Source organism: Eschrichtius robustus, chromosome 3 (assembly GCF_028021215.1).
Source record: "Eschrichtius robustus isolate mEscRob2 chromosome 3, mEscRob2.pri, whole genome shotgun sequence".
Lineage (NCBI taxonomy): Eukaryota > Metazoa > Chordata > Mammalia > Artiodactyla > Eschrichtiidae > Eschrichtius > Eschrichtius robustus.
The window spans coordinates 119856661-119928749 of NC_090826.1; the positions used below are offsets into that span (position 1 = coordinate 119856661).

The 72089-nt window shown below is 38.0% G+C and overlaps 1 protein-coding gene across 1 annotated transcript; it reads right to left on the bottom strand.

The window, feature by feature from the left end:
- Positions 1-4032: 4032 nt before the first annotated feature.
- Positions 4033-50964, bottom strand: RGS5 (regulator of G protein signaling 5). Its single transcript, XM_068538340.1, has 5 exons — positions 50851-50964; positions 22741-22851; positions 16793-16854; positions 8892-9058; positions 4033-4895 (listed from the first exon to the last, which is right to left on the bottom strand). Exons 1-5 carry the CDS (start codon positions 50892-50894, stop codon positions 4734-4736), a joined length of 546 nt encoding a protein of 181 aa, XP_068394441.1. The 5' UTR covers positions 50895-50964; the 3' UTR covers positions 4033-4733.
- Positions 50965-72089: the final 21125 nt, after the last annotated feature.

A 72089-nucleotide genomic window follows, 5' to 3' on the forward strand; every position in this document is an offset into this window, starting at 1 on the left:
GATGAGTTGCGAGTTGCAGCATTCTTAAAAAATTTAGTCCCCCCAAATTCTAATAACATATGACATGAAAAGAACTTTTGGCAAAAATTATCCAGATTACTTCTCTCCATTGGAAAAATTTTCAGCATTTCCCATTGTTTTGTCATGCCTTAGTTTATACATTTTCCTAGATAGGGAGTTAAATGCTTTTAATTGTATTCATTATTAGATAACAGTGGTTAGACTCAACTATTTAAAATGTATCCTCACACAGGGTGAGAAAAGAAATGGAGATATAGGTGTGAGACAGAAAGGAAAATTGTCTCCGGTGAAAAAACAAGAGGCTTATCAAACTGGATATAAATGTTGGTTTTGTAGCTTCTCTACTAGAAATGATTATTATTAAACTGTGAGGTGAGGATAATATTCCAAAGTTCGGTTTTCTGTCTTTTTCCCTTTACTCTCTGCTATGAGTTTCCATTCAAAGCTACAAATGTCTGTGTTGGAAGTCTTGATCTTTTCAGTTCCAGTATGCTGGGGAAAGCCTTTCTTTGGATATCTATTGCTCTGGTCTGCCATATAACCTATTTGAATGAAAATATGTTTAGCACAAGGAGTAGTTGCTAAATTGCTAAAGAGTCTTATCCAAGGCAAGAATTGAACACATTCTTATAGAATGGAGAGCCTGGGAAACCCATACACTGAGATGTATCAAGACATCATGTCCAGAACCAACAGAGAGTTGCCTGACCCTTGGGTTTGGACATTTGGATGTTAGAAACTGGGTTATCCATGCTTGCTCTCTGGCACATGCAAGCCCACTGGGGAAAGAAAATCCTCCATGTTTCTTCTTTTATCTAATCAAGAATCCCTAGGATATTAAAATGGATTTTCACATCAATCTGCATTGTTAGTCAAGAAAAGCGTTCCTGCAAATCTTGGTGGTGACAGCAAAAACTATTTGATTTTCAATCAAGTGGACCTGCTTTTAAATGTCTCCTAGTGAATGGACTCACTTTGTAGGTCTGGGCACTTACTTCGTTACCACATCCCATCTCTCCTTTCCCCCCTTTCTTTTCTCATGACCCTATTTCTCTCAAACTTGTTAAATTACCAGGAAACAAGGAAAATGGCCTGCTAGAGGGAATGATTTCAGGGATAAAAATGATTCCTCTGAAATATGATAGCCTTTGAAATGATTCTCAAATTATCAAATTTGTGATGGGACAGATAGCTTGACAAAGCCCTGGGAGGGAATGTTTATTAGTTTACCAATTGATTTACTAATGGTCAAGTTTTTATTGAAACTTCTGGATATCTATTATTCTTTGGGAAATAATAACAAGTCCACCCTGTTGAAAGGGAGTGTATACAGAGAGCACATCAACCAAGCAGAATCCATGGCTTTGTAGAGAACAAAAGTAAAAACAATTTCTTTAACAACTTCTTCTCTTTATGCACTAAAAACTGAAATCTGCTTAAAGCATAATTTATACCATAGAGAATTAGAGTACATAGGTGGTATGGGGAGTGGGGCAAAAAATGTTTTCATAAATTTGATTCTATTGATTTGAAAGCAAAGTTACTGAAACATCTCAGTTCTGCATTTCAGAAGGTGTCTATCTAAGAGAAAGAAAATGTGTGTGTGTGTGCATGTGTGTGTAGGGGGTTGTTCACACGAACAAGCATTGCTTTAGCAGATGAACATGGAACACGGCCTCCTAATTTACTCTGAGAGTTGATAGTCTGTCTCTCTCTTCTGGTCAAGTTTAGATCCTAATCAGACACCAACCACAAACTATATCAAACCCAGGCAGAAAAACAGGTTATGGTGGTTACCTGACCTACCTACCTAATCTTAGGTTTCTCTCAAGGATGAGAAGCATATACTCCTATTCCCATTGACCACCTCTCTACATCCCAGATCCACTTATGACTGTTACATTTCCACAAGGGAGGAAAATACCAGCACCACAGGGCTCACTCTTGCATTGAGTTTCATACTTTCCCAGGCAATTTACTCAAGGGAGAGTGGGGAGGAAGGGGAGGAGGCAAGGGGAGTGATAAACAGATGTTACACATTTTTTTTCCTGGAAAGATCATCCCAGTTTTCCTAATTTCCCAAAATTTAAAAGAATGTTTATTTTGTTTGTGTTACTATAGCAACTTCTAGTAGCTCAGTTTTTTTCCTAAGTTTAAAAACACCAAAGATTTCAAAGAATTTTCTAGGGCAATTTTTATACATTTGCTTTTTCATTTGGGGCTGTGATATTTGTATTCCTTTTAATTTTATTATTTAGAAGAGAGTATGTGTGTGTGTGTGTGTGTGTGTGTGTGTGTACTGCTTTAAATTTAAAATCATATTTACATATATATTACATGTCACTGGTTGACTGCAAGGCATTCATGCTTCTTGTAGCCTTTACAGCGTTGCCCTCCTGGTGCTTTTCCTGCCCTCTGTCTCCTGGGTTCAGCTTATGAAAAGGTGAAGGTCCTTCTTATCCTTCACTGACAAGTCTACCCACTTACATAGGATGTGCAGTCAATTTGTGAATACAGTCAGTCCGAGTCTTTGTCACATCAACCATCTTGGTGAACTCTGTAATCTCTAGTTAATTCTCTGGGTATTTTCAAACATTTTGTTGTTTCAAATAATATGAATAAAATATTTGAAATATTAATGACATCAAAATTTTTCTTAAAAATGTTTTGGCATTCAAGAAAAAAATAACTCACCTAGATTCTTCAGGTCTTAAATTTTCTAGCTGCATTAGCAAGTAAAGCATTGGTGATTTTACACTGATTTGGGGCAGCACAGACAGATGCTGAGGATGGTTGTGCTGGGAATTCTTGTTGTGAGTTGCTTGTCACTCCTACACGAATAGACATGGTGAGAACTTCTTTTTCATGCTCACAATGTTGATCTGGCCTAGCTGTCGACTGCTTGATGACGGAGTTTCTTTGAAGTGAGCAATACTGACAAATATGAATGAACTCATACCAGACTAGCAAGAGTTGGCAGTAGAGACCCAGTCACTCCGACCCATTTTCAGAGTTTGAAATGGCAAGTATTCAGGAAGGACACATTAGCCTTTGAAATACCAAAAAAAAAAAAAAAAAAAAAAAGGAAAACCCAACAAATACAGTCAGTGTTTACTCAAAGAATACAGTCATATAGTTGCTTCACTTTCAATATCCTTAGGAATTAGCTGAATAAATGGGCTACAAACATGTGAAACTAGGAGTGTGTGAAAGAAAAAAAGAAACAAAAGGAGTAAATACAAGACTAAACAATGTAGTCTTCTACTTAAACATTTCAGATTTTTATTAATCCTTTAAAAATTACTTGTTTAGTTAACTCAGTGTCCTCACCTTGGTTATACTCATACATAGTTTGACTCTCTTTATTACTAGATTAAGTAAATCATTGCTTAATCAAATCTACTAAAGATAAGAAAAAAAATTCTAGCGAGACTTATAATAATGAAATACAGAATTAAAAGTTTAAACCTACTAAAAAAATACCATGACTTATCAATTGGCCGTGTGTAAGGCATGTTAGGGGTATAAATGTGCATTTTGACTATAAATACAATTCATTAATGCAGCGAGCAAAATAGGGAGGGAAGTGAGGGGTTGCTAAAAGATCAGATTATTTTGCAAAATGCAGGGTACTTTAAAATTCTATCTCACTTAGAGCGTCTCTGCATTTAGTCAAACTAAGTTTTCCAAAGATAATTTGGTGTTTTAAAGATAATCGTCACTTACTAAACAAACTGATGGCATCATAGGACAACTAATCATTTTAGGCTTGACAAGATTTTTCCATCTTAGTGTACAGCCCTCTTGATATTGAGGTGGGAGACCACTGCAATGAGTAGCAACTGTTTTATATGATTGGAGTCAGAAATTTTGGAATTTTATACTCACATGAATTTTAACTAATTTGAAAATTGAAACTTTGTGCCTATATACTAGAGGCATAGATACATTTATAAAGTAGTCCCTTGTCAATCTCAGGTCATTGATTTAATACAGAATTTGATAACTTTATGCATGGGAAGGGATGAGGGAAGTATAGGGAAAGAAGCTATATGGATGGTGTTCAGATCGATTTTATATAAACCCAGCATATTTATGTATCTATATCTCTTGTTTATAATCTCTAGCTAACACAAAGATGCTCTCAGAAGAAGATCAATATTTTTTAACAATGTATTTGCTTAAAAAATCCAATAGTGGCTGCCTCATAAAATTCTTAGCAACTTTTACTAACCAAGTTCAGAAATAATGAGAGGGGTGACCCCCTCATGGATCAGAATTTTTTAAAAAATGAGATCAATTAGTCTCAGTTGAAACTGGTCTTTCCACATCCACATTCTTTTTCATACCAATTTAGGGGGAGATCCATTACCTAAACCAAATGGACCTACATTCAATGATATCATATTCTTGTCTTATATTTCCTTTGATAGATTTTTTTCTGTCGTTCTGATTGAGTTTCACAACAACATACAAGAGTAGAGCTTAATTAAGAATGGGGGCAAGAAGAGGAAATTGGAAAAGGAAGGCATTTGGGCAATAGATAAACATCCAAAACAATGTGGGCAAAGGAGGAAGCAACACTCCCTGGGGTTTTCTGTTTGAGAGTCTTTGAGCAAGCTGCTATAGGAAAATATGTGGGTTGCTGGAAAGTGCAAGGTTATTGTGGAGGAAATAACTCTCAGGATGATTCTCACAGACCAACTACATTGCTACTTGATGAACTCCTGATAAAACCCAGAGCGCACAAAGCGAGGCAGTGAATCCTTTTCCATCAGGGCATGGATTCTTTTCTGGGCCACATCAAAGCTGCTTGGGGAAGGTTCCTCCAGGTTCTTCACTGTGATGTCCTTCGTGAAATGATCAATATTCACCTGTGAGACAGGAAACAGGGTCACTGAGTCAGCCAGGTTGTGGGATTTGAGGAGGGGTTGGGAGAGAAGTGGAATTTCTCACCAGTATAACACATGAGGAGAAGAGAGTCATAGAAAGTGAGAAATATCATTTCTATTTTATACGCAGTGGGGTAAGGCAACTGGTGCTTCAACAAATGCATGACTCAGATTAAGATCAACCAGTTTTAGACACCCACTGTTAGAAACAAGCAGCCAACACATGCAGACCTCATATAATCCTCACAATAACCCTAAGAATGAGTCTTTCCTTTTGTAGGGGAAAGATAGATAGATAGATGATAGATAGATAGATAGATAGATAGATAGATAGATAGATAGATAGATAGATGATAGATAGATAGAGACTTCTTCAAGATCACAGAACTAATAAATGTATTTGAATGCAGAGACTCTGAATTTGAATCCAAGTATCCTGATGACTAATCCCACAACCCTCCTACCACAACATTTGGTTTCACACCTAGTGGGGAGAATGAAGAGAGAGGAAGAACTTCTGACCAGGGATCCAAGACCTTTTGCATGGTTCTCGAAGAATAAAGAAACTTGGTCTTTTCCTGAAACTAAGTGGGAAACAATGGTTCTAGCACAACAATAATAACAATAGCAGCTAATACTTACTGAGTGTGGAGAACTTAACTTTTACAGGCACTGTGCTATGAATCTTGAATCTTACAACTTGAATCTTACAACTCTAGGAGGTAATACTGACACCTACATTTTACACCTGAGGAGCAGAAATGTTAAGTAACTTGCGCAAGACCATAAGTGCTAGAGAGAAGACTCAAAAGCCCAGCAATGTTGCTTTTACCCAGTAGACTGCAGTGTTGGAAGGCATTATGGCATATTTCTCCTGAATACAGGGCTACTACATCGAGCCACTCCCAGGGACACCATTCATGTTAGGGTCCATGTAAATGGTCCCCTGGAGTTGTACAGTGTATAGCCTGCCTGGGTTTGTCTGAGTATGATTTGAGAGAAATCACTGTACATCACGTTGTATGTTTCAATGACTCTTAAGGTGTCTGCATGTAAAAGAGAAAGAAACAAATCAACCAATAATTCTGAATTGGAACATGAGAAAAATGTTTTAGGTCTCTCCTGGGCTGCTAGAAGTTCTTGATACTGAGAAAAGCTATTTGGGCTCAGAGAATTATGAAGCAGCTTTAGGTCAGAGTCAGGGACAAAGACATGATTGGGAGTACCAGGCCAGAACAGACAGGAGTGACTGTGACTGAAGGTCCAGGATGAAGTGAGTTGAGGCTATGACATGTTTTCCACAGGTGAGAGGGGCCTGTGTGCTTTATGCAGGAATGGCAGAAGACTATGCAGGCAGCACTGGAAACAGCCTCAGAGGTGAGGTAGTCTGGCTCCTGCCTTCACAGCTGAAGACTCCGAGACCCAGAGAGGTCGTTACATGCCCACAAACAGCTAGTGAGGGACAGAGGTGAGGCTATCACGTATATTTCTCTATTCTCAGTCTGTTATTCTTCCCGCCACACGAAAGCAATGTTTCTTCCTTCTTTTAAATATATACTGAGCTAGGTGGGCAGCCTTACTCAAATAGCTGAATTTCTAAAAATTATAAAATTATCTCCTAATCCTATTTTTTAAAGAAGTGATGTATTTAAAACTCTCTAACACATTGTACACACCAGCAAAAACAGCTATTTATCTTATTATTTTTATGTGCATGGGCTCCTCTAATGAATCATTTTGATATATACTCATCTGTTTATTAGAGAGCCAAGAAAATATTTTTCATTAATTTAAAATATGGACAGTTGACAATTTGCAATATACGAGTTTTCTACTTACTGAACTACGCAGGGTCACTTCTCTTTTTTTAATCTTAGTTCCAATTTTTTTACAACTGTATCTCTCCTTCAGTTCTTTATCTTAAAGAACTGAGGTGAATATTCAGAGAAAGAAAATTTAGATTACTATTTGCCTGGGTAAATTTGTTTTATAGGTCAATCTGCTGGTCATCAAAATGAAATAGTAAATTTTGGGGTCAAAATACAAGATTTGGAGAATTTTAAAAATAACAGCTACAATTTATTAAACATCCTCTAGGTACACATACATATATGTGAGATGATTACAGTTAAAGGAACTGAGAATTAGAGCGCTTTAGTGAGAAACTTGCCCAAAGTTACACATTGAGAAAGGTCTGGGTTGGGACATCTGCACCCATTCATCTCACAAATATCACTGAATGCTTATTACGTGTCAGAGCAGGATTCACATTCTCTCTGATGCCCAGCTCAGAGACTGGAGGCCAAGGCTATTTTAATTTGAGCTCACAGGTTCTCATAATGAGGGCCACCATTTGTGTGTTCTAGTAACTCAGCCAGGGTTTTGTTTATTTTGAAACTTCATTTTTAATGTTTCATATTTTCATGATAACCACCAATGTTCTAATAAGGAACCTTGAGAACAATGTTTTCCTGGAGCTCAAAGCAATAGTCCATATGGATCTCCACGATGTGCAGATATTGCAACAAATCCTAGACTTCTGTAAAGAGGAATGATGTTGGTGGGAAGATAGGCTGGATTGGGAGATCAGTTGAAGTCAGGAAATGGGTGTCAAATTTAATACTAATCTCCTTGGTAACATCACAAATAGAGATTCCATGTGGATAGAAGAATAATGTCCTAGCACAAAAGGCATCAGAAGTAGGGGAAGCTAACATATATGCATAGGGTGGGAGCCTGAGGGGTAGAAGAGGAGATCTGGATAGGATTCCACAGCAAGACTAAGCCCAGTTCCATCTTAGGACTCTCAGTTTCTCCACCTTGACCCATGGTGCTCTGTACTCTCATGCTCCTGACCTCCACCTCCTGTGTCATGGAGGGAGCTCATCTGTTAGTATTAGGTATATAATTTGTCCATCCATTCAAACATATTTATCTTTCAAAAAGGATCAGTGATGAGTAATGCATTACCAAAGGAATAAATATCAAATGGTGGGACCTCAAGAGTCTAGAGCACCTGTGAGAGAAAAAGGATATTGGAGATTTTCCCCTCTCAAATAATCTTAATTACTGCCTACCTAGAGGGTTTGCTCAGGTCACCCCTGTGATTGACCCCAAATCTTGATGAAATGTTTGATGTCCAGATTGGATTATGGGGTGCAATGTGAAATTAGTGACCTGACCAAAACATGATGAACAGGTCTTGCTGAGGCCATCCTGAATTCCACAGAAAGCTTTTTCAATTCAGTTCCATAAATAGCAAAGGGCAGATAAACTACCACAAATCCTCTTTGAAACCAACACACATCTTGTCTTTAGCAGTCAGTTAATGGTATATTGTCTTCTGACATCTCTAGCACTATTATCTTGTAATCATTTGATTTTTGTAAGTAGAAACCCTGTTTCCCCCGACTAGAGTGTAAATGGAAAAGGCCTCGGGGAAACAACGGGATGGGGGAGAATAGAAGGGAAAAGAGAGAGTTTTCATAAAAAAAGAAAGGGAAGGGAGAAGGGGAAGAGGATTAGAGAAGAAATTAAGTGGTAGAAACATTTAGTAAGCATTAATTAGTTCAAATGCTGAGATATATATTTTCACGTCTGCTCTTTAATTTCATCCTCACAACAATCCTGCAAAAATAGTCTTCATTACCCTCATTTTCCCAAAGAAAGAAGCTAAGTTCAGACAGACTCAATAATTTATCTAAGATCATACAACTAGTATCATTCTGACTTGGGATTACATCCTACTGAAAAGAGACCCATGATTGCTTAGAAAGTGGCCTAAACAGAGTTCAAGTTCATACCTGCTCTACTGTATTGCTCTGCCTTTGCACTCAGTAGGTGCTTATGAAAGGTGGCCCACTCTCAAATAGGAATAGCCTGTAGCTGCAAAGTGTACTGTAGTTGGAAATCCTTCCTGGGAAGTTGTTGAGCTCACCCCCACTGACCACACTCACCCACCTTCCCATCAGGACCAACCTCTTTAGGAGCCTCCGCTTGGATGAATTCTTCATAAATTTTCTTTGCCTTCTCAGCCATCTTGACAGGGGACTTGATCTTCTTGTAATCCTCACAGGCCATCCAGAACTCAAGGTTTTCCTCACTAAATTCAGACTTCAGGAAACTTTTGAAACTGGCAAGTCCGTCTAACAAGGAAAAAGGTTATTCGAGGAAATGTATTCACCCTATCTATCTATCATCTATCTATCTATCTAACACTATATCACACGTTGTAGCCTAGGTTTATTTACTATATATTCCTGTCATTTATGCCATAACCTTACAAAAGTTAACTCATTTGCTCCTCATTACACATCTATTTTACAAATGAAGTCAGAGAGATAAGTAACTTGCCCTTAGTTAACCATCTGGTAAGTGGCAGAGCTGGGATTCAAATCCAGACAGTCTATATTTAGGTGATGAAGGTTTACCTGTATACAACATCGAGGGACACTGTGAACACTAATGCCATTCTGGATACTTATCAATTACCAAAAAGAAAAAAATACATTTAAAACTTGATTTGGTAGTGTAAGTAACATTAATGTTGATTCTCATGTATGAACTACTTACAGTCTTTTTTTTTTCTACAGATGATTTTTGAGCAAATATCATGTTCTGGGAATTATGGTAAGTAAAATAGACATGGTTCCGGCCCTAATGAAGTTTATAGATCCTGGGGGAGGTAGAAAAGAAAATGAAGAAACACACACAAATAAATGTACACAACAAAAGAAAACCATACAAAAGATAGTAAGAGTAACAAAAGGGGTCCTAACCTCATTTTAGGTTTAGGGAAAGCCTCCATGAGAAAGTGACATTCCATTTGAGACCTGAAGGAGGAGTGGGAAGGGGCCCAATGAAGTCACCACTTGCAGAGTAGTTACTATGCCCATCAATTATACATCAGTCTATAAACATATTAAATTCAGTACAATTATTATAACTACTGTGATTCTGTTTTCAGTGCACTGTTGCTCATGTAGAATATATTTCAGCTTATAATTTAAATATATATACATCTATATACGAATATCTATCTATCTATCTATCTATCTATCTATCTATCTATCTATCTATATATTAGAGATTCTTGGGCCTGATCCTTTTGTTTTCTTTTTCTTTCCTACCCCTCCAGCTCTAACCTCCAAAGTGGTAGATAAGTAGAAGGCAAGGTCAGGATTTAGGAAGGCACTGGAGAGGAACAAAGGAAAAATCACTCTATATCTTCAATATTTCCTTCCTTTTAAAGCCGACTCTCCCACTCTCTCTCTCTCTCTCTCTCTATACATATATATGCTTTTTTTTAAACCCAAATTCTAACATATGCATATGTACTGAGAGAGAATCCATGTCCATTTACTATGTAGGGAAAGTAGATTTCTAAAGGAAGGAGAGAAAATTCTAGTTTTCCACAGACTGTATCACAATTACAGGCATGCCTGGCATGTCATTTGCCTCTCAGGGCAGAAGGTTGGACTGACTGTAACCAGTACATCAGGGTCCACTTTTCTAACGTGTTCCCCATCAGGAGACATTTCTGCAATTCATTAGTTTTACTTGCAGACATATTCATGTACTGAATTCATTTCCTTTGTCCAAATTTCTATCTATTTCCCTTCCCCTTGAGTATTTCTCCCTACTCCTTTTTATGGACTCTAAATTTTCATTCATTAGTCATTGCTTAATACATCGATTTCATACAATATGCACAAAATGTGATGATTAAGCCTGAAATATATGGTTGTTTTTTTCAGTTTTCCTTCTGTGCATTTTTATTGTCTTCATACCCCTCACAGTTCCCTGAAACTGTATTCAGTTCTAAAGAAACAGAATGGCTAAGTTATAATTAATTGGATTAGGGTCACCAGTGATTCTGAATACAAACAAGACACTTTGCATTTTAATCCCCTCTCCCTGTGCTTAACCTAAAAACATTTTTTATTGATCAACACCTAAAAATACATTGGGAAGTGATGGTAAGTATGATAAACAATTTTCTCTAGAAACCCAGCTAGAAGAATTACTTTGAAACCACTTGATAATGTTTACCTGGATAACATCAGATGTATTTTCCCTCTCTCTCTGCCCATATTTCCCACCATATTTCCGGCCCTATTTGTTATCATTTAGTGGCACGGGAGTCAATGGTACATGCTGAAAGAAGAAATAACCTCCAAATTCTCTCTCTATCATTCTTAAAGTTTTCATTGTTTCTTAAACAAAAGGTGTCAGGTAGTCTTTGTTGAAATGAGAAAATTCCCAGGCACTTTCTAGCTACCGGGAAATGATGATAGGAATGAAGTCTTATGAGCGCCCACACAATCAGGTCTAAGATTGTAGACAAAGCAATAACTTCACAGAATAAGTCTGGCCAATTTATTCTCATTAGCCCCATGTCCCCACAACATGGTGATTCAGGCACTCTGAATCACCCTCTCCACATCTTTGAAAAAGGTAGAGATAAAATTCTAGTCCTCAGAAACATTGTTATTTATGACCTGAGGATACATTCCAGGATTCCACAGCAACGTTAACATTTACCATATATTTACCAAGTCGTCCTATCCAGAAAATGCGCTTGGAAAATAACTTTCCAGTGTATTGAGTCCATTTCCTGGGTACTGGTTTCATCATTCTCTTGAATCCCATGATGTTATCTCAAGGCTTTTTGTCAATGTACGCACTCTCAATCAAGACTCATAAAGTGGATTTATTATTTATTTATTGGTCTGGGAGATGTTAAAAGCTATTCTTTCTCTCATCTGGATTTTGAGGATTCTCTAGAGGGTCCCTTCCTAGGACCCTCTAACACCACTCCCCAGATGATTTCTCTTCCTTAACCTCTGGTTTTCTACTGGTCCATTCCTCCGAGACCCTGAGGAATTCCCATTACCCCTGAGGAAGTCCTCTTGGGTCAGAGTCAAATCTACTCTAGACCAAAGTCTCTATTCTACAAGGAACACACATGTCTTCTTTGTCTCACACTATTCCCCTGCCCACTTCACATCCCAGTAGAGCCCTCAGTACACAGCCCTGAAAAATCCCTACATTATTCCTTGCTGAGCCCTCACAGAGCCTCAAAATACCATTCCACATACATCTTCAGGCATCCTTTTCCTAAGAAGTAGATGAAACCCACCTGATCTTCTGGTCCGGTGGGAACACTCTGGGTTGTGACCCACATTATAATCCCAGAGCTGGCCCTAATGAGTGATGTCACTTTTGACATCCCTGTAAAATAAAATAACAACCTTGCCAAAGAATAAAATGAAACCACCTATAAAACCACTTTAAAAATAAAAAGAGTATAAGACAAATTCAAATCCAACTGGTATAAAGGAAAAAAATACTGAAAAGTAGATTAGCACAAATCTCTTCTCCTAGAGGAAAATAGTGAAACATTACTGATAGTTGATAAATATCATTACATAGTTTATTTTCAAAGCATGGACTCTAGAGTTCAGATTGCCTGGAGGTTGATCCTTACACACCACACTACTACAGTAACTTGGGCAAGTAATCTAACCTCTCCAAGCCTCAGTTGCCACATCTGGTAAGTGGGGTACTAATGGAAACTACCTGACAGGGTTGTTATAAGGGTTAAATAATTCATGGAAAGCTCTTACATGATGTTGAACATAATGATAGCTCAATAAATGCTGACTTTCATCATTATTATTCATGCTTAATTTAAAAGTAATCTTTATCAGCATTCAAAACCCAACTCAAATGTTGCCTCATATACAAGGTAGACTTTACCCAGTACCTTCAACTTGCTGTTGAGGATTTTTATCATCATAAGCGGAGAGATCACTTTCTCATTTTTTGTTGGGATTATTTGCTTCTATGGCTATCTTTCCCAGGAGGCTGTTGATGATTTGAGTTCAAGGTTTGAGTTTCATTTATCTTTGCCCTTCTTTTGAAAGCATCCCACCTCCTAGTCTAAATCTGTGGGCCTAACATTTAATAGAGGTTCAAACTGAATAAAATAAGACCCATTGAGACAAAAGTTTCCTCCCAAGTCTCAAAACTGAAGAACACAAACATTAAGGAAAAATAAAATGACTGATTTTGCTATTGCTGTAGTATTTTATTTCATGGGCAAGTTACCTAAGCTCTCTATGTCTCAGTTCCCTTTTCTGAAAAAATACGGATTGTTTTTGTACGTAAGTCCTAAAATTATTGAAATCGTTAGATAAACTAATAAATGCAAAGTGCATAGGACAGTGCCTGGCACATGGTGAATAATAAATGTAAGCTATTGCTTTTATTATTATAATTGTTGCTTTAAAGGGAATTGTGGCTACCAGTGAGTAAGATGATGATAAATATTAGCCAGAAAAGAGAAGGGAGAAAATTGGAAACAAAAGAAGAGAAGCAGAAGGAGAATGCAAAGACGGAAACAAAAGGAGGAACCAGGAGCCAGGCTATTCCATTCCCCATGCAAGAGTCCAAATCTCAAGAGGGTCTCAAGGAAATGTTCTGACATTTTGAACCTCCTGGGGCAAAAATATTCACATAAAAACTTTGCTACTACTGGGTTGTGTTTCATTCTTCATCTGCTCTTAAAGACAGTCATGTGGAAGAGTTTAATGTCACTGTCTTATTTAAACTCCCACGTGCAATCTGTTTTTGTGTTTAAAAAGCAATACACCAGTTATGTGCCCCATGGACCTTCAAAAAGAAAACAGATGGTGCCATATATAAAACTGAAGACAAAAACGTAAGAAATTGTTGTTCTTTCAGAACAGAGTCAAATACACTGGGCTATTAAAAATTATTTTTAATAGGTTATTAGGTAATGCCTAATAGGTTTTAATAGGTTTAATAGGTTATTACCTTGTAATAACCTATAACAGAATATAATCTAAAAAATGAATCATTCTGTACACAATGCAGTATTGTAACTCAACTATATTTCAATAAAAAAAAGATTTTTAAAAACTGAGGAAAGAAAGAGGAATCTTGTGGAAGAGAAAAGATTGAGTAGCAGCTTAACCGTCCTTTTTTTAGAGGTTTGGTACCAATTGATTTCATTTCCACTCAAGAAAATTTAAGAAAAATGTGGATTTAAGAAATGCTTGGGGAACTGAATCAATATCTTACATTAGCACAAGAGAATGCCAAACGTTCCTCATAAATCAGCAAATATGCCGTTCCTTGAGGTTAAATGATTTAATTTATCAAATCAAACATGCAAGAAGGGATTGTGAAGTTTTAAATACGCATTTTTCAAATGTATCTTTCTTCATTACCTATTCTGCATCAATCACAGCTAATGTCAGAACTATCATAGTTCTGGTTATAGACCGTTAGTTTTTGCAGATTCAAATAAGAATATCTCATAAGAACTGAGTTGCCAGAGTTTGGCTTAAAAGTTACTCACGCTGCACGAAAGCTGGTGTTTGGGGAAATAGGTCAAAAATTGTTTCTTTAGGTTGATGGTGTTGGTGTAGAATTACTTGGGCATGCCTGTCATTCCACTAATCCTCTTCTAGAAATAGCTGGACAGAGAGCAGCAGAGACAAAGTGGCAAGAGACAGACACAGCAAGAGGGAGAGTTGTCGAAGCAGAGGTAGAGGGAAAAACGGAAAGAGAGGAAGAGACAGAGACACAGAACAGAGAAACAGAGGCAGAGGGAGGGAGAAGCTGTCTTGTTCGCTCATGGCATCACCTCCCATAGGGCATGGCACTCTTTTGCTTCTGTGAGATCTCTGTATCCATACCAGAAGCCCTCTTTTTCATTCATCCTAGTTTGAATGGATAGATATCTTCTCAAGGAAAGAATTTTGACTAGAACAGTTATCAAATGCTTTTCCATTTATTGCTTGGGGAAATCGCCCAAGTCTTAAAAGTGTTAATTACTTAAGAGGGTAATGATGCGGAACTTAAGAACACACATATATATACACAGACATATACTATATATATAACATATATAGTATATAAAATTTTAAAATATATCTAATTAAATAAATCATTGTGAATTTTATGTATATTTACACACACATGCATATACATATTTCCCCTCTAAGAAGCAGAAAATATTACTGTGAGACTCTCAGGCCTCAAGCTCACATCATGAAAATCATCTATTTGCAAGCTGAAAAACTTCAGTCCCTCAACAAATGCTAAGGTGTTAACACTAACTGCCTCTGGCTTAACTTATTCCAATAGTTCTCTGTCTCCTGAAAGACTGAAATATCTGAACATGTGGCCCTAAGGATTAGTATGACTGAAAAGGATTTTATATGGCCACATAAATATATATCATTCTCTTTAATGGTTTTAAAAACATGGAAATGGTTCTGCTAATTCTCAGGTTTGTTGACAGTAGCAATAAATACCTGTACCCAAGGTACTTAGAATTCATAATATATAATATGTCATCTGTCAGGTTGCTACTGGCCCTAAAACCACTGTGTAACACAATAAACAAGTCAATTGATAAACATAAATATTTTTCCCCTAGTTGTCTTCATGGAATTTCTGTGTCCTAGAAGGATAATGAAGTCATTCATTAACCCAGTTATTCAATAAGCATTCGTGGAACACTTTATATGTGTCAGGACTGGGTACTCTGTTTAACACAAGAAATAAAAAGAAAATAAAAAATGGATAATATTGAGAAAGTTCCAAATCAGAGGCTTTGGTGTTCTGCCTCCAAATATAAGATATTGATTCTGTCACAGGTAAGCGGAAGATTACCTCACCAAAAACAAGAAATAAAAAAATGCTTGTATACAATTCAACATACATTCTTTGCTATCTATCCTGTGTCTATTAATCTTGATGGTCCTGTGGGAAATATTTTTTAAATCCTTATTTTTGCAAAGCATTTAAAACAAAGTTTCATATTCCATCTTGTGGTGACAATGGAAAAATATGGGTTAGATATCTTACATTGAATCCTATTTTTAGAGTGAACGATTCAACAAATATTTGTTTTCCTATTACTGTGCACTTCCTGTTGTGAAATTATCCAGAAGAAAAAGACTAAATCCTGGCTGTCAATGAGTTTATAATCTGTCATAAGAGGGAGACTGCTATGATCAGAGTACAATGTAGCAAGTAACAGCGGCATAAAAATGTGCAGACAAATTGCACTGGAACCTCAGAGGGAGGATACATCATTCTGGACAGTCAAGGAAGACTAGGCATTTAGTATTTCGATTCACTTTTATAGGAGAGTGAATTATAGGAGAGTCAATTTGACTGCAGACCAGCCATATCATCATTATTATGGAGAATCCTAAACATTGGAAATTTGAACTTGATACTTTAGGCCTGGGAATCAGTAAGGATTTTGTATTGGGGAAAGGCAAATGGTGCTCAGGTATATTGGTATTAGCTTGGAGAGGAGTTCTTGCTGGCACTTTTTTCATGTCTTGAATGGAGATATAAAAGGCCTGCTGCCAGAAGAGGAAACTGTGGTTAGGGGAGGGTAACAGCCCATGGCAGGTTGCAAAAGCAATTAATAGCAATTTGAACTGGGACATACACCCAATCCATTCCCATAGTCCAGTGATATGTACCCTGCTACACCGAATCCACGGCAAGCCATTATGAGGCCAAGCTGGAAGAGGCAGTATCTCTATGTTACTGATGAAAATTTTAAGAACTACACAGATCAAGCCACTAGCTCCGCTCACACAAGTAAGCAGGACAGATGGGAATACAACCTGCACTCGGGAGTCCTCAGGACACCTTATTTTCACACTCTTCCGCCATGAGCTAGATAACTACACTCCCCTGGCATTCTTCCAAAATTGAAGAAACGTCAAAACTGGGGAAGAAGGACATGGGCAGCATAAAACTTTTTTTTTTTTTTTGCCTCTGTCCTTCCCCTGACCTTTATAAAGATAATTCAGACTTACAGTTGTTCTGCAAGAGCTTGTCCAGGGAATCACGCCACTGCAGGGCCTTGTCCAACGAGGGTCTGAATCAAGTATTAAGAAAGAGAAAGGAGACAGCCATAAGAAAGGAGTTAATCACATACACCAACAATGACTTGGATTTGCTTTTCTTTGAAATGTTACAGTTGATTACCCTTTCTCAGGACAAGGGAGTTAGAGCTGTTTTATTCTGAACAAGTGGGTAGGATGAGCTGGGTTTGCTTGCCTACATCTATCTTGCGTATTTTCATCTCTTGTTGAACAACTGGGTCAGGCCTCTCCCTTTTCAGAAGCAGAGTCTATTTGTCATGAAGCCATGTCTTGATATTCTTGTGTATCTCATAACAGTGTCTCCAATTGTGGTCTTTTTTCCCAAAAGTAACTGAATAAAATCCAGTTGTCCCATTATAGGGCTTGAACTCATGTCCCCTGCTTCACAAGTGCTGCACTTTAAACACCCACTTAATCCACAAAGGGCGTCAGATTCCACATCCACAGCCCTTCGCCACCTCATTGGGGTTGACGGAAGATGCAAGGTATGAAGTTGCCTCGTGTTGGGAATGTGATCACAGGAAGTCTACGTTTTAAAAACTCTGGGTGCATTTTCCTGCCTAATTAGAACAGGATAATTTTTTTGTTTTTTTTAAAGATTTACTCTTTCTGAGAAGAGAAGTGGTTAGACACCGTGAAAAGGAACGTTGTACACAAATGCTCAGGATGCTGAAGGTGATAGTCAACACATAATTCCCCCTTAGGCTGTTTTTATTTTAACGTTTATATATGCAGAAACCCTGCAGCTCTTTCGTTTTAACTACCAATTTTTCCTTTCACAGCAGAATCGTGTCAAGGCGGGCTGGTATTGTCTGGGAAAAATGGCTGACAGGGCTCTCCCGGAGCTCCCCCCTCAGCCCCCGCTCTCACTCTTGTGTTACAATGTGAGTTCTTCATTGTCAAATGAAAACAGACTAACAAGGCATTTATTAGAACATTAAGGCCAATGACGGTGTTTTTCCTAAATTGGAATTTCCTTAGCTCTTAACTTGTTGATCAACTGTTCAGACAACCCAGGAAAACTCCTGCTTCTGGCTTTTAAAAAATAATATCTTAGGGCTTTAATTCTTTAGGTTATCAGTGAGATTGATAAGACAATCGCTGATTCTCCTTTTCGTTTTGCTCTCCAGGCTCAGAGTCAGTCTCACTTTATCTATGTAAGGAGTGCGGGATGGCAGTAGATTTTTTGGCTAAAATGCTGTGACTAATTCCTTCCATTCTCTATCCCTCACTGTGGAGCATGTGCAGATTTTGAGTCTTAATTATACGACTTTCCATAAAGTTTTACGCTTTTACTATTTGAAGGTTAAAACATGCCAAAACTGAGAGTAACAAACCTGGTGGAATAATCTTAAGTGGTTTCATTTTCCTGGCTAGAAACATAGGTATCATAGATCAAAAACTCCACACTAATTCCTTGGAAATTTATTTTTAATGAGTGAACTACCTTCTCTCCTCCCGTTTTCTTCTGGTTAGTGTAAAGGAACACAGGGAGGAGAAATGACCTGAGGAAGGAATTACAAGCATGCGCATATATTTTTCTGCCTCATTTTATTTCTAACAAGAAAAGGAGCTATTTTCTAGAGGTCAATAACTCCTTTTGGCTCTTCTATATTACTTCACGCTGAGAATTTTTCCCATGTATATATTATTTTGTACCAACATTTTTAGCACAGTCTTATAAATCTTAATTTCTTCACTGCAGTGGGTTCAGCTTTGTACATATGACACCCGCCAAGTCTTTATTGTTGACAGAAACAACAAGACATTAAATAATTGAACAAAAGAAACAGAGCAAAGGGAAGGCTGAATCGCCTTCTGGTTTTGTAAATACCCCTCGTAAAATGAAATCACCTTCCTGCCCTCCATTTCCTCTGGCTAGTATGGAGGGGCACAGGAAGAAGAAATGGCAAGAGCAGGTGCACCGAACTTAAGCCTGTTACCAGATCCAAGCTGTCCCAAATGGTCTTGTTAGAACCAGACTAATGGTCACAATCAGCAGCGCCTCACAGCCAAGATTAAATTCCTGAAAAGGATATGTGCAGAACCCGCTTGGGGGTAATATTAGTCCAAATTGTTTCAAGGACACAGTCAAGCAGAACACATCCTCCACACCTCGAAGCCCGGTGTTCTGATTCCCAGCCTAGGAGGTGCCACAAGTTCATCCTGTCCTGATTCTCAGAATCTGCCATTAAGTCTGACTTCTTTGAAACGAGATAGATGCAGATCTAAGTGACCAATAAGTATCCCGGTTTGCAAGGTCGTAGCTGACCACAGGGAGTGGGCATGGAGTTTCTGTGTGTGGGTGTGGAGGGAAAGAGGAACCCAGTTCCAATGAAAGGCAAAATAAACATTTATAGAGATGATTAACTGTTTTATAATGGCCAGTGTAAATGCCACTTGGTCCAGGAAATGATGATCTCAGCTGGAAGTGTTCTCTCCCTCTTTACTGTACTCTTACCACATTTATTTCTTGAATCTCCTACAAGGCACTCACTGCCTGGAGGTATAGTTTGTCAGCCATGGAGAACTTTTCCCATTCTACCCTGTCCGACAGTGCGTTCCCTGCAGTATTAATCTACCCAGCAATATGCATGTCAGATTAATGTGTAAATTAATAATGGTTCAGTTTGCTCAGAGTTAGTCTGGTTGATGAAAGTCACAAATAACCCAACACTTAGAGTACAGAATTTTTAGCCCCATGAACCATGACTACAGCTATAAGCAACTCTGGCATTTACTAGCTCTAACCTTGGGAGACTATTTTAACCTTTCTAAGCACCGGTGGTTTTCTTTTTTGTTTTCTTCCTTTTTAAAAATATCTACACAGTCCCTGGCACATATTTAAACACCCCTGATAATGTTTTCACGTGCTCTCGCCCTTGACAAGGAAAGTGAAATCCAAGTTATTTTTTGGCACTTAAGTGCCTGTTCAGTTCTCCCTTCCTTCCTGCAACGTGTCTGCTCATGTCCAGTCTCAAGTTCATGGACATTTATTGAGCCCTCCCCCCAGGGCCAACAGTGACTTGGGCACCATGGATGGGGATGCAGATAAATACACCTGCCACTTTTTGATGTCTATCCACGGGCCAAACATTGTGCATCCATCTTTAATCCGCACAGTAAGGCTTACTCTGCAGTTTACCAGGCCGGAGTTTATGTAGGACAACAGTTTGTAATGGTTCTCCCCTGTGCACAGGCTAGGGACTTTTTATGTGTGGAGGTCATTCTAGAGTTATAAAGTGGCAAAACAACGGCAACAACAAAAGGTAGTTAAAATTAGTGACATCAACAGAGAGTAAATGAACATCTAGAATATAAAATAAACTATAAAAATATCTACACCAGCTCTTGAGTATTTTGCAATTGATTATATTATGAGCCATGATAATAGTTACTGTAAACTAAATTTACATGGTCTTGTAACATGTTTATTTTTCATTATGAGGACCTACAGCAGAGCCTTAGGGAATGCTCACATATAGAGGGTGGGCAAAAGTGGGAGCCCTTAGAGAGAGAGAAGGCCGCGGGAGAATTCAAAATTAGAAGTTAAGGTGGAGAGTTTTAAGGTTGGCAACTGGTGAGAAGAGTCAAATGCTGTCCACGAGTCAGGAGTTAGCCCTTGGTGATGATGGTTTCAGTTAGGTAGTAAGGTTTAGACCCGACAAAAGGAGTTAAAGAAGAAATTGAAAGCACTGACTTTCCATTTCTAGAGTTTTCCAGTGTAAGCAAGAGGAAGAGATATGAGTAGAAGGGGTGAGGGGATGGGAGGGTGTTTTTCAGAGCGGAATATGGTACTTGTTTGTTCTAGTGGAAGAGGGTCCAGAGGGAAAAAGAGCAGTTAAGAATACTAAAATGGTAACAGAAGCTGGCCTTGGGTGGTAGGGATATAGGAAACTTTTTTCTGTTTTTTTAAACGGTTGAATTTATTTCTAATAAGAATAAAAATATATTTAAAAAAGAGAAAATGCTTTTTTAAAAAGGGATTGCTTTTTTTAAAAAGATGAGAGGAGTTAAAAATACCTTCCATCCGGAGAAGGTCTATTTTCTCCTCTGAGATTTTATATTCTTCTCCTTGAGAAGAATGTGGGTAAAAAAATACAGAGAAACTTTAAAGTGAGGAGGAGTGAGATCAACCGAGCTCCTGCAGAACACAGTCTTTTCCTGCTTGTCAAAAGGCATGGAAATTTGCCAAATATGAGTGAAATGAGGTTTAGGAGTTTGGAAGAGGATAGGAAAGCTTTGTAATGGTCACTGTTAAAAATGCAGTAGAGACGCACAAATATTCTCTAGGGACAAGAAAGATTTTTTCCAAAACAATTCAAACTTCTGGAAGAAAAAGGGGGCTGGAAGACAAGAGAAGAAAATAATCCAATAAATGTCAGCCCCAAGTTATCTTCCAAAACTGCTTCTCTCCAAATCCTTGTTAAGCCAAATAGTTCAAGTGTCTGTGTGGGATATTAAAGCAGAGAATCAAAGCAGGAAATGTAACACTGTATTTATTTTTTAAAAGTTAATTCCAACAGATCAATAACCACCACACTGTTTATTTCAAAATAGACTTTTTGATCTTTTGCTATTATGAAATGTGGTTCTTATTCTCTCCCTGTGCCTGGTGGCTGCCACTCCACATTGAATTAACTTCCCTTTTCTAAACGCAGAATACTCAATTATGCCTCATTTCCGGTTTGGGATCACTGTGAAGTAATAAAAAGAGAATGGAAACATCCACTTAGATTGATGAAAAAAATTTTAAAGGAATAACCTGTCTCTCTATCCCCCAACCAATCCAGCTATATTAATTTGAAGGTCACTTGGAGAAAAGATTGGCCAATTTATACAAATATTAAATTTTAAAAGAAATGGAGGTTAAAAGGGATTCCTATATTTTTACCACACTTCTGTGATCTCTTCAAAGCTTTTAGGTAGTAGAGTGAAGGGGTTTGAATACATTTGGCTTATCTTCTTCCCACTTTCCTTTTTTGATTTTAGCGGTGTCTCTGTTTTAAAGGGAAGATGGAGTGTATCCGTCTAGTCAATGTCGGGCTGTGTAGCTAGTGGAACAACGGTAAACACCCGTGAATGCTGTGAGTAGTGTTATTAAGTTAGAGTAATGCCAATGAAATTGTGGGCTATGTTCACTGCCATAGCATCGTGAATATTCAGAATTATAGCTTCCCTCCATGCCTAAATTGATAGAAGTATGTGGCGGGGGGGTGGTGTGTGGCTAGGGACTGCAGAAGTCCTGTCAGGACTATTAATTTATGGACTGGGGAAAAATTGCTTAATGTGCATTAAATAGGAGTATCTGGTCAAGTATTCATTTCTCCACTAAGGAACAGAACTCTGGTCCTCTTTTAGACCTTGAAGGGACAATATCTTGGAGAAGAAACCTTTAGGCTTAATAATCTGCCTTGATCTTAGCCTCTTCTTGAGGGAAATGTCACCACTTGTATCTCCCTGCTGAGGAAGTAGCCCTCAGGATATTTCCTGAGCAGGTGAGCATCCAGGGATCATAATTAATTGCATCAGGAATGCTCACCTGACCCAAGGACAGCAAGTGAACAGGTATTTTTAACCACACTTCCGTGTGATGAGATGGCTGGTGCCATTTTATAAGATACGGCCTGTTTCTCCAATGATGTCCCAAGATGTGGCCTTATCTTCATTTTTTAAGCATCCTGTCAGTAAGCAATATGATGCTCCATTACACGAGAGAGTGAAAAAAATATCCTATTCACAAACCAACTCTCTGAGTACTCTTATGATCTTCAATGAGTCACTGAAGGGGGGAGTTCTACAGAGGAGGGATGGTGCTATACACTTGAAGAATAGCCATCCTCTGGAGGAAAAGAGTGGAATCCATAATCATGACTCACTTCTGGGTCTTGGCTGGTTTCTCCGCCTTCTCATTGTATGGAATGACAAGGTCACCAGCAGACTCCGGCTTCTGGAGGAGAATTCCCAACTTGATCTTAATCTCCTTGGCCCTGAAAGAAGAGATGTATGAGGGGAAATGGACATCATATGAGCATAAAGATATAAAAAAGAGGTTTCATTCTGTGTCAAAGAAACAAAAATGAGCAAAACCCCATTTCACTGTTTTGGCAGACAGAATACTAATGTAGAAATTGGGACACCTTGAGTTCTAATAACATTTATCAAGCTCTTAACATGCCCCTGGCTAATATGCATTGTCTCATTTTAATCTTAATTATTGTTTTATATGTATTTTTTCATGTTATATATGGCAGATACTATAGTAGTCCTATTTTACAGGTGAAGAAACTAATGATAGAGAATTCAAATAACTTACTTAGGTAAGGTAACCCAGCCAGTATGTGATGGAAATGGACTTGACCCCAAGCTGTCTGACTTTAAGTTCACAGGTGGAACTCACTGTATTGTCTACCAGTCTTCTGAGGGCTCTGGTCCCAGCTCTGCCATTAATTAGACGTATAACATTTGAAAAAGTAATCATGTTTTATTGCCAGACCTCAGTTCCCTCATCCGTAAGATGACAGAGTTAACCTAGATGGTTTTTTTCAGCCATTTGCACCTATAAAATTAAATTATTCTGCTTGATGATTACTTCTCTGTAAACTGTTCTTCTTTTATAAGGATTTGATTTTTTTCCAACCCCTTGCCCATTGTTCCACAATGGCTATTGCAGTATCTTACATGCAGTAAGCCTTCAATAGATGAGTATTAATTACCAACAGACTGACAGCATCGTATTACTCCTTTCTATCTTCAACATTTTAGTGAACAGACATGGTCAGAATTCTGGGCACTTCTCCATCCTAGAATGCAACTGTTTTCATGCCCAGTTCAAAACTAATCTCCTAAGTTACCCATCATTTGATCACAAGTCTGAATTCAAAAACACCAAGCAAATCTTAGGCATTAATCCATACGACAAGCCACTGTATATTGAAAGACCCCAAAAGCTGTCCTTTCACTGTCCCCTTGGCACTTCATACATGCTTTTAAGATAGGGTTTATCATATTGCATTATGGTTACTGATTTATGTGTCTGTTTTCCAAGCTGGATATAAGAACTTTTTGCAGGTGGGAATTGAGTCTTAAATACCTTTCAACCCTGTGCATAGCACAAAGCTTGGCAGCATAGTCAATATTCACAAATATTTGCCAAAGTGAACTAAAAGTATCTTGATTTTTGTTCCTCACAAACCTGCCGACATTTATTTCCCAGTCAATGCTGATCATAACCGAAGCCTTACAGAGCTGTGTCGGGATTAGGATATCATGTTGCTGCCAGATAGAGTTTTGTTACTATAAACACACTTTCCTCATCCATTCACATGGAGACAGTGATGAGACAATTTAAATAAATAAAATGTGTGACATTAGCAATTATGGATATTAGGGAGAAAAAGTTAAGGACATATACTGTATAACTTAAAAAAACATAAATATTCAATCATATCATAGGATCCTTTAGTATAGTAAATGTTATTTTGAAACTCTGATTTAGAATTAGTAACCTCCACAATGTCTTTTCCTTTTCATTTCTTCCTGCCTCTGTTCTTTCCCTAGGACTCGTTCTCCAGCTTAAGCCAACTCAGGCACCACATGACAGCAGATCAAGCTCAGCTGAGCACATTATGGCTGAAACAGAATGTTCTGCTGAGGGAGCTTATATAAAACATGAGAATAAGAATAAGGGTACTTTGATTCCAGGCTCTGCAATTTGCTTAAATTATCTAATGTTAAGTTTTTTCACCTAGAAAGTGGGACTGATAAAATAGTACATACTTATACAATTTTTGTGATGATTAAATATGTTAATGCATGTGAATCACTTAAAGCAGCATTTGGCATATAATACTGCTTCTTCCAAGTTAGTTCTAACTGAATAATCGTTCTTTTCCAGCCAAACTCAAGCCATGTTCCCTAGCTTTGACTACCAAATTAAAACATTCAGAAATTTCCCACATGTTACTAAGAATTAATACACCCACTGCCTCCCATAGTCTACCTCTGGAGACAAGAACTGCCAATTTTATATTTATCTGAAGGATGAAGAAAACAGTATTTGAGGGGGAAAATGCATGCAATACGTGTGGCTACCCTCTGCTGGCCAGTGTATAGTACTACAGCCAGAAGCACCAGGTTCATCTTTTCCATCAAGACACGCTATCCCACCCAGAACTTGAATAATACCTCTTCCGCTTGCTCCACATGCCCCTCAGTTACTGCCCATAAGGGGAAGTTGTGAAGCAACTGTTTGAGTTTCACTTGACCCAAGAGTTCACTCACCAATATTTAGCTAAAGATTATCTAATGAATGTCTAATGAATGTTTCTCCTGTGCTTGGTATATTGGTTGGTTCTTTAGATTTTTGTTTTGCATTTTTTTCCCCATCTCAACTTCTGTTTCTTTTTTCTTTTTCTCTTTTGCTCCATTTGAGCCATTGGCTTTTGTAAAAGGCGGAGAGATATTTGTGTTTGATTGCCTAGTGAAAGAGTAAGTTGGACATGAAGAGGTTATTAGAATGAAGGGGTTGAGCGTTTTTAAATTTCATTTATTCATATTACTTTACTCCTTGATCATGTTACTGTGTCATCAGTACACAGTAAACAGACAAACACTCACAGGGTTTTGTCTTTGCCTGCAGGGTACTTATAGCCTGTTGAAGTCTCAAGCTTGTGAGCAATCACAAGCAGGTATTAAAGAAGAAGATGTCCAGAGAGCAGCATCTCTCTGGGCGTCCAGTGTCCACAAAGGTGAACAGCAGAGCACTGGGGGAGGACCCCAGTGTCCACAAGGGTGAGTCAGTGGGGCTTCTCGGAAGAGGCAGGGGTAGAATAGCAGTTAGCCAGGTGGGCAAGAAAAGGCTGGGACTTCCGGATAGGAAGAGGATAATGTGCACATCATTTGAAGGGATGCAAAAGTCGTTCTGCATTGCCTGAGTGTAAAGTGTGATTGGAGAGAGCAGAATGCCATGTTAGATGAAGCCTGCTCACTCTGCCTCCCCTTCCTGATGGGAGGATGGATGATGGAGGACCTCTGTATAGTATGCAGCCTTCAGCAAATTTGGTATGAAAACCAAACCAAGCTAAAACTATTGAAAGATGCCTTCAAAGACTGTCTCTACATGAAGAAGTAGCATCCTGTCTTACAAATCTGTTTCAAATTTTTCTTTTGCTAATTCTTTCAGGATGCATTTTCCCATGAAAACACTGTCTATAAATGGTGGTTAAATTCTCCAAGACATCCCACAAAAGACTTTTAAAACCAGAATGAACCAGAACCCTCGTATAATTTTATCTATATCACTATTTAAATTGTCTTTTTGTGGGATAATCTAGAAATCAACTGCCATTTATAACACTGCCCATAGAAAATCAGATTCCACTTCCTCAAAGTAGAGGAACATGCCAGAACATCAGATTACTCTTTTCCTCATACTTCCCCTGGGGATGTAAGGGAGAAAGGAAATGCAGTGCTTCGGAAAATACTTCTCTCTATGGTTTAGTATAGGTTCAAACATAGGACGTTAAAATGTTAACGCACATAAATTGGGAAGACCATTTGGTTGAATTAGGAGTTTGACAGCATACAGGGAATGAATAACATTATTGTCTGTCTTATAAAACAGTGAATGTTTAAAAGCTGAAGAGTTGACCAGTGCTGAGATCGAAACTACTTGAAACATTTTACTCTTTCTGTAGGAATAAACTGTGTTACTATGTTTGTTTTTCTCCTTAAGAGTTCCTGGAATAATATTTCATTCCCCCCTCTCCCCTTCCTCCCCACCATAGGGACATATCCAAATATGCGAATGAAAAAAAAACCAACAACAAATGGAAAATCAAGCAAAACAAAAGCTCAAAGCTTCCATTTTATTTCCTCCTTTAAAAATAAGTCTGAATGTATCTGACATTCATTTAATGTCAAAAACAACCCCATCCAGAGAAGAAAACTTTTTAATGTGTTTATGATTTCAGTTCAGTCCTTGGCTCTATTTGACGGCCCACCAGGCAGTTTTCCGGGCTACATTACATTAATGCTTGTTAACAAGAAACGATTTGTATCTCTTCTCATCTCACCCCCAACCTTGTTATCCTTTGGTTTTACAAAGAAAAACTTGTTTTGAAACAAAATCATTGGAAATTCTGGGTGAAATTTTAATTAAGGGTTCAGAGGAAGATAATCCTTTCACTAGATGGTTCACATTAGTGATTTCAAACTGAAAAGAGTTTGAATAATTGTAGGGTTGTGCAATTTTAAATCTGTGCCCTGTGTGGGTATGCTTTCAAAAGGCCCTGGGCCACCTCTGTCCTTCTGACTAATTGGTGAATTGAGGTGAAAATTATTACCTTAGGATGAATAAGTGTGGAAAACAGTACAAGCAATCACTAAAACAAAAATATAGCAGAATTTTTAAAAATACAATTTTATTCAAGTAAAATTTATCAGTAACCAGCTATATATAGAGTCCTGTGCTCGGTGTTTCAAGGATTACAAAGATGTTCCTTGCTTCAGAGACACGTGGAACAAGGGAATGTAGGACACATACATGTAAACTATATGCTAGATATTTTTCTAGTCATTGATAAAAGTGGAGGGGATATATTAATAAAAGAACATAGACCCTAGCCTCAAGGAGCTCAAACGTGATAAACATGAAGATAGTGTAATAGGAGACACATGCTTTAACAGCTGCCCCCACTATATTCTCAGAGGTCTCTGTATTTTTCCTTCACCGTCCTCATCAATTTGCATTATGTCTCTGTGTATTTATTTGAGTACTGTCTGTCTCTCCCATTAGACTGTCAGGTCCCCAAGAGCAGGGTCAATATCTGTTTTGATACACAGCTCCAGTCTCAGCACTTAGCCCAGGTCCTGCCACTTAACAGACATGCAATAAATATTTACTATATAAATTGATGAATCAGCAAACGAATGAATGAATTGAATTGCTAGGTTATAGTAAAACTGCATTTTGGGGTGGGTGGGTGAAATATTGGGGTGTAGCACAAAATAAGCCATCGAGGACTAAGATGTCTCTGATTTGGTTAACTGCAGAGAGGTAGTGTCATTAAATGACTACAAGGACTCTACCTGAACTCGATTTCTGTCTGTTAGAGAAGCTGGAAATAGACGAATGGGGCTGAAACGGAGTATCCTCTTCAGTCCCTCACACGGGATAAGACACACTCTGATGAGAAGAGGCAGGGAGGGTAATTACAATCACTCAGTCTGATCAGACTACATCATGAGACCAAAATGATTAGGATTTACTTAAACAGAAGTATTCCAGAGGCACAGACTAGTTCTGAGATTGGACGTATGTCGGGAACAGCCAGGAAGGAAGACAGGATGGAGAAAAATTGGGAAGTACATAGGACAGGGGATTTAGGACACATTTCTGAAAGAGGTGTTCCAACCTGTCCCCTGTCAAGGACAATCCAATTTAAATCCAATCCAACTTAAATCTGTGTTGCAGATGCCCCCTGCTGGACATGGGAAATTGTGAGCATCAGTGAAAAAGAGCAGATCTGTTCCAGGCCGCTGCCTTCTGAAGAAATACCACAAACCTTGTTTCTACAGGAGCAAAAAGGACATGCTTTTTCTTAGCTCCAAAAAATGTGATAAATACCCATTAAAGATAAATAAAAGTTCCTAAAACACTTGTGAGCAACAAGATTCCACAGCTGGAGAGTACTACAGCCGGATCTGAAAAGCAGAGGAAGAAATGAGCTTTCTAAGTTCTTTTCAGCCAAGATCTGAGTCACATAGACAGAACCCCAGCAGATGCTGATGGAGAGAAGGGAGCCCAGAGGACTTATGTCCACTGTGCTGGACCCATCTAGAGAGATTCATTTGGTTCAACAGTGGAAAAGCCTTCTTGTTGACTGCTCATTGAAAACTTGAGATCAATGGAGTTTGTTAGGGATGGATGGCTCATGAGACACAGGGGTGATCTTGAAAACCCTTAGTAGAATATAAGGAAACATCTGTGGAAAATCAGGTCAATTCTAGAACTGAAATTCTCAACTCCCCAGCATCCTCCATACATGGCCCCTTAAAATCAAGATTGACTCTCAAGTGCAGGGGGAAGCCCCTCCAGGGTCATTTTGGTGGAGAGAGAATGTATGAGTTTGGCATCTACCATTTTCCTGAATTAACCTACTTCTATTTGAACTAAAGAAAATCCACCCATTGCTTATGTTTTAGCAGAAAATGAAAAAGTAGTTTACTAATGCAATGTGATACCATGTTAAGGTCTGTATTTTTTTATCTTACACATATTAATATATGATACATTATGGAAAATGACTCTAGGTTAGTTAATATGAAATACTCCTCAGTGGTCCAAATGATAGAAAGATGAAGAAAATGCTAAAGAATATACGGTATTATTATTATTCATGCATTAGGATATAACTCCAGAAATGACAGCTCTGTTTCCAAACACAACTGAATCATTCCCTGGTAGAGATTTAGGTTTTCACTTATATTAATCATGAATTAAATAACAAGCCATGTCAAACTGTAAGATGGCTGAAAAAACTGGAATTGACGGGGACTTCCCTGGTGGCGAAGTAGTTAAGAATCCACCTGCCAATGCAGGGGACACAGGTTCGTATCCCTGGGCCAGGAAGATCGCACATGTCACGGAGCGACTAAGTCCGTGCACCACAACTACTGAGCCTGCGCTCTAGACCCGGCGAGCCACCACTACTGAGCTCGCAAGCCACAACTACTGAAGCCCGCGCACCTAGAGCCCATGCTCCACAACAAGAGAAGCCACCACAATGAGAAGCCCGCACACCACAACGAAGAGTAGCCCCCGCTCGCTGCAACTACAGAAAGCCGCATGCAGCAATGAAGATCCAACGCAGCCAAAAATAAAAATAAATTAATTTTAAAAAATGGAATTGACATTGTCAGTTGTGTCAAATGTGTGCATAGAAGTCACTTTTGTCTATTATAACCTTCCAACACAGTATTTTCTAACCTCTTCTTTCAGTAACCTCTCTTAACGATAGCCATTTTCATTATGTTCAAGCTCTTACCTCAACTACCCCAGATTAATTCGTCACCAGGGCCCCTCACAGGCAACCTGCTGTAAAAGACGAGGGATTCCGTGTACAAGCTTACTGACTTGGTTTCATAGGATCACAGTTGAGATTGAGAAGACTGGCCTCAATAGCTTCTCCTTTTGCTCACTTATTTTTTCAACAAATTAAAAGTATGCTTATTAAATGCTTGCCACCTGCCGTAGACTATTACAGGTTTTTAAATCCCCAGTGAGACAAAAAGACAAGAGCCTCTCATGGAGTTTATATTTCAGTTGGGCAAGACAAACAGAAAATAAGGAATCCAAACAATGAAATGAAACATTTCAGCTGCTTGTAATTGCTACAGTGTGACGCTGGGTAAGGGTTAGCTTCAGCTACTTGCTCTAATCACAGTGGCAGTCAGCAGGCTTGTGAAAAAGGCCCCACTCCAAAGGCGGCTGCTGTTAAGTGCCTCAGCTGTCTTTATAGAGAGCAATACCAGTTGCTTTGTCAATTAGCAGAGCATGTTAGAAGTGAGTTTTCACATGTAGGTTTGTTCAATAGGGAATGGGCTCTCTCCAGTCATAACAATGATATTCAAGTCATTTGTACTAGAGACACTATTGTGGAAACTCACACCCACTCCATAGAAAGGTTGTAAGAATGTAAATAGTTCTTCACTCTTAGAGATGGCACCTGTGGCTTGTTCCCTAAGTAGTCCTATATCTAGGCCTTGATACAGAGATTTCTTATCACCTGATACCAGCTACAAAGATATTAGAATCCAACCTCAGAATATTATTGTCAGAGTGAAACTTTCCTACACGTTATAGTCGGAGCACAAAGAATTATGCCTTTATATGAGATTACAGAACCAGTTGTATAAATATTTTGCACCAACTTGTTAGTAACTATCTGCCTAAGTAAGTACGGAACAATTGGGTTTCATTATATATACGGTGGTCTTGCTTTCATTAGCTGGTAGTGAAGTTGTGGAGAAATGACTAACCATCACCCACCACTAACCATTAATAGCTACAGTTATCTACCAAAAAGAACCTAAGAGTTGGATATGAATAAATTGATTTAGGCTAGTTTTCAATAGCCACTTACAATCTATGCGACCTTATGCAAGCTATATAATGTCTCTCGGCCTCAGTTCTGTCATTTGTAAAATGAAGATAACATTAGTACCTGCTGTAAAAAGTTTCCGGGTGGAATGCATGAGATGATGCATGTAAAAGTCAGCCCAGTGCCTGGCACATAAATAGCATGTCATACATGGTCACCATCATCACCATCATCATCATTTCTACTTATTTAATACCTATCTCATACCACTTAGTGGTACAGTTTAGAGCAGTTTCCCTTAACTTCTGGCGTATTAATATTTGATCGCATTAAGCTCATTTTCTCTTCATTGGATGAGTGAATTATATGCCTTAAACAGTACTTTCCTGGCGAAAAGCCAGAAGCAATTTCTGGAGACTCTGTACTGGGGAAGATAGGAGGAAAACTACATGTTAAAAGCCAGTAAGGTATTGGGCTGCAAAGCAATGACGAAAAAAGAAAGCAAGGCCCTGACTCACTTAGAAGCAGTGGGGAAAAGTCTATCTTCGCAGCACCTTTGTTTACTCCCTGTCAGTCAAATGTAGGCTGGATGTAGGCAGGTTAATAGAGCCTGGCCCTACTTGATGATGTATCCTCTGCCTCCATCACCTGGGGGAGAAACACACTCTGTCTCCCCACATCCCTGATGTTTCCAAGTGTCGAAGACCATGTGAGGTCACTGGACTTTCATTTTAATCACAGGATCCCTGAATCTAGGTGCAAGCACTCCAGCTGTGGGCAAGAGTTCACTCCTCATGGCACACAGGCAGAAAACAGGTGGCCTGTAGCAACTCTTAAAAGTGATAATAATAACATATAAAATATTAAGGTACTGAGGTGTTAATTCATGTTTTCCTCTACTTATAGTTTTTCTTCTGACTTTCAAGAAGGTAGCTAGGCATTTGTGCTTTCTTACCTCTGAGGGAGTTGTGTTGTGAGGCCGAAAGCAGGTATTGATTGACGATGGTATCCCATTTCTGGCCTTTGTTTTCCAGGACCCTAAACTCACTGGGGAGATATGCTGGCTTCGTCCGAAAGAGAAGGATTGCTTTTGATGAGTGGTAAAGGAAGAGGCAGAAAAAACAGAGAGGGAAAATAGGGAATCCCTGCAACAAGGTCAGAAGACTGTGGTTTAGGGTTCTCTAACTAATCGACACCCCACTCTCCCCTGTCACACACACCTTTGTGGGACTCCAGGGAGGTGGGGGGATCACAGAGGGGGATAGTTATATGCTGCCCATAATGAGACCTCGCCCTTAGCCCCAGAGCTCCCAGCTTTACCCAAGCTGATACCCAGACCCAAGCAAGAGTTCCTGGAATGACTTTAAGGCACAGTGATGCTTCAAACAAGAAAGATATAAATAATGATATATCCATTGAAAAATTGTTCAAAAGCCAGCCACCTCTAAGGGTGAAAAAGCCCTCACAAAAAAACCAGGAGGGTTCAGGAGAACTTACTAACCATGTGGTGATAAAACCATGGAAATAGTGAACTAAATGTGGCCAACTTTCCATTGCTGAAGAAAATTCATCAAGAAAAGACAAAACCAGCTGTTTTGAATAACAGCTAAGTCATATGACAACTGGATCTGTCCAGATGATTTCATAAGATACTTTCCAGATCTTGAATCCATTATTATAGTCACAAGCAGCATGTTGGATTGTGTTCAATCTCTCCCCGACCTTGGCAGAGAAAATGTCCAACTCTTAATTGTGGCAAAACTCCCGTCTCAGGTTATATAACTGGAAGAGTTTGCAAAGCAAGTAGGATATGGGTCAAAGAGGCTGTTCCCAGAGAGAAAGTGAAGTGAAACATTGAGCTATTCCCCAGAGAATGTAGCTAATGCCAACACTAAGCAATTTTTCCTAAAAGGCAATAGACAGTATAGCACAGTGGTTAAGGGCATGAATGTTGAAGCCAAACTGACCAGATTTATCTTACTACATGTGTGACTTTTGGCAAATTTCTAAGCCTCAGTTTTCTCATCTGTAAATTGGAGATGATAATGGTACCTAACTCAAAAGGTTCTTATGTTGATGAAATTAGTTATTATATGTGAAGCACTTACATTAATGCCTAGCACATTAACAATGCACTCCATAAATGACAGGGTGTGTTATTTACTATTATTATTATTATTATTATTATTATCTTACAGAAAATCCTGTGCCAATGAAGGAACATTTACACACAAAAAAACATATAACATATTGCGTAACAGTAGGAAGGAAATTTAGGAAAGAAACAGTAAACATGGTAGTATTTGCCCTTAACTAAACCCTATTTTCAACTCAGCCACTAATTTGCTCGGCGATCTTAAGAAAGTTATCTGAGTTCTCTTGTCTTCAGTGAAAAATAAGAAAAGAGAGAGAGGAAGGAAAGATGGAAGGAAGGAAGGGAGGAAAGAAGGCAGGAAGGAGGGAGAGAAAGAAGGAAGGGAGGGAGGGAGGAAGGAAGGAAGGGAGGGAGGGAAGGAGGAAGGAAGGAGGAAGGGAGGAAGGAAACAAGTTTAGTGAGAAAACCTCTAATATCTTCTCTAGCTATTATAAACTAAGACTTCAAGATCATCACACTCAACATCTTGAGAATATAAATGAGAAAGCGAGGACCTGAGCTGTGAAATGACTTGTGAATGGTACCATAGATTCCTTTTCTATTCTGTCCTCCTTCCCAGCATCCCATGTTTATCTGTAATTACAATATTCTCCTTCCCATAACTTATAAACTCTCTGATTCACATTAAACTGTTTGTCTTCTTCATTCCCAGTAGCTGATCTATCACAAATGTTGTTCTTTCTTCCTAGAAAATTCTTTTAAATGTGCCTTTTCCTCTCCATATCAAAATTTAGCACCTTTCTCCAGGCCTGAGTTACTGGGACATCCCACCTTACCATTTCCTTCTTCCTACTTGAATACATCCTGCACTCACTACCAGAGTACAGACACTTTCCTACTTGCTTGTAATGGCTTTCTATTATTTACCATGAAGTTTCTCAAACTTGAATATATACCCCAATCACCAGGAAGTCTGGTTAAAACACAGATTTCTCAGCCCCATCCCAGAGTTTCTCATTCAAGAGGTCAGAAGCGGGACCGGAGAATTTATATCTCTGGTTCCAAGACCACACTTCTGAGAACTGCTGATCAACTGATGCAGTTTCAAACATCACTTTCTTGCTTCCAAAGTCCTCCACTTCTAAGCTTATTTCCCTTGGTTCCCCATAACTACTTGTATAGCTAGTCCCATTGGCTTCCTCCTTAACCTGCCTCCTGACTTCCACCCATGTGACAATTAAAACTCTTCTAATGCTCTAGGACCAGAACAATCTCACTTTTTTTCCTGAAACCTCTGTAACTGCAAAAGCCTAGAGTGCTTTCTCTCTCCTCTAACATAAGATCACAAAACAGAGGCATATTTAATGGACCTTACAGAGCTTTTAATTTGCCCTACCCTTATTTTAAAAGTAGAAAAATTGAGGTTTGTGTAAATTAAAATATTTTTCAAAGATCTCATACGATGTTATTCTTAGATTTCTAGTAAGTTGCAGAGCAAGGGATAGAATACTTTCCTTCTGCTAAAGTTATGGACAGCACATTTTCACCCAATTACTCTACTTTCTCGTGAATGCATGTCTAAGAGTTCCATGTGTATGTACTCCCAGTGAGATAACAAGCCCATTGAGGGTGGGTACCATATTTTACTTCTTTGGTCTCCCAGAGAATCCAGAAAATGACTTTAAAGTTGCTTTAACTCCTAGGATGGTATAGAGGATAAAAGTACAGTTCTATACTGCTTTCGTTTATATTCCAACTCTTACTTACTAGTGGAGTGACTTTGGGCAAGTTACTTAAATTCTAAGCTTCTAATTGTCTATGTAAAATAGTGACAATATAGTTCCCACCTCACATATTATATTATAGAGCTAAATACATTAAGGCATTAAAGTGTTTAGAAGAGCAATTAGCACATAGTAAATATTCCTTAAAAGTTACCTATTATTATTACTGTTCTACTGTATTTGTCCTACTATCCTATCACAGCATCTTGCACATGGGTGTTGGAAAATGTTTATTGAATAAATAGAATAGAATAGAACTCAACAAAGATCTTTTTGACTGACATGCAAGATAAACTCCTTTCAGAAAGTCTCCACCTTGACATAATGCAACTAATTCTGAAAGCATAGAGGATATGCATTTCTGGACAGCACTCCTACAGAGAGACAAAGAAAGCAAATTTGGAGACCTCTGCTGCTGCCTAGCATAGCTCAGAGTTACATTATAATATCACCAGCCTTGTGCTGCTATTTTAAGATGAAAAAAAAAAAAAGTATTGTTTTTCCCAAGCACTGGCTACTCCCTACTCAAGGATTCCCGTGGACATTGAGATAATTCCCATGCTTTTATGGCCTGTCTCTGACATAGTCATCACTCAGAGTAGGTTATTAGGGGTAATGAAAGAGACAGTGGAGGAACAAGACAGACAGGGTAGAAGTCTTTTTTTCCCTTTGACCTTAAATTCTCTGTCTTATTCAAAATATTGTTGGCAGGATTTCTGGACTTTCTGTAATTCAGTTTGGAAGCCAGATAATGAACAGTGGGAAACTGGTCTTCAAGTTGAGGAAGACAGAAATTTGTGGTTTATTTTGAGCTCCAAAGGTGGAGGGGTCAGAAGGCATTCCCACGAGACCCTCTCTGAACACTGGTGTGACCCATAGTCTTTGAACATCTCCATCTCATTCTGTTTTAAATTATAAAGGAGAACTTTCTAGAATGAAGTTTCTAGTTGTACATGGACTTTAGCTGTTTTATATCTTATAAAAGCAGGAAATAAAAGTGGTAATAAAGAGTATCAGAAAAGAGGGAAAGAAAGAGGAGTAAAGTAAAATTTACCTAAACCTTAACCAACATGAACATATATTACATCACTTAATAAAACTACAGTTCCCAAAACTTAGTGTGTCCGCTGGCAATGAATTTATGTAATAGATACAAGTTCATTGCCTTGAATAATCAGAACACTTGGTCAACATTTATCTTTGCCAACTTATTATGTGTTGAGCAAAATAATGACATAACGATGAGGAATAAGAGGACCGTTCCTTCTCTGAAGTACAGAATTATATTTCAAACCATTTCTTCTCTCCCTCCCCTAACATACTGTAACAATACCTTATTATTCTCAAGATTTCTATTTTCAAGAATTATCTATTTATTGCTTCATAAATTCACTTATCCATTCACTTATCAGACTCTAATAGAGCAGCCACTGTTTGTCAGGCAGTGTACCAGATAGTATGGGGAGTGCTTTACAAAATTAATAAGAGATTGTTCCAGACCTCAAGTAGTTCCCATTTTATAAAGAAGATATATGTACAGTTGTCACTCAGTATCCTCAGAAGATTGGTTCTAGGACCCCTACTCCCCATGGATATAAAAATCTGCAAGTGCTCAAACATTTTATTTTCATATAAAATAGTGTAGTACTTGCATATAACCTACACACATCCTCCTATGAACTTTAAATCATCTCTAGATTACATATACTACCTAATACGATATGCATGCCATGTAAATAGTTGGAAATACAATGTAAATGCTATCAAAATAGTTGCCAGCACTTAGCAGATCCATGTTTTGCTTTGTGGAGCTTTCTTGATTTTTTTTCGCATGCCTTTGATCCCTGGTTGGTTGAATCTGCAGAACCCCCAGGGACGACAGGCCAATTACATACATAGTTTTATTCGGATGCAGCTATGACAGATAGAATGAGTCCCAGGTTTGAAATTGGCACCCCAGAACTCAGGCATGTGGAGTGTATTGTTTGACCTTGGACCAGATGTTTAACTTATCTGTGCTTCTTTATTGGTAAAATAGTAATGTTGATAATATCTACCTTGCAGGGTTAGACTAAGAATTGAATTAGATAATGTCAAATACCTAACCAAAGTTGAATCTGAGGAAAGTTGGTTAAGAAGCGATAAGAAATACAGGGACGAAGGAAAAGTTCTGTGAGAGTTCAATGGATGGATTGTTAGCTTCTCCATGAAGGAGAAAAGAGAAAGCTTCTCAGAAGGGTTGAGATTTGGGGATGTATGATTTGGTTGGAATCCTGTGTGATCAGAGATGAGAGGGTATTGGTTGGATCCCAAAGCAGCTGCTCTCTTCCTGTCTTTCTCCCAGCTCCCCAGGGATCCTTCCAAAAGTTTAATATGGAAGCCTCCATCTTCCTAATATGTTTTCTAAAAATTCCAAAGATGCTTTCAAGGTCCATGCATATGTCACAGGTCAATGCATACGTTATTGCATTCCATGCAATGCTGGAAACTTCTCTCCAGCATTCTTATAGCATTCCCTCATTTTTCTCCCAATGAGCAATGAATTCTGACCTGTGGCACTCACACATCAAGGCTTGGTGAACAGGGATCCTTCCAATTGTGTGGTTATTGGGATAGGAGTTACTAAGTTAGAAGTCTGGGTGCTGGGTGGGGACAGGGTCCAGGAACCAAGCAGATGGTCACCTAGCTGCTGTGCTGCAAGAAAGATGCAAAGCAGCTGTCTTTGAACTGAGCTCTCTCCTCTAGATTGAACACATAGCAATCTTAGACAAATGCAAATGTAATTTTATGTACTGCAGATGCAAATCACAGCTGATAGGAGACCATCAGCTATAAAATGCAACAAGAGAAAAAAGACCCGAGGATTTGGGGAAGCAGGCCCAGAGAGCGTGCTAGGGACATCCCACAGAAAAAAGAAGGAAAGAACAATGCCTTCTATAGGGAAAGTATCTAGTTAACCCTTTGAGACGTAGCCTGCAACCTGAGAAATTTTCAATTAAGATGACAGAAGAATGGTCTGCAGAGCATAGAAACAGGCATAGAAGGAGAAGGGGGAGCGAGTCACATGACAGAAGTTCCATTCTCTTGTCTTCCTTGGTGGTAGGCTAAATAATAGCTCCCCAAGATGTCTACATCCTAATCCCTGGGACATGTGGATATGTTGCTTTATGTGGCAAAAGGAATTTTGCAGATGTGATAAAGTTAAGGAACTTTAGGTAGAGAGATTATCCTGGATTATCTGGTTGGGCCCAATGTAATCACAAGGGTCCTTGTAAGGGGAAGGCAAGAGGGTCAGAGTCTGAAAGCAATGTGTCAATGGAAGCAGAGCGAGAGATATTGGAAGATGCTACACTGCTGGCTTTGAAGATCAAGGATGGAGCCATGAGCCAAGGAATGTAGCTGTCTTCCAGATGTTAGACAAAGCAAGAAAATGACTTCTTCCCTAGACCCCCCAGAAAGAATGCTGCCCTAGGACCCATTTTAGACTTCTACTTTCCAGAACTATATGAGAATAAATTTGCATTGTTTTAAGCTACTAAGCTTCTGGCAGTTGTTACAGCAGCAATAGGAACCAAATATATCCTCTCTTAGCTTCTGTTTTTCAGACTCGATTCACTACAGAAAATAGACTTAAGGTAGTCAGACTTTTCTCATCCCCATTTTACTTTTCTATTTTCAGTTAACAGTTAATCTCAATTCTTTTCACCTTTACTGAATGGTCTATATTTCAACATTTAGTTTTCTGAATTTCCTCCCTAGACCGGCTATTCTTTTCTGATCTTTCTCCTTCTCTCCTAGCCCCAGAAGCTCAAACCAGACACGGCATTCTATAGGCTTCACTTTCATGGCATAGCTAGCTAAAAGTGATTCCCTAGAGTCTTGCGTTTGGCAGTTACAGTTGGGCTGTTTTGTTTTTTTTTTGAAATCAAATTAATTTAGTAACTATAAAACTATCAGGAAAGTCAGGATAAGGTGTTCTGACTTGACATTATCTAAGAATTCCTAAAGGAGAAGACCTGAGTTCACAGGAAAAAAACTCATTACCTACTCCTAAAAAGAATATCCCCTCCAGGCTACCAAATTCTGTCAATAGTCCATTTATTCTATCAACACCCAGGCTCAGAGGGGTTATCTGTGATCCCCCTTCTCTCCTGCTTCCTGTCATCTATTTGTCTCATTTGCTTTCTAATGTTCCATGCAATGGGCCCTTCCATTTGAGTCCCACTTCCATATGTCCTGTTTAGCTCTGTAGGGAGATGAAGGTAGTTTGGGATGCTTTCCAGTTCCCTGCTCTGACCCCATTCTGAGACATGGCTGCAAGGGTATCCCAACATGAAAATAACTAAGAAACATCACACACTTAGAAAAAGCACATGTTCCCCAGCTAACTAAATGGTTTACTCAACCCATATAATGCATAACCCTATTTAGTGTTTATAACAACCCTGAGAGAGGTATAAATGTTATTCCCATCTTGCAGATGGGAAAACTGAGTCACAGAGAAGTTAGGTGATTTGCCCAAAAATCATCCAGTAAATGACAGTGGTAGGAGTCACACCCAATCTCACTTCAGCTCCTGAGCTCTTAATTACTATGCAACACCTCTCTCATGTGTTCAGATGTTGTAATTGGCAGTTATAGGCATCTGGTAAATAGAAATTTTGTTCAAACTCATTTTTTTTCTTAAAGACTACTGTTTGTTTCCTAATCAAAACCTTTTGAAAGATGGTGTCTATGGAAGAATAAATATCTTAAAAGTGAAGACACACAAAATTCATAAATTAAAGTTCATCAGATCAAATAAAATGAAGGTGATATGGAAATCCAGAGACCTTGAATTATCTCCAACTCTAACCAGCTATGTGGTCTTGGACAAGTCACCAAACAGTTTGGACATGTTTTCTCATCTATAAGAGAAGGAATTTGTCTGTGACACTGATCCTGTTCTCATTCTGTGATTCTAAGCTGGTCATCTTAGAGAAGGGGAAAAATAAATCACATCCATCTCAAGGGGCAGAACCTATGATTTCGAGTCACTAGACCTTTATTGTGTGTATGCGTGTGATCAAAATTTTGCTAGGTACTCAATTCTACACTGTCACAGTTGTCAGTTGTCTTTGTTAATCTTGTCGTTTTTCATGCTCTTAAACTGGTATCCATTTAATAAAATATTAAAATAAGTAGCTAATGAGAGTTACATATTCCTTTCTCTCAGCTGCAGTCCAGCCATCTGCACTCACATTTCAGCGTAATTGCAAACATCAAGGCCCTGTCTGAACCAGGAAGGGAGACAAAGGTTAAGTTATTCTTAGAGGATCTGGAAGATAAATGTTAGAGGGCATTAAAAAAATGTTAAAGGCTTTTTGAACAATCAAATTACAATTTTGAGAAAATCTCAACTTACAGAAAGTTTTTTTCTTCACTGTTGCCTGCTAAAGGAAAAGTGTAAAATTCAACCTGTGAAGGGAGGAAAAAAAATCCCCATTGATCTACATTCATCTATATGAAAAAAATATTGCTTCCTCCTAGCCAGCTCAGACACTTTCAAGCTGTCTGTGTGAATCTCTGATTTCAACAGTCCATCTTTTTTCCAAGTCATAAAAAATATCAGGGGGGTGTGTGTGCACATGTGCACATGCATGCATGTGTGTGTTCAAGTGACATACTGTTTTGGACTTGGGGGATTCAGAAACAAAGTCCAATACTCTGAAAGCTTGTTATCCAGAAAGCACCAGACCTTAGATAGTGGGCTGTCCTGGGAAAGTCTTCAGTGTGACCTGCACTGTTGACCTTATCTTAAAGTGCACAGGTCATTCGGTCCCATGTTCCTGTTGGCCCAGGTATCTCTTGTAAACTATTACTTATAAGTTACCAAAATACAACAAACTACTTTGTTAATGAGACATCTTGATTCTTTCTAAACTTCCTGAATCCCCACAGACAAGTGACTCATCAAGAAACAGATGGTCTGCACAAAAAAATGTCAAAAAGTAGTAGCTTGACGAAAACAGCTCCACACACTTCAGTACCAATAATGAGCACTTACACAGAAGAGCACTTCACATTTTTTTCAAGTATTTTACTTCATGTTTCATTTCTTCCTCAGATTCTAATATGATAGTTCCCACAACTTTCTAGAATGTAAAATGTAGGGATCTGAGTGATATTTTGTCCAGATGGGTTAGGAATTGTTTTGAGAAGTGTCTGGGGAAGCAGTTGGAAAAGAGAAAGGAAAGCACATAGAATATAGAATAATGGTCTTAGCCTTATTTGCTATTTATGAAGCCAGCTGATTATCAAGTATGTACTGTCCAAAGTGTTCAAAGACTGCTTAGCTGAATCTTTTCAACTCTGAAATATTTTCTTTTTGAAGGAGAAAAAAATGTCAGGGCAAGGTATTTTATCTCAGCATGGCAACTGAATAGAATGCTTTGCAAGGAAATACCTTGTCTGGACTTTCCAGGAGAACGATGGTCAGGGTGAGTAAGCTCGAAGTCGCATGTGCATTAGATGTGTTGGTGGTGCATATATCCTATGATTAGGCTGGCCACATCTACAGATTTTCTAGGGAAGACCCAATTTCTAATGCCTGGTCTAGAGGCAAGCTATACGTCCTCATTCTAGTTGGAAATTGGAGTCATTGTGCATATATGTGTCTGACATGAATTCATGTAGTCAGAGGCAGTCTTCATGCCACTTGAAGAATTGTCTATACTCCAGTATCTACTCAACTGGTAGATGAAAATTGGTTAATTATGTAAAAGCCTAGAAACCCCAATTCACCCTTCTTATTCCAGCCTCAAGGATGGAAACTCTTTCACTGTTAAGTTGGTGGATGAGTCTCTTTCTGGGCAGCATTCAGAAGGGCATGAGTGGACCACAGTTTCCACTGACTGAAGAAACACGTGACCTAGTGTGAAAGCAGTCAAGGCGGGCACTGCACACCCAAGGTGAGGCATGTCTGTGTCCTTATTTCACTTTTCCTCCCTGCCCTCAAGGAAGTTATACTCTTGAGATAAGAGAAAACTAAATTAACTGTAAACAAAATACAGTGACCCTTGAACAACAGGGGTTTGACCGGCACAGGTCCACTTCTATGTGGATTCTTTCAATAGTAAATACTATAGTACTACACCATTCAGCAGATGCAGAACCATGGATACAAAGGAGCAAGTGGATTTTCCATTCCAAGGAGGGTTGGTCCCCTAACGCCCCGAGTTGTTCAAGGGTCAACTGTACAAGAATCATAGACTGTTATAATCCATGATCTTTGAACCTAATTCACCCTTGAATTTTACAAGAAACTGAAACCATCTGTTCCTTTCACGGAATTTGTCAAAATAAAAACAGAGTCACCTTCCACTATTTATAAATATATGTTTTTCACAAACTGGGAGTTTATTCTGAATTTGATACAAGTATTTTTAAGACATATAGGGTACTGAATTTAGTTCATTGAGATCCTAAGTGACTGGAAGAAAATTTCACACTTTTAATCACTGCTTTCAAGCTACATCCAGAAGTTAGTTTCTGGGCCTTCCTGTAGGACTTGGGAAGAGCTGGAAAATTAAAATAAAAATACAATCTTTCTTCAGAGTACACGGTGTCCAAATCAAGAACAATGAAGTAGTGGAGCTAGAAGGAGTGAAGAGGATCATATAACTGATTTCTCAACTTTTACAAATACAGTAATGAGGCCTGGGGAGGGAACTGACTCATGACTCACCCTCTGCTATTTAATAGAAGCCAAGTTTACAGCTCAGGACCCTGGATTCCCCACCCAACACCTTTTCCACATGTTACATAGCCTTTTATACTTAAATATAAAAATTCTGTGTTCTACAAATAAATTGCAAGGAAAAAAGAAATAAAAGACCAGAAGCCCATTGATTAGGAAAGATATAAGAGGCTCTGGACCAATCTCAGTGTGTGACCCTGGGGTTTAAGTGGTGTTGGTACCTGGGTGGTGACTTGGGGTTACTCTTTCAGTTTTAAAAGAGTAGGGTGATTGCATGTGAATCAGTTCAACAGTACCTCAGGGAAGACGGCTTTGTTTCCTCACTGTTGTGAAGTAAAAAAGCAGAAAAAGGATCTGTGCCCCAGCGGCTTCCAGCTCCAGGCATGGTGTGTGCTGCAGGCAGTAGGATCTTAGTAAACATGATTTGATGTGGAGGAGCCGGTGGGAGGCTCAGTGAGGGGCTTTCTGCAGTCACTTAAGGGATGTGAAAGGTGGGTGAAAGGGCACTGGAGACAGGCCCCTCAGGTCATCTTGTTTATGAACCGTGGATGCCTCACCACACTCTATCAAGCAGCTCCAAATTAAGACGGCTAAAGTGCCCCCACCAGATAGAAGGCACTGGTCTCTCAGTCTCTCTGGAACCTTAAAGTGCCTTTGCAATAAGTGCTTTTCCATATCTAGAGCCCAATTAATTGTAGAAAGAACACTAGATTAGTGACTAGTGATTATCAGTCTAATAATAAAATTTAACAGTAGTCCAAAAAAATCTGTGACCCTCATTTGGACCCTGAGGGGTCAAACAATCCAACTGCAAAAAGATCATTGAGGATATTTGGATGCTTACTGAATATTTAAGGATGTTAAAGAATTGTTAATTTTTCAGTATAATCGTGGTTTTTAATGTCTTTTAATGTTTTGTAAAGAGCTTTTAAACGGGATACTCGCTGAAAGAATTATGGGCAAAATCGTAAAAATACTGTATTATTATACAAACTCATCATTATTATTTTTAACGAGGCTATGATGAGGAAGGAGGAAAAGAAAGAAGCTTTATCAAAAGCCGTGGCACAGGGTTTCCACCGCCTCTCCCACCACCTCTGCTGCCGCAGAGCCTGCCACCGCAGCAGCTGCCGCCGCCTCCTTCTCCAGCCCCTCCGCCACCTCCACACGACCCAGGCCCTCTGTCCTTGAGAGGAAGCCGTATTCGGTCTCCCTCGCGGGCCTGGGGCGCAGCCATGGCAGACAGCGCGGGAAGCGGAGGCACCCGCATGGTGGGCGGCGGCCCCATCCACCCGGCCTCACTGCTTCCCGGAGACCCGCAGCTCATAGCGCTCATCCTGGAGCAGCTCATAGCGCTCATCCTGGAGCAGCTCAAGAGCCGGGGCCTGACTGACAGCTTTTGCCGGGACTGCCTGGCTGATGTGGACACCAAGTCAGCTTACCAAAACCTGAGGCAGAATGTGGATAATTTTGCATCAACACATCTGGAGAAGCAGGAATGGAATCCTACGATGAACAAAAACCAATTGTGAAATGGTCTGAGATGTTGGAAGCTGGAGTGGACAGAATTATTTACCGGATGGTGGATCCCAAGCTAAACCACATCTTCAGGCCACAGACAGAACGAGCAATTCATGAGTTTCTGGCGGCCCAGAAAAAAGAAGCTGTGCCAGCACCCCCTCCAGAGCCTGAAAGCCAGGACCCTGCAGCTCCATCCCAGGATGCTTCCTAAGAATAGGCCTGACACGTTTTGGAATCTGCATTGAATTAATGGTGAAGAATTGGATTCAGTTACATAAGAGTACAACTTCAGAATGAAGACAGGCTAAGGTCATCACTGACTTCAAGATTCAACGTTGACTGTGGGGAGGTGTCCAGATAAAATAGGGAGCAAGTGGGCCAGTAGGAAAGTTGACCATGTGGGCCCCCATATTGTGCTGCCATCTGGCCAGCCTGTCCAAGGGTATGACCCCCAGTAGACACTACAGATATATTAAGAAACACTACATCAACTTGGGGTTGTCCTGAAACGAACCTTTGTACTTGAACTTAGAAACTGTGTGTGAATTTTAGGGTTTGTGCGTGGGGATAAGCAAAAGCTACAATGAAGGAACATAACCAGTCCCAAAGATGCAATTTCAAAGAATGACAGTAAAGGTTCGCCAGGAGTAAGTATTGGACAATGCTTATTTGCTAGTCTTTCTCAGAGTTGCACAAGTCATTAGCAGCAAATAGCTTTAAGATCTTTGTGACCCTCTTGTGCATGACTCTTTGTAGCTTCCATTTCCTTTCCCCTGTAAGGTGTCAAAACATGGGACCTTAGAATGCATGAGAAAATGTAGACTTAGATGTAAGGAAAAACATTTGCATGCTCTCTGTCCAAGGCTTCTTCCTATCCTACAAGGGCTAGTGAGTCCTGGGTGTGTTTATTTTATTCTCATGTTTGTGTTTTTTAGAAGGTGAATAATTAATAAGTGGCTTAAGTTTTGTAATTAAATCATTTGATACTTTGGGGGAAAAAAAGCCGTGGCACATAACTGAAATTTAAATGATGTTTTTCTGACTACCTATAAAGAAGGAAAGAAGGATGGAAGGAAATTAAGTATTTAATAAGGGTCTGCCTACTAAAAACTAGTTACCTTATATACATTATTTCATTTATTTTTTTATAGCATCTCTCCCCAACAAGATAAATATCCTCATTTATGGATAAGGAATGAAAGTCAGAGAGGTTTAGTTCCTGGAGTTTATACAACTAAGGAAGTAATAGAGGTGGAGTTACCACCTCCATGTTTTTTTCACTCCACCACATTGCCGATGTTAAGGCAGGAGATAGACTGTGAACTTACATCCTTCCTTACTCTGGGTTTTCTTTAATATCCCTACAATGTGTAACCTTAGGAGTTACTTTCTCAGTGAAAAACAATCAGGCTTTCACCGTCTTTATCCTCTGGGTGACTCAGCCTTTAAAATAGAGTGCAGGTTTAATGTTATCTGAGACTCCATTTGAATGAACTTTAAAGGAAGAAAGAGATAGGAACCTGTTATCTTCTGGCCTCCAGCCATATTCTGGTTCCTGTTACTAATGATTGATCCTGACTGAACTAATTAAAAGTTTAGTTCCTTTGCTTTCTGGCCAGCAGGACAGACAAAAGCCATTAACACACAGCCCCAGAAATATAAACTCCCTCCCTAGATAGCATCTATCCCATAATAGTGTGTAGTCCTTGCTAAAGAAGGAGAAACAAATTAGATAACCTTTCAGGTTAGCTTTCCAAACTTAAGATTCTGGGATCTAAAAGCGTTTTGAACTGATATCTGGTGTTTCAACATAGCTCAGAGTAAATGAAAGAAAAAATAGGAAGAGGCAACAGAATACAGAATGTAATTCATTAAAGAAGCTGGGACAGTACTGCATGAGAAATAGCCAAAGTGATATAATTTCATGAGGTTCATCTTGCATTAGAAGCAAAAAAAGACTCACCTCTTTAACAAGGTTTTCCTGATGAAATTATAGAAAAGCTTTCTTCCTCTCCCAATCTCCTCCACTCCGCCCCCCAAACAGGAAGCCCTCTTTATTTTACAACATACACTCTTTATCCTATTGTAGCCTAAAAGTCACTGCTCTTGTCCTTCTCAATCCCTTTGGAAGCAGAGAAAGCACCAGGACAACCTGGAAGCAGATCTGTCTCCACTTGCTGTACATTTATTTGTGCATTCTTTTGACAAAATATTTTAAGTGCCTACTACGTGCCGAGTACAGATTGTCTTTTTAGTAACTGAAGTCTTTAGGCAAAAGGGGGGAAAATCTTTTTCGTGAACAGATCTTTTCAATCCTCACAGTTGGAGTGGATGGGCACTGGACAAGTTCCAAGGAAACAGTATGCAGGACGAGGTGCATGGGAGGTTAACTGTGGCTGGAAATCCAAAGTTCCCTCCTTGCTTGCATGAGAGAGACAATACAGACTGCACAAAGATGTCATAACATCAATGCCCTCTCCCCTCCCAGCCTTTGCACATGCAGACGTGCCCCTTGGCCTGGGATGACTTCCTTCTCTCTCCTCTTCCTCTCTGGACCTGACCAACTCCTCAGTCCTTTCAGGCTTAGTTCATAAACCTTAGGCATCATCCCCTGTCACTTCTTACAGTTTTCCATAACAACTCAAAGCTCTATGAGCTCCCCACCCATTCCCCCCACTTTTGTGCTTCTTAGCACTTGGTTCATTTATTCTTCTATATTGGATCTCAACACAGAGGGCTACTTTCTTCTTATTTATCTCCTTACCTGGACTGAAATTTCCCTGAGAGGTCTTTCACCCTTATGCCTAAGGCAAGTATGGAGGTTTGAAAGGCAATCCAGAGAAACAGTAGAAATTGTTTCATCAGTAAGAATTGAAATAAAGTTTTTCTTAGGGACATCCCCTCGATATTTTGTTAAATAGTTTATTCACTTCCTTAAGATTGCAGGGTTTCACTGAAATATTTGCAATTATGTCACAAGACTCTCTATCAGCAATAGCAAGCTTCAAGTTCATACTTGTTCCCAGAAAGCATGATCCCAAACCCTACTATCTCTTTAGGCTTCTTTGATGATCCTATGTCCATTCTGATTCATTTATCACTTATTCAAGTTCATTGCTACAGTCTTTAATTCACTAGGTGCTTATCTTTTCTCTATAATTGGTCCAAGGATATGCTCATGCCTTTGGAAAAAGCTGTATTTACTTAATCCTGTGGACTCAGGAGCCTTGACCCACTCTGTTTGTTGCTTCTGTGTGGCTTGACAACCTTACAAGATTAGTTGATTAGGTACTTTTCTACTCTAAATTGTCCATACTTAGACCCACATAAATTGAAGAAGATGAGGAAAAATTGAATGTTTACTAAAATGATAATAAACAACAAAACAAAACGTCACTTTCCCCATTTACTTTCTATAGCTCCTGAAATTCCCAGCATTGCCACACACTTGAGGTGGCCAGAAGCCCCTGTGTGAACTATGGATTAAACACATTCCACAACTAGCAGCCTTTATAATCTTAAACAGAAATCAGATGTAGGTCAGATATCTATCGAAGAGTTTGTGACACTTTATTAACAGCCCAGGGAAAATTCTTTGCCAGTAGCTGTCTTCATTACTCCTTTACTCCCCTTTTTTAGTTTAGTAGAGACTGTAAATTTGGTATCAGGAGTGGTCAACCCCGATGGACAAAAACAATAATAATCACACTGGTTGCTTTATATAATGGTGACAACTTTGCGGGAATCACAATGATAACACTTTTTATTTCAGAAGACTTCCATCTTTTTCCAAAGAGCAATATTTACTTTAAAAATTAAACTTGTTCAGAGAAATTCAAGACACTTAAAATAAAATAAATTTTTTAAAAGAAGCCTAAAACTCATAGCGGAAAATCACTGGTAAAAATAAGACTTTCAATTGACTCAACTCTTTCCTTTTCCATTGACTCTCTAAGATTCCCACCCATTCAGCACAGGTTTCAATAGGCTAGAAGGTAAAAATTGTGGGGTGGTGGCCATTTATTGCCCAAATATTTGGATTATTGGTCTCTTTAAATATATAAAAAATGTGAGGTCAACTTTGAGTTTTAATGAGCAATAGTCTTAAAAATATAAATAAATAGTAAAAGAATAGTTTCTACAAATACGTCAAAGTTGACTCTGGCTTAATGCTTCCGTAAACATTGAGAAAGGACTATTTTCCAAAGCTCCTCTTACATGAAGTAAATGTTGCTTTCTTGGAAGTCAGATTCTCACTGAGTAGATTGCTTCTGCCACAGCAATGATTTCAACACAGGGTTGAATTCTTGACGATTTTCATTAATTGACTCCCAAACTTTTAGAGAGAAATAAATTAGGAAAAATTTTCCTTTACTTGCATCTCTCGCTAGTCACTGAAACCAGGTGTATTTCACTTTATTTAAACTATGTTATGATTGGAAAGGATGTTAGAGAACAGCTAATCCAACATTCATTTACTAAATAAGAAAATAAAATCCCAGGACAGTGAAATCACTTGCTCATGGACACAAATTAGTTAATGACAAAACTAAGTCTGTTCTTTACTCCGTAACCAGTATTCTTTCCACTATGAATAGAGCCAAGGAAGGCAGGTTTGGAAGGATTTATTCAAGTATCATTTTTCCCTTAGAGTAGACAGTTTTAGGTTCTTTCCATGAGTGTGTGCTAACAGCTCCCTAGCTCTACAATTCCACTTCTCCAAATCACTCATTACAGTCATTGGAAATATGACTATATTTGCAATGGTAACAGATCATGAAAAGAAAAATGTAATAGGACACAATAATCGCAAGATTCTACCATATGCCTTAAAAGTTTCAGGCAATCTATGCAAAAAAGCTTGCTCCTTGGTCAGTCCATAATATACTCTATGTGAACATTAGTTATATCCTGGAGCAGAGGAATTTACTGTGAATTAAAAGGTTTGTAAAGTGAATCAATAACCATGTTGGTAGTGAATTAGTGAATCAGATATGAAACAGTTATAGGAATCAATGAAAGAAATGTGCAATCCATGTGCCTCAGTAAACATTATGCATATTTATAAAAACAAATCGGGCAATATTAGTAACAATGCCAAACTTTCAACATTTATTGCTTTTTCACTAAATGCCAAGCAGCGGGTCATAGGATCACAAAATGACTGGCAGACCGATGGTGCAATCATTCTGAGGCAATAGTTCACCAATTAACAAGGTAAGATTTACCCATTACATGAAAGTACATGATTTCAAACAATAAGTGGGCTAAAGACATGTGTTAAAATTGTTGTAAAAGTCAAATCTGCAATTCTCAGAGTTGCAAAAATGGAAAAGGAAAAAATTATGCATCGTCATGTTCAAGGAATTGCCTTTCACCCCTGTATTCCCCCTGTTTCTCAAGCTTTCTCTATAGGGAGAGATAGGCTGATAAACAGTACCCAGCACTGAAACCTGTCTTCCCCCCTGAGGATGGTCCAATGGCCAATATTGCCCACCTAGTTACAATCTAGTCCTAGTCTAGTTACTTAAGTCCTACTTTACTTTTTTAAAAAATATATACATCTTTTAAAAATAATCTGTGCTTTTGACAGCACAAAGTGAGAGAGGTCTTTATTTCCAGTCACTAGACAGTATTGTTGGAGACAAATTCCTTTGCTAGGATGTTATCTCTTTAAAAATCATTTTGAGATTATTTCTAGGGTCGAAGTCATCAAAAAGAAAACCTGAACTTGTAAGAGACAGAAGTACAGATCCATTGAACAACACAACCTTCTTAGGCAAACATTGACAGTGCCTTTAGGAATGAAGTTAGGCTGTACAAGGATCACTTTTATTCCCTTTAAATAATGTAGGATCAAACAAAATTTAATCAAATTCATTCTTAAGAAATAAGAAGAGAAGAAATATCCCTAATTCTCTGCATAAGGTAGGATTGCTGGGTTAAATTTCTGAACAAGTCAGATATTTGTTCTCCTCCTGTTTACTTAGTCTAGATACTTAGGATTCCCTCCAGGACATTGTCCAGTCTGAAGACAACCACAGAGACTCAAAGGTGCTCCTCTGTATCTAAAAAACAATGCTAGCTAATAAATAATCTCTATGTCCCAAGAGCTGTCTTCTGTCCAGCAATCCAGCTCCTTCTATCTGATGGTATCCAGACACAAAGAACAATGAGAAGTCCTCTCTGCCTCATTGCAAATCTCAGTCTTCCTTTCCTAGTCCATGTACATTAATAAAGGTTAACATTTACACATTTCTCATATGTGCCAGACAGTGTTCTGAGCGTTTCACATACAGTAATTCAATCCTCATAACCAGCTAGTGAGGAAGATACTTAGTAGATCCATTTTTACCAGTAAGGAAACTGAGATACAGAATTTAAATAAATTGTCCAACACCACACAAATAGTAAGTAATGGAGCCAGGATTCAAGCCCAGGCCTTTTGATGTTGGAATCCATGCTCTTAACCATACACTTCTGAGTCTGAACAAGTGCTTATAAAATAGGCATCTCCTCAGAGGAAATGATGTTCTGGATATAAATGGTGTATGATATATCTCATATTGTATCAGTCTGCTAGCTCAGATCTTTCAAAACCTTGCCATTAACAGAGAGGAGGCAATTCCCAGTCTACAATCAACCACCTGTTTTGCCACAAACTACAGTGGCCCTCTATTGCCTCTGGTATCCTCCCCTGAGTGAAGATTCTCCTTATCTCCACCTCTTAAGTCAAAATAACTCACCTTTCCAGGCATGAGTGGGGCAAGGCTGCAAGTCCTTTGCACATTTTGGCAAGTGGCTTAGGTTCTCAGCTTTGAGCACAAGTCCTTATCAGCAGAGCAAGTCTTTTTGAAAACTTCAAAACCGTCTGGGACTGCCTTTTTCTCTGAGGAATATATAGAGGCTCTTTCCCAGCCCTCTGTCACTCTGTGGACCAATCCAGAGCCTTAGAGGAAATTGCAGGCTGGAGAACAGCAGCAGTTGTGTGGGAGGTGGAGGCTGGAATCTTTTCTGCAGGCGCTGCTGCGTTAGGCTTTCAACTGCTCTTATCAGAACACTTACTCTGCCAGGGCAAGGGTAGTCCCTAAACTGTGCACAAATCATTCATGTTTTAACTCATAATTTTGAACTAACCACAGCAGAGATGTGGGCTTTGTTATGAAGCAGAGTGCCTTGGGCTACTTCAGATATGTCAAAGTCATAGCTTGTTAGGACTGTAAGGGCCTTTGCAGACCATATAGCCCAACTTTGTTTCACAGTGGAGGAAACAGTATTAGAGAAGTCCAGGGGACATGTACATGAGTCCCTATGATGTGCCAGGCACTCAGCTGGATGCTAGGAATTCAAAGAAGAAGGTACTCTCTGCTCTCAAGATCCCCAAACATCATATCAGTACGATATAAGTGAGCAGTAGAGGCAGGTCCAGGATGTTGTGTTTTCAAGCACCACAAGAGAAGATTTTTTTTGGAGGCAATAACCCCTGAGCTGAGTGTTGAAAGAGACAAACTATCTTACATGATTCTATCTACTAGATTTTGCCCCCCAAGTTCCCCTAATTCTATAAGTGGTAGTCTGATTGATCTTTACTTTGATGACTAGGTTAGGTAATTCTTTGGAGCACCACCCCCATCAACTCACTCATCCTTAGCTAGGTTTGTCATGCCTTCCCCTTCAATATTTTCCTGCTTCCCACCATTCAAGGATTATTGTCACCAAAATTTATTTTATTTGTGTTTCATCCTGTCAGGACCCAAGGGGCTGATAAATTAATATGTAAATGCAAATGCCTAAGAGGTAGGCATGAATCCCAGCTAAAAATAAAGAGCATCACATAATCTGTAAGTAAAGCTCTAAATTTGGAATTAAATATGATGCTCATAATGTTCCCTGTTATCTGAAATTATTTGTTTTAAGCTGTTTTAACTGTTGATCAGGAACTGTAAAGTCAATATAGTGTATTATGACCTCGTGCTTTAAATTAAATCAATAGAAGATAATAGGCAAATATCCAATTGCATTGCATGAAGAAAGTTAGACATTTTTTTCCAAAATTTTCGCTTTAATTATCCATATATATGTGTGAACAGGGTCATTAGATAAACTGTATTTCTAACTATAAATCATAATCAAAAAGGCTTGAAAGCTATAGCTCTATACCATACATTTTTTAAAGTAAGGAACCCTGTTGTATTCACCTCTGTACCCCAAGCACTTCATACAACATCAGGCACATAGACATTTATAAAGATTGCTTGAACTAAATGCAACTGTCCAAGTTCTGCTGTTACTGGCTACTTAAAACCAGAAAATCAATTAATCTGAGTGATGGAGCACTCAGTGTTCATAGAGATATAAACCCTGTTGTTGACTACTGAGTCTCATAGTCGGAATATGTGTAAAACAAGCAGAGGAGACTCCTTGGAGCCAGAGCCTAAATTACTGTTTGATACCCAAGGGGCCTTGAGGAAAGAATATGGAAAAAAAAACCCAAATTAATGTAGAACATTGGAGAGTGACGCCTTGCCCAGGGCTGGGAATCAAAGCAGGTTTCTGACTATCCCAGAAGAGTTCATGTGATGGGTGGACTATTCAAAAATCAAAATTATATCAATCATAGTAAATGATGGACTAGAACGCAAAATGAAAAAGAAAAAAAAAAGCAAACTTCAATAGAAATAAATATTAATCCAGCATATATCTGTTTTAAAAACATCGTAAGGATGAGATAACCAGAGGGCATATAAAAGAGCTTGCTCATTGTATTAGGGTTCTACAGAGAAATTGGCAGAGATTTATTATAAGGAAATGGCTCACATGATTATGGAGGCTGAGAAGTGCCAAGATATGCAGTCAGCAAGCTGAAGACTCAGGAGAGCCATTGGTCTGTGGTCCTAGTCCAAAGGCCTGAGAAGCAGAACCGATGGTATAAGTTCCAGTCTGAAGACAGGAGAAGATCCATGTCCCAGCAAAGACAATCAGGAAGAAAGGATGAATTGTCCCTTCCTCTGCCTTTATATTGTACTCAGACCTTCAACGGATTGTATGAGGCTCACCCATGTTAGGGAGGGCAATCAGGTTTACTTAGTCTTCTGATTCAAATGTTCATCTCATCCAGAAACACCCTCAAAGACACACCCAGAATAATGCTTGACCAAATATCTGGGTGCCTGGTGGTCCAATCAACTTGACACATAAAATTAACCATCACATACAAATGAACTTACTTACGAAACGGAAATAGAGTCACAGATGTAGAAAACAAAGTTATGGCTACCAGGGGAGAAAGGGGAGGGGAGGGATAAATTGGGAGACTGGGATTGACATATATACACTACTATATATAAAATAGATAACTAATAAGGACCTACTGTATAGCACAGGGAACTCTACTCAATACCCTATAAGGACCTATATGGGAAAAGAATCTAAAAAAGAGTAGATTATGTATATGTATAACTGATTCACTTTTCTGTACGGTAGAAACTAAAACAATATTGTAAATCAACTATACTCCAATAAAAGTTAAAGTGACACATATATGCAATGGAATATTACTCAGCCATATAAAGAAATGAAATCAAGTTATTTGTAGTGAGGTGGATGGACCTAGAGTCTGCCATACAGAGTGAAGTAAGTCAGAAAGAGAAAAACAAATACCGTATCCTAACACATATATATGGAATCTAAAAAAAAAAAAAAAGGTTCTGAAGAACCTAGGGGTAGGACAGGAATAAAGAGGCAGATGTAGAGAATGGACTTGAGGACGTGGGGAGAGGGAAGGGTAAACTGGGAAGAAGTGAGATAGTGGCACTGACATATATACACTACCAAATGTAAAATAGAGAGCTAGTGGGAAGCAGCCGCATAGCACAGGGAGATCAGATCCGTGCTTTGTGACCACCTAGAGGGGTGGGATAGAGAGAGTGGGAGGGAGACACAAGAAGGAGGGGATATGGGGATATATGTATACTTATAGCTGTTCACCTTGTTATACAGCAGAAACTAACACAACAGTGTAAAGCAATTATACTCCAATAAAGATGTTAAAAAAATTAATCATCACACTCTGTAAAATAACTTTGTAATTCTTTTTAAAACAAACATTTTTTTTCTCCTCTCCCTCCTGAACACCTCTCAAAATGATAGTAAATGTATGAAAAAGGTATAAAGCTATAATAACACAGAGAAAGGGAGACAGGCCATCACATTCTGAGTGGTTTCAATCTCTTTATCAGAGGAGGAAAGATGGTTAGGAGTGGTAACTAAAGAAACAAGGGAAAGAATTCAGAGAACACTCCAAAAAAAAGGTATCCATTTGCCTTGCAGGAATAACCCCACAGGGGTTCAGACCCAAATGCTAGATAATACAGGGGACAGGAATTAGCTGAGGAGATGGAAATGGTGGGAGTAACTGAAAGTTGTCATCAGATGAAAGGGTCTCCTGCCCACACACCTCTCTCCCCACACAAAACTGCTCTGTTTCATTTCTAATTCATTTTCTTAGCTAAATCATGTATTGATTTATTTAGCTATTATTAGCAACACATTTATTGAGACACATTTTACAGCCAGTGATGGCACCACAAGGAGAACGTCCAATCTGGTGACCTCTGGGATGTGTGGTGGACGGTGAAGAGGCATCTTTCACCCACTGATTCATCTCCCTTATTGCTGCCGAGTTCCACCCTCAGGCCAGCTAGGAGCACACCTTACATATTGCTTGATTGCTTTCTTTCTTTCTGATAAATTTTTAAAATTATATACAAGTTCAGTTTTCAGTTCCACCACCCAGAAGTCAACACTGTCAACAAGTTGTGATATTTGCTTCCAGGCTTTTTTTTTTTCTTTAAATTAAGCAGCGATAGATAGAGCTAAACTTTTAAAAGACCATTCCTATTTCCATTTTTTCCCCATTTTCACACACACAATCCCTATTAATACTTCGGTATGTGGTTTTCTTTCAGATCATTTTTTTAATGCCTTCACATACATTGGATTCATAAAAAGTATATAGTAATAATTTATGTTTTGATTTATATATGGTAATATAAACTCCATCTTAATTTTTTATTTAAAATTATACATTCTTGGTTTTTGTTTTTAGGATGCAGTGTTAGCTAACACTTATGGAACATTTTCTATGAACCAGGAACTTTTAAAAACACTCTTCATACATTTGTGTATTTAATGTTCACAATAAAACCATGAGATAAGTGGTGTAGTTATCATTTTAAAAATGAGGGAGCACTTTGATCTTTTAAATAAAGATGAACTTGTTGAGAGTTAAAAAGCATTGATATTAGCACTGCAAGTATGGAGCCTACACTCTACCTCTGGTGTATCTTTTTTAATTGGTGGAGAGAATTTATCATATGCATATATAATTGCATTTGTCTACAGACCAGCTGTTGAACATTTAGGTCATTCCCATTTTTTTACTTCTCGCAAAAGTACTTCAATTACTGTCACAGTTTATGTCTTCTGGAACAGTTCATCTACAAAGTATTTCATAAAGCGCAATTGCTAGATCATGAGATATAATACTACAAAATTATAAAATGGTCAGACCAATGTAGATCCCCCCAACAGAAATGTATGACTGCATCATTTTCTTCTCATTTTCACCAATACACAACATTTGCCAGGCTTTAATTTTTGCCACTGCCAGGCAAAAAAATATCATTTTGATTTTTGACTTTCTGATTACTGATGAATTAGAGCTTCTGTTCATATTTGTATTGGCCATAGCTGTTCTTTTCTTCCATTTGTTGTATATTCTCATTTATTAAACAATCTTACTATTTTGCTGTTTGGCTTTTCAGTATTGATGTGTAATAATTCTTTATATAAAAAATAAAACTAAAAATGGGAAAAGGGGGAAGAAAAAAAGGTAGAATTAGATTATTGATTGTTGTATAGGCAATAAGTTAGAGTTAAAGGAGACCAATAAAATCTGATAAGCCAGATAACAACAGGTTAAATAAGAAACAGGAGGGGGGGGCTTCAAGATGGCAGAGGAATAAGACGTGGAGATCACCTTCCTCCTCACAAATACATCAGAAATACATCTACATGTGGAACAACTCCTACAGAGCATCTACTGAACGCTGGCAGAAGATCTCAGACCTCCCAAAAGGCAAGAAAATCCCCACATACCTGGGTAGGGCAAAAGAAAAAAGAAAAAACAGAGACAAAAGAATAGGGATGGGACCCACACCTCTGGGAGGGAGTGTGAAGGAGGAAAAGTTTCCACACACTAGGAAGCCCCTTCACTGGCAGAGACGGAGGTAGCAGGGGGGAAGCTTTGGAACCACAGAGGAGAGTGCAGCAACAGGGGTGCAGAGGGCAGAGCAGAGAGACTCCCGCACAGAGGATCAGTGCCGACCAGCACTCACCAGCCCGAGAGGCTTGTCTGCTCACCTGCCGGGACAGGTGGGGGCTGGGAACTGAGGCTTGGGCTTCGGAGGTCAGACCCCAGGGAGAGGATTGGGTTGGCTGTGAGAGCACAGCCTGAAGGGGGCTAGTGCGCCACAGCTACCCGAGAGGGAGTCCGGGAAAAAAGTCTGGAACTGCCTAAGATGCAAGAAACCATTGTTTCAAGGTGCTCAAGGAAAGTGGGTTCAGAGCACCACCTAAACGAACTCCAGAGATGGTCGCGAGCCATGGCTATCAGCACGGACACCAGAGTCAGGCATGAAATGCTAAGGCTGCTGCTGCAGCCACCAAGAATCCTGTGTGCAAGCACAGGTCACTATCCACACCTCCTCTCCTGGGAGCCTGTGCAGCCTGCCACTGCCAGGGTCCTGTGATCCAGGGACAACTTCCCCGGGAGAGCATACAGTGCACCTCAGGCTGATGCAACATTACACTGGCCTCTGCCGCCACAGGCTCACCCTGCATTCCGTACCCCCCTCGCCCCACCCTGAGTGATCCAAAGCCCCCTAATCAGTGACTCCTTTAATCCCCTCTTGTCTGAGTGGGGAACAGAAGCCAGAGGGTTACCGACCTACAGAGGTGGGGCCAAATCCAAAGCTGAACCCCAGGAGCTGTACGAACAAAGAAGAGAAAGGGAAATTTCTCCCAGCAGCCTCAGGAGCAGTGGATTAAATCTCCACAATCAACTTAATGTACCCTGCATCTCTAGAATACCTGAATAGACAATGAATCATCCCAAAATTGAGGCAATGGACTTTGAGAGCAACGGTAGACTTCGGGTTTGCTTTCTATACCTAATTTGTTCCTGGTTTTAGGTTTATATTTGTTTAGTATTTAGAGCTTATTATCACTGGTAGATTTGTTTATTGATTTGGTTGCTCTCTTCCTTTTTTTTATATACTTTTTTTCCTTTTTCTCTTTTTGTGAGTGTGTATGTGTATGCTACTTTGTGTGACTTTGTCTGTATAGCTTTGCTTTCACCATTTGTCCTAGGGTTCTGTCTGTCTTTTTTTTTTTTTTTTTTTTTTTTTTTAGTATAGTTTTTAGCGCTTGTTATCATTGGTAGATTTCTTTTTGGTTTCATTGCTCTCTTCTTTCTTTCTTTTTTAAAATTACTTTTTAATTTTTTAAATAATATTTTTAAAAAATTTTATTTTAATAACTATTTTATTTTATTTTACTTTTCTTTCTTTATTTCTGTTTTTCCTCCCTTTTCTTATGAGCCATGTGTAGACAGGGACTTTGTACTCCGGCTGGGTGTCAGGCCTGAGCCCCTGAGGTGGGAGAGCTGAGTTCAGGACATCGGTCCACCAGAGACCTCCTGGCTCCATGTAATATCAAATGGCGAAAGCTCTCCCACAGATCTCCATCTCAACACTAAGACCCAGCTCCACTCAACGACCAGCAAGCTCCAGTGCTGGACACCCCATGCCAAACAACTATCAAGACAGGAACACAGCCCCATCCATTAGCAGAGAGGCTGCCTAAAATCATAATAAGGTCACAGACATCCCCAAACACACCACCAAAGGTGGACCTGCCCACCAGAAAGACAAGATCCAGCCTTAGCCACCAGAACACAGGCACCAGTCCCCTCCACCAGGAAGCCTACACAACCCACTGAACGAACCTTACCCACTGATGGAGACACCAAAAACAACAGAAACTATGAACCTGCAGTGTGCAAAAAGGAGACCCCAAATGCAGTAAGTTAAGCAAAATGAGGAGACAGAAAAATACACAGCAGATGGAGGAGCAAAGTAAAAACCCACCAGACCAAACAAATGAAGAGGAAATAGGCAGTCTACCTGAAAAAGAATTCAGAGTAATGATAGTAAAGATTATCCAAAATCTTGAAAATAGAATGGAGAAAACACAAGAAACATTTAACAAGGAACTAGAAGAACTAAAGAGCAAACAAACAATGATGAACAACACAATAAATGAAATTAAAAATTCTCTAGAAGGAATTAATAGCAGAAAAACTGAGGCAGAAGAAAGGATAAGTGACCTGGAAGATAAAATAGAGGAAATAACTACTGCTGAGCAGAATAAAGAGAAAAGAATGGAAAGAATTGAGGACAGTCTCAGAGACCTCTGGGACAACATTGAATGCACCAACATTCGAATTATAGGGGTCCCAGAAGAAGAAGAGAAAAACAAAGGAACTGAGAAAATATTTGAAGAGATTAGAGTTGAAAACTTCCCTAACATGGGAAAAGAAAGAGTCAATCAAGTCCAGGAAGCAGAGAGTCCCATAGAGGATAAATCCAAGGAGAAACTCCCAAGACTCATATTAACAAACTATCAAAAATTAAATACAATGAAAAAATATTAAGAGCAGCAAGGGAAAAGCAACAAATAACATACAAGGAAATCCCCATAAGGTTAAAGCTGATTTCTCAGCAGAAACTCTGCAAGCCACAAGGGAGTGGCAGGACATATTTAAAGTGATGAAAGGGAAAAACTTATAACCAAGATTACTCTACCCAGCAAGGATCTCATTCAGATGTGATGGAGAAATTAAAATCTTTACAGACAAGCAAAAGCTAAGAGAATTCAGCACCACCAAACCAGTATTACAACAAATGCTAAAGGAACTTCTCTAGGCAGGAAACACAAGAGAAGGAAAAGACCCACAATAACAAACCCAAAACAATTAAGAAAATGTTAATAGGAACATACATATTGATAATTTCCTTAAATGTAAATGGATTAAATGCTCCAACCAAAAGACACAGACTAGCTGAATGGATACAAAAACAAGACCCATATATATGCTGTCTACAAGAGACCCACTTCAGACCTAGGGACACATACTGACTGAGAGTGAGGGGATGGAAAAAGATATTCCATGCAAATATAAATCAAAAGAAAGCTGGAGTAGCAATTCTCAAATCAGACAAAATAGACTTTAAAATAAAGACAGTTATAAGAGACAAAGAAGGACACTACATAATGATCAAGGGAGCAATCCAAGAAGAAGATATAACAATTGTAAATATTTATTCACCCAACAAAGGAGCACCTCAATACATAAGGAAAATGCTAACAACCATAAAAGGGGAAATTGACAGTACCACAATAATAGTAGGAGACGTTAACACCCCACTTTCACCAATGGACAGATCATCCAAAATGAAAATAAATAAGGAAACACAAGCTTTAAATGACACATCAAACAAGAGGGACTTAATTGATATTTATAGGACATTCCATCCAAAAATAACAAATACACTTTCTTCTCAAGTGCTCAAGGAACATTCTCCAAGATAGAGCATATCTTGGGTCACAAATCAAGCCTTGGTAAATTTAAGAACATTGAAATTGTATCAAGTATTGTTTCTGACCACAATGCTATGAGACTAGATATCAATTACAGGGAAAAAACTGTAAAAAATACAAACCCATGGAGGCTCAACAATACACTACTAAATAATCAAGGGATCACTTTGAAGAAATCAAAGAGGAATTCAAAAAATACCTAGAAAAAAATGACAATGAAAACACGATGACCTAAAACCTATGGGATGCAGCAAAAGCAGTTCTATGAGGGAAGTTTATAACAATAAAATCCTACCTTAAGAAACAAGAAACATCTCAAATAAACAACCTAACCTTACACCTAAAAGAATTAGAGAAAGAGAAGCAAAAAAACCCCAAGTTAGCAGAAGGAAAGAAATCATAAAAATCAGATCAGAAGTAAATGAAAAAGAAATGAAGAAAACAATAGCAAAGATCAGTAAAACTAGAAGCTGGTTCTTTGAGAAGATAAACAAAATTGACAAACCATTAGCCAGACTCATCAAGAACAAAAGGGAGAAGACTCAGATGAACAGAATTAGAAATGAAAAAGGAGAAGTAACAACTGACACTGCAGAAATACAAAGGATTGTGAGAGATTACTACAAGTAACTATATGCCAGTAAAACAGACAACCTGGAAGAAATGGACAAATTCTTAGAAAAGCACAACCTTCCAAAACTGAAGCAGTAAGAAATAGAACATATAAACAGACCAATCACAAGCAGTGAAATAGAAACTGTGATTAAAAATCTTCCAACAAACAAAAACCCAGGACCAGATGTCTTCACAGGCGAAGTCTATAAAACATTTAGAGAAGAGCTAACACCTATCCTTCTCAAACTCTTCCAAAATATTGCAGAGGGAGGAACACTCCCCAACTCATTCTACAAGGCCACCATCACCCTGATACCTAAACCAGAGAAAGATGTTACAAAAAAAGAAAAATACAGACCAATATCACTGATGAACATAGATGCAAAAATCCTCAACAAATTACTGGCGAACAGAATCCAACAGCCCATTAAAAGGATCATACACTATGATCAAGTGGGGTTTATCCCAGGAATGCAAGGATTCTTCAATATACGCAAATCAATCAATGTGATACACCATATTAACAAATTGAAGGAGAAAAACCATATGATCATCTCAATAAATGCAGAAAAAGCTTTCGACAAAATTCAACACCCATTTATGATAAAAACCCTCCAGAAAGTAGGCATAGAGGGAACTTACCTCAACATAATAAAGGCCATATATGACAACCCCACAGCCAACATTATTCTCAATGGTGAAAAATTGAAACCATTTGCACTAAGATCAGGAACAAGACAAGGTTGTCCACTCTCATCGCTATTATCCAACATAGTTTTGGAAGTGTTAGCCACAGCAATCAGAGAAGAAAAGAAATAAAAGGAATCCAAATCGTAAAAGAAGAAGTAAAACTGTCACTCTTTGCACATGACATGATGCTATACATAGAGAATCCTAAAGATGCCACCAGAAAACTACTAGAGCTAATCAATGAATTTAGTAAAGTAGCAGGAGGTGAAATTAATGCACAAAAATCACTTGCATTCCTATACACTAATGATGAAAAATCTGAAAGAGAAATTAAGGAAACACTGCCATTTACCATTGGAACAAAAAGAATAAAATACCTAGGAATAAACTTACCTAAGGAGACAAAAACCTGTATGCAAAAAACTGTAAGACACTGATGAAAGAAATTAAAGATGATACAAATAGATGGAGAGATATAGCATGTTCCTGGATTGGAAGAATCAACATTGTGAAAATGACTATATTACCCAAAGCAATCTACAAATTCAATGCAATCCCTATCAAACTACCAATGGCATTTTTCACAGAACTAGAACAAAAAATTGTGCAATTTGTATGGTAATACAAAATACCCAGAATAGCCAAAGCAATCTTGAGAAAGAAAAACGGAGCTGGAGAAATCAGGCTCCCTGACTTCAGACTATACTACAAAGCTACAGTAATGAAGACAGTATGGTACTGGCACAAAAACAGAAATATTGATCAAGGGAACAGGATAGAAAGCCCAGAGATTAACCCATGCACATATGGTCACCTTATCTTTGATAAAGGAGGCAAGAGTGTACAATTTAGAAAAGACAGCCTCTTCAATAAGTGGTGCTGGGAAAACTGGACAGCTACATGTAAAATAGTGAAATTAGGACACTTCCTAACACCATACAGAAAAATAAACTCAAAATGGATTAAAGACATAAATGTAAGGCCAGACACTATAAAACTCTTAGAGGAAAACATAGGCAGAACACTCTATGACATAAATCACAGCAAGATCCTTTTTGATCCACCTCCTAGATAAATGGATATAAAATTAAAAAATAAACAAATGGGACCTAATGAAACGTAAAAGGTTTTGCACATCAAAGGAAACAATAAACAAGACGAAAAGACAACCCTTAGAATGGGAGAAAATATTTGCAAATGAAGCAACTGATGAAGGATTAATCTCTGAAATATACAAGCAGCTCATGCAGCTCAATATCAAAAAAACAACCAACCCAATCCAGAAATGGGCAGAAGACCTAAATAGACATTTCTCCAAAGAAGATATACAGATGGCCAACAAACACATGAAAGGATGCTCAACGTCACTAATCATTAGAAAAATGCAAATCAAAACCACAATGAGGTATCACCTCACACGGGTCAGAATGGCCATTATCAAAAAATCTACAAACAATAAATGCTGGAGAGGGTGTGGAGAAAAGGGAACCCTCTTGCACTGTTGGTGGGAATGTAAATTGATACAGCCTCTATGGAGAAGTATAGAGGCTCCTTAAAAACCTAAAAATAGAACTACCATATGACCCAGCAATCCCACTACTGAGCATATACCCTGTGAAAACCATAGGTCAAAAAGAGTCATGTACCAAAATGTTCATTGCAGCTCTATTTACAATAGCCAGGACATGGAAGCAACCTAAGTGTCCATCGACAGATGAATGGATAAAGAAGATGTGGCACATATATACAATGGAATATTACTCTGGCATAAAAAGAAACGAAACTGAGTTATTTGTAGTGAGGTGGATGGACCTAGAGACTGTCATACAGAGTGAGTTAAGTCAGGAAGAGAAAAACAAAGACCGTATGCTAACACATATATATGGAATCCAAAAAAAACACCAAATGGTTCTGAAGAACCTAGGGGCAGTACAGGAATAAAGTTGCAGATGTAGAGAATGGACTTGAGGACACGGGGAGGGGAAAGGGTAAGCTGGGATGAAGTGAGAGAGTGGCATGGACTTATATATACTACTAAATGTAAAATAAATAGCTAGTGGGAAGCCGTCATATAGCACAGGGAGATCAGCTCCGTGCTTTGTGACCACCTAGAAGGGTGGGATAGGGAAGGTGGGAGACAGACACAGGAGGGAGGGGATATAGGGATATATGTATACATATAGGTGATTCACTTCGTTATACAGCAGAAACTAACACACCATTGTAAAGCAGTTATACTCCAATAAAGATGTTAAAGAAAGAAAGAAAGTAATAAAGTAATCAAACTCCTAGAAGCAAAGTAGAATGGTGGTGGCTAGGAGATGGTGGTGTGGTGAGAGGTATTAGTCAAAGGATACAAAGTTTTATTTATAAGATGAATAAGTCCTACAGAGCTACTATAGGTCACAGTGCCTATATATGGTTAACAATACTATATTGTACACTTAAAAATTAGCTAAGAGGATAGATCTTATGTTAAGTGTTCTCATCAGAAGATAGTAAAAATGATAATGGTAATAATAATAGATAAAGAGGATGGGAAGAAATTTTTGGAGGTAATGGATATATTTATGGCATAGATTGTGGCGATGATTTCATAGGGGTATAGTTATCTCCAAACTTATCAAGTTGTATACATTAATTATGTACCGTCTTTTTAATGACAATCATACTTCAACAAAGTGATTTTTTTTATTTTCAAAAAAAAAATAAGAAACAGGAGATGAAAGGCACTAAGAACCACATAAGGGGATTCCCTGGTGGTGCAGTGGTAAAGAATCCATCTGCCAACTCAGGGGACATGGGTTTGAGCCCTGGTCTGGGAAGATCCCACATGCTGCACAGCAACTAAGCCTGTGCACCACAACTATTGAGCCCACGTGCCACAACTACTGAAGCCTGCATGCCTAGAGCCCATGCACCGCAACGAAGAGTAGCCCCCGCTCGCCACAACTAGAGAAAGCCCACGCACAGCAGCAAAGACCCAACATAGCCAAAAATAAATAAATAAATAAATACATTTATTGAAAAAAAGAACCATATAAGGATAAAGGTAACCATAAGGACAAAACTACAAACCTCCTAAGTACCAAAATTAAAGAAAAATTGTAGATTAAAGAATACAGATTTTGTACAGAGCAAAAAATAAGACATATTACAAAATACACTTAATTATACAATATTCTGATAGAGTTGAGACCAAACATGTAAGTCATATCAAAAATGTGAATAGGCATTAATCATCACTTAAAAGAAAAGTTCCCATTAGGCTTATAAAGCAAGACCCAATATTGTCTATGAGGGTCACACCTAAAACAAAGTTATTTAGGTTAAAAATAAAGAGATGGACAAGGGGATAATGGACATATGAAAACAACAAGAAAGTAAGAGAAGTAATTTTGACATAAGACAAAGAATTCAAGTCAAAAAGTATTAAACATGACAAAGATATATACTTTTTAGGCTTAAAAACCATAACTCTTACTGGAAATTTTAAAAATATAAATATTTTTGCACCAAATAACACAGGAACCACCTTCCTGATAGACAGAAACACACGAGTAATCAGAGACTAACACATTAATCTTAGTACAAGAGAAAGGGCAAAAAATAAATATGGAGATAAAAGTCCAAAACCACAAAAACAAAAGGTAGTTCTTATGAATATATATCAGACTCTACATCCTGATGACAGAGAATACTCCTTCTTCTCAAATGCCTATGGAATATTCACCAAAAAATAAGCAAACAGTAATTTACAAAGAAAATTAATAGGTTCTATTAAATAGAAACAAATATTGCAACACTGTGATCACAATGAAATAAAATTAGAAGTGACTAACAAAAAGGAGGCAGGCCTTCCACCTGGAAATTTAAAAACCTTCTATTAAAACACTTCTGAATGAAAAGGGGAAATGCAAATTGAAATTACAGAATGTCTAAAAGGTAATAATTTGAAAACACTACCTTATTCTAATTACTGAGATACATTTAAAATAGTGGTCAGAAAAATCACAGAGAAAAAAATCACAGCACCAAATACTTTTAATGGTTAAAATGAAAAAAATCACAGCACCAAATACTTTTAATGGTTAAAATGAAAAAAAGTGAAAATAATTAATTAAATACTCAGCTCAGAAAAGTACAAAAAAGATCAATAAAAGAAATAAAAAGCTCAAAAGGAAATAATAAAAATAAAAGCAGAAGAATGGGGTGGTAAGAGAAAAAATAGTAAACCCAATTTGTAAACAAACTCCTGTTTTAAAAACAAATGAACAAGAAAGACAAATAACTAGCAAACTTAATCAAGAAAAAGGGAGAAATCACAAATAAATAATTAAGAATTGACAGGAGGAAAGAACTAATGAAAGAGAAGAAATTTTTTTTAATGAGACTTTTTTTAGACCTCTGTACAAATAAACTTAAAAACCTAGATGAAATGGATAATTTTCAATGGAAACACTGATTATTAAAATGAACCCCATTTAAGTTAGAAATCTTAAACTGTCCAATTTCCATAGAAAAAAAGTGGCATAAGTTATTAAGCAGAAGGTCCAGATTATTTCACAGGGGAATTCAACTAAATCTTCAAAAACCAGACAGTCCCACTGCTCTATAAATTGTTCTAGCACATTGAAAATGAAGGAAAACTTTCCAATTCCTTATATGAAGTACGTTTAATATTAATATCTAAATGTAATAAAGACAGAACAAAAGAGAAAATTATAGACATGTATGACTCAAAAATATAAATATGAAAATACTAGATAAAATACTAACAGAATCAACATAAGAAAATAATACACTATATCAAAGTGGAATTTATTCTAGTATGCAATGTTGGTTCAATATTAGTAAACCCATTAATATCATTTGCCATATTAATAAATCTAAGTGGCAAAATTTATATGATTACCTCCATAGATGCTGAAAATGTCTTTGGCAAAATTTTAACACTCTCGATAAAAATTGATAGATAACTCACATCTCCTTAACAAGAATATATATGCATTTATATATTTTTATATATTTATATTATCTAAATATAATTATATATACATATTTATAAAGACATATCCTCCAAAAGTAAATTACAGATCTAATTAACTACAAATCGAGGGTTTACTCCATAAGGAAACAATAGGAAATTTCCACTAAAATAAGAAATAAGGCAAAAGGATGCCCTTCTCAATATTGTACTGGAAGTATTATATAATGTAATCAAGAGAAATCATTTTGAGGCATAAGAGTTGTTAAAGAAAAAGGAAAAAGTATCTCTTTTTGCAGAAGACATGGTAGTAGGCTTCAAATACCCTAAAGAATCAATGATAAAACTAACTCAAACAATAAAAATTCAGTAAGTTGTCATAATATACAATTAACAAGAAATTGATTAGAGGGCACAATGTTACAGAGAAAATCCACTTATAATAGAAACAAAGAAGATTAAATACTTAGGAACAAACTTAACAGGAAACGTATAAAACTAACACAAGGAAAATTTTAAAACACTTCTAACAGGCACAAAAATTGAGTCAATCAAGTGAAAAGACATCCTTCTCTTTGACTAGGATGACTCAACATTTTAAGGATGTCAGTTCTGCCTATATTAACTTCTAAAATTAACACAATCCTCATAAGAATTCCAACAAACTTTTTTAGGGAGTTAGCTAACTTGATAATAAAGTTCAACTTGGAAAAATAATCATGCATGAATATCAGAACATTAAATATTGTATAATTAAAACAATGTAGTATGGGTATATGAGTAGATAAATATATGGGGAAGACAAAATAGCTCAGAAATAGACCCAGCTATGTATGAAAATTTAGTATATAAAAAAGATATCTCAAAACACTGGGACCAAAATAGACATAATAAATGGTGCCAGACAGTTGGTTTGCCATTTGGAAAAAGATAAAATTAGATCCATACCTCATATTCAAGAATATACTTCATATGGATTAAAGATCTAAAAGTACAAAATGAAACCCTGAACACTAGAAGAAAACATGGGTGGATTTCTCTTTAACCTAAGTGTAGGGAAAGGCTTTCTAACTAGCACTCAAAATTCAAAGACAATAAAGAAAAAAATTGGTAAATTTGATACATTAAAAATAAAGTCATGACAAAAATCAAAAAACTGAAATCAAAAGAAAACTGGCAGACTGAGAGAAAATTTGTAGCACAAATCCCAGACAAAGGGCTGATATCCCTAATCCCCATAATGAGCTTAAAAAAATTGAAGACAAAAAGATCAAAATCAAATAGAAAAATTGAGGAAAAGACGTACTGGCCTTTGCTTTTCAGAAGCATTAAAGTCATGAAAAGCAAAGAAAACTGAGATACCGTCACAGACTGGAGGAGACAGGCCATGTGGGGTCCTGGCTTAGTTCCTAGATAAGGACAAAGGCATTAGTGGGACAACTGGCAAAATTCAAATAGTCTGTAGATTAGCTAATAGAATTTTATCAATGTTAAAATCCTGGTTTTGAACGTTGTACTTGGGTTAAGTAAGTTGTAACATTAAGAAAAGTTGGGTGAAGAGTATATAGGAATGCCACAGTTTTGCAACTTTTTCATAAGACTGAGAGTATTTCAAAATTTTAAAAAGTTAAATTATTATTTATGTATTCTAATCTTAATTCAGTGTTTTGTAAATATATTCTCCCATTTTGTAGCTTATTATTTTACCTTGTTTATGGTACATTTTGATTTTGTCAAGTTTACCTAGTTTTTTCTTTACCATGTGAGGGTTTTGGTCTTATGCAAAAGAGCTTTTCACTACAACAAACTCACAGAGGTATTCTCCTATACTTTTGCTTAATAATTTGATATTTGCTGTTCACAAGAAGTTTACTCTCTCTTGTTAGCCTTTATAAAGAATTAATTTGTATTAGTGGTGACCATCTCTTTTGTTTCCTATTTTATTACTTTGTGTGTTTTTATCTTTATTGTTTCCTATTTTCTATTTTTTAATGTTTATTCTATAGTGTGTATTTTTAAAATTAGTCTATAGTTTAGACACTTGGCTAATTTATATTCAGTTTTCCTTTCATTTGAAGCCATAAATTACTTTCTAAATACCTGTATTATCTTCATTATACAAGTGTTGATATGTTATTTAGTCTAAATATTTATAATTTTCTTTTTTTTTTTTTCCGGTCACACCACTCAGCTCATGGGATTTTAGTTCCCCCACCAGGGATTGAACCCGGGCCCTCTGCAGTGAGAACATGGAATCCTAACCACTGGACTGCCAGGGAATTCCCTATAGTTTTCATTATAGTATTCTTTTAATCCATGATTACTAAGAAATGTGGGTTTTAGCTTCTGTATTTTACCTTCTAAATGTATAATTTTTAAAGAAAAATTTTCTATTGTGGACTTGTAATTTAATTGTATTGCAGTCAAGATAAATTCCTTATCTGCTTGGAAAAATGTATATTTTCTTTTTGTTGGTTACAGGCAAGGTTCTATACATCTCTTTATTGTAATTATTCATTGTATTCAAATCTTTGCTATGCTTATTTATTATTTCTGTTTATCAGTTCCTCATGGAGATATTTTAATACTTTTCAATATGGCAAGGATTTTTCAGTTTCTTCTAGTAACTGAGACAGTATTTACTTTGCATATTATGAAACTAGATTTTTAGATGCCTGCAAAGTCATGATTGTTATATCTTTTAATTGAATGGCTTTTAAAAAAAATCTGTATGTAATATCTGTCACTGTCTCTTTCAATAAATTTTGCTCCAAAATCTACATTATCTGATATTAACATTTCTATCTGACCTTTGTTTTGGTTAGTAATTGCTTATGTCCATCATTTCTGGGTCTTTCTTTTAAATTAAAAAACATATCTCTGTGTTTCAAATCCAATAGTTTATGTCCCTTAATAATTAGCAAGTATAGTTTTTTTTTCCATTTATTGTGATCAATAATGTATTTGGATGTATTGATGTATTTTTACAATCCTATTTTGTGTTAACATTTCCCCCCTTTTTTAATCTTCTCTTTGAGACAGTGAGTTTCTTTTTCATTTTTTCTTTCTATTATGCTTTACTTGCTTAACAGTTATAGACTCTATTATTTTAACGGCCACCAACAGATTTTTAATATGCATATTAAATGAATTTTAACAGTCTAAACATTACTTAGTATTTCTCTCTTCCCCTGAAAAAAAATAAAAACCTTAGCTTCCATAAAATATCTTTCTCTCATGTTATTATTTTCCTGCTAAAAGAAAAACAAAACAAAACACAAAACAGTAAGCTATTGTTTCTTTCAAAATATTTTATAGTCACTATATAAGTTTATTCTCATGTCATACCGATGTTTTTTCTACTGTGGCTTTTCATCTCCCGTTTTTTCTTTCTCATTCATTTGTCTTCTTTTCGTAGTTCTTTCAGCAAGGATCTGTGGGAGTATACTTTAAGAATCCTTGTATTTCTAGAAAAAAATGTTACGCTGGTTGTAGAATTTTAGTTCACAATATTTTGCACTGAGCACTTTGAATATATTTACTGTTTTCTGGCACCTATTTCTTGCTGATGCAAGCTCTCCTGTCAATGTGCTTGCTCTGTTGTGAGCAATCTCTCTAGGAGCCTTTAGGATTTTCCTCCATTTTTCAGTACAAAGGGCATACTGTGTCTTTGTTTTTAATTCTGCTTGATATCAAGGACTTTTCAAAATGAGATTCCATGTCTTTCTTCAATTTTAGAAATTCTCAGCCATTCTCTGCACATTGCTTCTTTTTTCAATAGTCTCTATTAAAGTCTTGAAGCTTCCAGTAAACAATGTTGAGCATCACATTCTATCATCCCTTTTATTAAAAGAAATATATTTATTTATTTATTTTTGGCTGCTTTGGGTCTTTGTTGCTGCGTGTGGGCTTTCTCTAGTTGCGGCGGCCAGGGGCTACTCCTCGCTGCGGTGCGGTGGCTTCTCTTGTGGAGCATGGGTTTCAGTAGTTGCAGCACACAGGCTCAGTAGTTGTGGCTCGTGGGCTCTAAAGCACAGGCTCAGTAGATGTGGCACATGGGCTTAGTTGCTCCGCGGCATGTGGGATCTTCCCGGACCAGGGCTCGAACCTGTGTCCCCTGCATTGACGGGCAGATTCTTAACCACTGCGCCACCAGGGAAGTCCCTATCATCCCTTTCTTAACTTCATTTTTATATTCTCCATCACTTTAAATTTCTGAGTAGCATTCTGAAGTACGTTATCAATGTTATCTGAATTCAGCTATGACAATTCTACTATTTACTCTTAAAATGAGGTGTTTTTTTCCTTAAAATTATAATGGTGATAAATTTAATTTCTAAGATTTCTATTTGATCCATTTGAATAACTTTGTTCTAGTTTTATGGATATAATGTCCTGTTTTATTGCCTTGCAGTTTTAAAAACCACTTATTGTAAAGTATTTCAATGGCCTTTCAGGGGAGCAGTATAACATAACGGATAAGCACAGACTGGAGAGAGAGAGAGCCTCAGTTCAAACTATAGCTCTACCCCTTACTAACTGTGACACTGGACTAATCACTTAAAATTTGGGCAGCTTGATGTTTTCTATAAAGTGAAACTTAAAGAAGACCGTGCCTATTAAGTACTTATAGTGCTGTAGAGTAAGCACTCAGTAAAGACTCACTATTAAAATTGTCTCTTGTGTTTTTAATTTGTTTTCCATGACATTGAATCTCCTCATGGTTTTTAATTCCTGTCTGGGATTTTATCTTTTGTAAAATTACCTCCTGTGGGAGTTTTCTCCCAAGAGTTTCCTGGGGTTTAGATACTGCATTATGGTCAGGTTTCTACGTTGTCTGCCAGGCTGTGCTGGATGGATTGGTTTTGAACCAGGTCTTGTCTTATTATATTGGTAAACCTGGAGGATGGGCTGGGGACAAGAACAGTTTCAATCTGGATCATGCGTATGGAAGACCCACACTGAAACGGTAGTGTTCCTGAATGAGTCAGGAGGAAGCAGGAGTGAAAGCCGTATACTTTGCTTGTTAGTCCAGCTAGTTGACTGAGAGAATAACTTGAAGTTCACCATTTCTGAGAAGTTGTGGGTTCAGAATTTTAAGAAATTTGCTAGTGAATGGGAGTTGAAGACATTGAAGCAATTAGTAAAGGCTATTCTTTCAAGACGTTTGGGGGTGATTGGAAGGAGAGAAATGATATGGTAACTTGAGCAGCAATAAGTAAGTAAGAATTACTTTTAAAAGCATGAATGAGATGTGAGCATGTCTACAAGGTGACTAGTGGACAGGCTGAGGTTTGGAAAGAATGTAGATCCATTTGAGACTAAGTAGAAAGAAAATAAAAGGATGATATTTCTAAGGATATTTATGGCCAAGGGAACAGAAGATACGGAGGCTCCTTTGATAGCCCCAATCTATCCATTTAGGATGAAGTGAAAGCATCGAATCTTTGGAAAGATTCTCACTCATTCTTTCCATTAGGTTCATGTTTTGTTAAATTATCATATATTTTGGTAAATGGAATTGTCTTTTAAGGATGGCTTCAGTGTATCTAAACACTAGATGATTCCTGTGGAAATTCTAGGAGGCTCTCACTACATAAGTTAAATTAGAAGTAGAATGGAGTCGGGTCCAGACTACATGCTTTTTCGCATTTAGAAGACATTAAAAACAAGGAGTCCTACTTTGTTAATAAAGGGAACAGACAGTCAGCATAGTTCTGTGAGAGCTGATTTTCTGGTATAATTACCCTTAGGTAGTATTTATCTTCAAGGTCAGTAGTGGCTGTTAAAAAGGTTGTCCCTTTCCCTGGATAACTGCATCCTCCCCTGACAAATAATTTCTGCTGGAGGAACATTCTGTAAGTCCATGTTCTCATTACAAATATTATCCAACTTAGCACTGGAGGACATTTAAAAAACAAAGCCTTTTTGATCTTTCTGAGCCAAATGTCTTGGACTTAATTCTTAATT

Excerpts from the sequence above, each read along its gene's own strand:
- RGS5 (XM_068538340.1), bottom strand. The coding sequence starts at position 50,894 with ATGTGCAAAGGACTTGCAGCCTTGCCCCACTCATGCCTGGAAAG. Across the intron at positions 22,852-50,850 it reads CCCCACTCATGCCTGGAAAG|GGCCAAGGAGATTAAGATCA; the intron begins GTGAGTTATTTT and ends CTCTTCTTTCAG. Across the intron at positions 9,059-16,792 it reads CAAGCTCTTGCAGAACAACT|ACGGACTTGCCAGTTTCAAA; the intron begins GTAAGTCTGAAT and ends TTTCCTTGTTAG.